A 54586-nucleotide genomic window follows, 5' to 3' on the forward strand; every position below is an offset into this window, starting at 1 on the left:
ACTACCTAGAGATGTCCACAGGGGGGCAGTAACGTCTAGGTGAACAAAGGTCTCATTTTGTGCGCGTGACATTCAAACAGGTATGGGCACAGATTATCCATTATATTGACCAGATACTCAAGTGGCCACTCTAACAATGAAAATAAATGTAATCAAAACTGGAAAGCAGTCGGGAGGAGATCAGGTGGGACCATTCTAGCTAATGAGAGGGCAGATACTCGTAAAAAACAGGCACAACGTTGCCGGGATGTCACGTGTCCGTTTTATATCAGTACACTCGTAACAAACTAAGGATTACGAAATGTATATTTGATCAAATAATCCTCACGTAGCAAATCAGCCATTACATATTTTTTTGACCAAATTCGACACTGATGACATCCATACCAAAACTCTTCACTTGGTGAGCGGGCTTTTTATTTTATTTTAAACGTGTTGGAGAAGACACCTGCTGGAGAAGACAGATTTTGGGTCCTGTTTCCCTTTCCCTTCGCCTCTTCCTCTCTTGTATGAGTAACCAAATATGTTCTATTATATTGACAAGATAGTCAAATGACCACTCTAAAAATGTAAATACGTCCTCAAAGATGGAAGGCATTGCTTGAACTGAGCGAATGGAATGGCTTCTATTCCATTCTATTATACCATTCCATTTATTCCGCTCCAGCCATTACCCGGAGCCCGTTCTCCCCGATTTAAGTGCCACCAACCTCCTGTGGTGGGACCATACTAGCCAATGAGAGGGCAGGTATGCGTGTGAACAACCAAATATGACACACAAAATTCTTCAATTATTTTTGTGAACAGATTTTGAGCGGAGTAACACCTCTCCCTTCGCCTCTTCCTCTCTGGGTTAACTGCATAGGTGGAGTGTCTGAAAGTGGGCGTTGTAAAGTAACGGGTAGGATCAACACAAGTGCGTGTATAGAAACCAGTGGTGAAAAGTACTTAAGTAAAAATAATTTGAAGTACTACTTAGGTCGTTTTTGGTGGTATCTGTACTTTATTATTTATGTTTGAGAACTTTTACTTCACTACATTCCTAAGGAAAATATGTTCTTTATAATCGCATACACACCCTTTTACTTCACTACATTCCTAAGGAAAATATGTTCTTTATAATCGCATACACACCCTTTTACTTCACTACATTCCTAAGGAAAATATGTTCTTTATAATCGCATACACACCCTTTTACTTCACTACATTCCTAAGGAAAATATGTTCTTTATAATCGCATACACACCCTTTTACTTCACTACATTCCTAAGGAAAATATGTACTTTATAATCGCATACACACCCTTTTACTTCACTACATTCCTAAGGAAAATATGTTCTTTATAATCGCATACACACCCTTTTACTTCACTACATTCCTAAGGAAAATATGTTCTTTATAATCGCATACACACCCTTTTACTTCACTACATTCCTAAGGAAAATATGTTCTTTATAATCGCATACACACCCTTTTACTTCACTACATTCCTAAGGAAAATATGTTCTTTATAATCGCATACACACCCTTTTACTTCACTACATTCCTAAGGAAAATATGTTCTTTATAATCGCATACACACCCTTTTACTTCACTACATTCCTAAGGAAAATATGTTCTTTATAATCGCATACACACCCTTTTACTTCACTACATTCCTAAGGAAAATATGTACTTTATAATCGCATACACACCCTTTTACTTCACTACATTCCTAAGGAAAATATGTTCTTTATAATCGCATACACACCCTTTTACTTCACTACATTCCTAAGGAAAATATGTTCTTTATAATCGCATACACACCCTTTTACTTCACTACATTCCTAAGGAAAATATGTTCTTTATAATCGCATACACACCCTTTTACTTCACTACATTCCTAAGGAAAATATGTTCTTTATAATCGCATACACACCCTTTTACTTCACTACATTCCTAAGGAAAATATGTTCTTTATAATCGCATACACACCCTTTTACTTCACTACATTCCTAAGGAAAATATGTTCTTTATAATCGCATACACACCCTTTTACTTCACTACATTCCTAAGGAAAATATGTTCTTTATAATCGCATACACACCCTTTTACTTCACTACATTCCTAAGGAAAATATGTTCTTTATAATCGCATACACACCCTTTTACTTCACTACATTCCTAAGGAAAATATGTTCTTTATAATCGCATACACACCCTTTTACTTCACTACATTCCTAAGGAAAATATGTACTTTATAATCGCATACACACCCTTTTACTTCACTACATTCCTAAGGAAAATATGTTCTTTATAATCGCATACACACCCTTTTACTTCACTACATTCCTAAGGAAAATATGTTCTTTATAATCGCATACACACCCTTTTACTTCACTACATTCCTAAGGAAAATATGTTCTTTATAATCGCATACACACCCTTTTACTTCACTACATTCCTAAGGAAAATATGTTCTTTATAATCGCATACACACCCTTTTACTTCACTACATTCCTAAGGAAAATATGTTCTTTATAATCGCATACACACCCTTTTACTTCACTACATTCCTAAGGAAAATATGTTCTTTATAATCGCATACACACCCTTTTACTTCACTACATTCCTAAGGAAAATATGTTCTTTATAATCGCATACACACCCTTTTACTTCACTACATTCCTAAGGAAAATATGTACTTTATAATCGCATACACACCCTTTTACTTCACTACATTCCTAAGGAAATATGTTCTTTATAATCGCATACACACCCTTTTACTTCACTACATTCCTAAGGAAAATATGTACTTTATAATCGCATACACACCCTTTTACTTCACTACATTCCTAAGGAAAATATGTTCTTTATAATCGCATACACACCCTTTTACTTCACTACATTCCTAAGGAAAATATGTTCTTTATAATCGCATACACACCCTTTTACTTCACTACATTCCTAAGGAAAATATGTTCTTTATAATCGCATACACACCCTTTTACTTCACTACATTCCTAAGGAAAATATGTTCTTTATAATCGCATACACACCCTTTTACTTCACTACATTCCTAAGGAAAATATGTACTTTATAATCGCATACACACCCTTTTACTTCACTACATTCCTAAGGAAAATATGTTCTTTATAATCGCATACACACCCTTTTACTTCACTACATTCCTAAGGAAAATATGTTCTTTATAATCGCATACACACCCTTTTACTTCACTACATTCCTAAGGAAAATATGTTCTTTATAATCGCATACACACCCTTTTACTTCACTACATTCCTAAGGAAAATATGTTCTTTATAATCGCATACACACCCTTTTACTTCACTACATTCCTAAGGAAAATATGTTCTTTATAATCGCATACACACCCTTTTACTTCACTACATTCCTAAGGAAAATATGTTCTTTATAATCGCATACACACCCTTTTACTTCACTACATTCCTAAGGAAAATATGTTCTTTATAATCGCATACACACCCTTTTACTTCACTACATTCCTAAGGAAAATATGTACTTTATAATCGCATACACACCCTTTTACTTCACTACATTCCTAAGGAAAATATGTACTTTATAATCGCATACACACCCTTTTACTTCACTACATTCCTAAGGAAAATATGTTCTTTATAATCGCATACACACCCTTTTACTTCACTACATTCCTAAGGAAAATATGTTCTTTATAATCGCATACACACCCTTTTACTTCACTACATTCCTAAGGAAAATATGTTCTTTATAATCGCATACACACCCTTTTACTTCACTACATTCCTAAGGAAAATATGTTCTTTATAATCGCATACACACCCTTTTACTTCACTACATTCCTAAGGAAAATATGTTCTTTATAATCGCATACACACCCTTTTACTTCACTACATTCCTAAGGAAAATATGTTCTTTATAATCGCATACACACCCTTTTACTTCACTACATTCCTAAGGAAAATATGTTCTTTATAATCGCATACACACCCTTTTACTTCACTACATTCCTAAGGAAAATATGTTCTTTATAATCGCATACACACCCTTTTACTTCACTACATTCCTAAGGAAAATATGTACTTTATAATCGCATACACACCCTTTTACTTCACTACATTCCTAAGGAAAATATGTACTTTATAATCGCATACACACCCTTTTACTTCACTACATTCCTAAGGAAAATATGTTCTTTATAATCGCATACACACCCTTTTACTTCACTACATTCCTAAGGAAAATATGTACTTTATAATCGCATACACACCCTTTTACTTCACTACATTCCTAAGGAAAATATGTACTTTATAATCGCATACACACCCTTTTACTTCACTACATTCCTAAGGAAAATATGTACTTTATAATCGCATACACACCCTTTTACTTCACTACATTCCTAAGGAAAATATGTTCTTTATAATCGCATACACACCCTTTTACTTCACTACATTCCTAAGGAAAATATGTACTTTATAATCGCATACACACCCTTTTACTTCACTACATTCCTAAGGAAAATATGTTCTTTATAATCGCATACACACCCTTTTACTTCACTACATTCCTAAGGAAAATATGTTCTTTATAATCGCATACACACCCTTTTACTTCACTACATTCCTAAGGAAAATATGTACTTTATAATCGCATACACACCCTTTTACTTCACTACATTCCTAAGGAAAATATGTTCTTTATAATCGCATACACACCCTTTTACTTCACTACATTCCTAAGGAAAATATGTTCTTTATAATCGCATACACACCCTTTTACTTCACTACATTCCTAAGGAAAATATGTTCTTTATAATCGCATACACACCCTTTTACTTCACTACATTCCTAAGGAAAATATGTACTTTATAATCGCATACACACCCTTTTACTTCACTACATTCCTAAGGAAAATATGTACTTTATAATCGCATACACACCCTTTTACTTCACTACATTCCTAAGGAAAATATGTTCTTTATAATCGCATACACACCCTTTTACTTCACTACATTCCTAAGGAAAATATGTTCTTTATAATCGCATACACACCCTTTTACTTCACTACATTCCTAAGGAAAATATGTTCTTTATAATCGCATACACACCCTTTTACTTCACTACATTCCTAAGGAAAATATGTTCTTTATAATCGCATACACACCCTTTTACTTCACTACATTCCTAAGGAAAATATGTTCTTTATAATCGCATACACACCCTTTTACTTCACTACATTCCTAAGGAAAATATGTTCTTTATAATCGCATACACACCCTTTTACTTCACTACATTCCTAAGGAAAATATGTTCTTTATAATCGCATACACACCCTTTTACTTCACTACATTCCTAAGGAAAATATGTTCTTTATAATCGCATACACACCCTTTTACTTCACTACATTCCTAAGGAAAATATGTTCTTTATAATCGCATACACACCCTAAAAGTACTCGTTACATTTGGAATACTCAGGAAGGACAGCAATATTGGCCAATTCACACCCATATCAATATAACACATTGTCATCCCTACTGCCTCCGATCTGGCGGACTCACTAAACACAAATACCATGTTTGAAAATTATGTCTTGAGTTTTGGAGTGATCCTTTTTCTGTCGGTAAATTTAAAAGCAAGAACATTTTGCCATCTGGTTTGCTTAATATAAGGAATTTGATGTTTAGCATTTATTTTTACTGAAGTATGACAATTGAGTACTTTTTTTCACCACTGTACTTAAGTACATTTAAAACCAGATACTTGTATACTCTTACTCAAGTAATGTTTCACTGGCTGACTTTTATTTGAGTTATTTTGTATTAAGGTAGGTATATTTACTTTTACTCAAGTATGACAATTGTGTACTTTTTCCACCACTGATGGAACAGCTAATTGGGCAGATTGGTTGCCACTCAAGACTGTTTTGCGTGGCTGCTTCCTTGAAGCATTTTAGCTAAGCAGGTTAGAAAGGTTATGATAATTAACATGGGAGGTTAGGATAATTAATGAGGCAGGTTAGGAGAATTAACGAGGCAGGTTAGGATAACATTTTTTTTTTTTTACCCCTTTCCCCAATTGGTAGCAGTTACAGTCTGTCTCATCGCTGCAACTCTCGTACGGACTCGGGAGAAGTGAAGGTCGAGAGTCATGCGTCCTCCGAAACACAACCCAACCTAGCTGCACTGCTGCTTGACACAACGCACATCCAACTCGGAAGCCAGCCGCACCAATGTGTCGGAGGTAACACTGTACACCTGGCGACCTGGTCAGTGTGCGCTGCACCCGGCCCGACACAGGAGTTGCTAGTGCGCGATGAGACAAGGATAACCCTCCCTAACCCGAACGATGCTGGGCCAATTGTGCGTCGCCCCACGGACCTCCCGGTCGCGGCCGGCTGCGACAGAACCTGGGCTCGAACCCAGAATCTCTGGTGGCACAGCTAGCACTGTGATGCAGTGCCTTAGACCACTGCGAGGTTAGGATAATTAACTTGGCAGGTTAGGATAATTAACTTGGCAGGTTAGGATAATTAACTTGGCAGGTTAGGATCATTAACGTGGCAAGTTAGGATCATTAATCTTAGGGATCCGATCCCGTTAGCGGGATCAAAAATCGACAACATCCGGTGAAGTTGGAGACGCCAAATTCAAATGACAAAATAGTAATAAGAAACATTCATGAACATACAAGTGTCCTACATCATTTAAAAGCTTAACTTCTTGTTAATCCAACCGCGTTGTCAGATTTCAAAAGTCCTTTACGACGAAAGCATACCATGCGATTAAAACTTTCTAAAACTCCCACTTTCCGACCTGAAGACCACTGACGTCATAATTTGACCTCTTATTTGTTCGCGTTCCCAGTTGTCTTAAAAGCACAATTTCCCTGACTGAAAAGACTGAGCCGAGAATTTGAGGACCAATGAAATCATATTCCCCCCTCTTGCAAAGATTGCGTCATCACCCTTTTCATTTGAAGGTGACTGATTAAATATGGTATTAATCAAATGTTTGTTTTTGTATTTAAAAAAGTGTAGGATTAATGTTAATTACACATTTAGTAATGAATTTCACACAATGTAACACTTTTGTAAGAGGCTCAGCATAATCGAATCCACCCATTATCAACGCCTAATCTGGAGCATTCGCGTTAAAGTGCCTTGCTCAAGGGCACATCAACCGCTTGATCACCTTGTCGGCTCGGGGATTCGAACTACCGACCTTTTCGTTCGTGGCCCAATCTAACCGATAGGCTAAATTTGGGGTCATTTCTAATGTAGCATAATAACTAAGCACAGCAGTTTGGCTTATAGTTCAAACGCAGTTTAATTTCATTCAATCACTTTACATATCGTAAAATTATTATGGAAACTCTTTAGGCTCCCTCTTCCAGCTAGAAATTCTTGAATACGCGCGATGCAAAGGTAAACAGATCATTGCGCGATCTCTTGACGCGCCCTTGATAGTAACGAATTGGCTTTATCAGTCATAGTTCTGTCGAAGCCACACCTTTGCTTGCTTAAAGAAATGAGACTGAGGGAGTTTGATTAAGTGTAGTAGGCTTTTCCCGTAACTTGAACAGGAAAAATCTGCGAGGGAGGAGCGCCCTCTCAAATCGAACAATAGCGTATGCTACAAGGCAGAAAGATGCATCGTTCAGAAATATACATATCTTTTCCAAAAATATAGGCCTATGTTTGCATTTTTAAACTCGTTTTAATTGGAAAGGCAGATCAAGCCATTTTATCTAAATAAAAAAACTTCCGCATGTGAAAACAGAATCCTACCAATGATTTGCAAAATGTTATACTGACGTTACTCATTACTCCACGTGCTTAACCTTAGCCATCACGCCCGGGAGGAAGCACTGTTCCAAAACGAATGGAATCAACGCTAACCCGGTTCACCCGGGGCATTAATCAAATCCCCTCACTGGCATATGAACTCACATTGAGGGTGTGTCTCCCTTACTCTCTCAATGCGAAATAATAGACTGCAGCCTTGTGCTCAACTCAACTCTGCTCTTTCCCGCTCGTACTCCAATCTCACTAATCACGTTATGTTGGCGGTTTAGCTAAGGGTGCGAAAGGAGGCACCAGAGTTCAAAGTTGTTACTGTGTTAATTTGTTTCTGTGTTGGTAGATTTGGTAGATTTGTGTGTCCCATTTGCATTTGAAAAGAACGGGGGAGTTGTCATTGGATTAAGTTGTATTTGTCGCTATGGGAGACGTGATTTCGAGCCACCTGGATGAGGGCAAACGGGAGATCATTACAGGTGAGTGGGTGGGTTGGGATTACACACCCTGATGCGTTACTGTGGTAAAAGCGAAGTTGCATTTTGTCGCTGTGGGAGACGTGATTTCGAGCCACCTGTTTGAGGGCAAACAGGAGATCCTTACAGGTGAGTGGGCGGGTTGGGATTTTGTCAATGTTTGCCTTTACAACAGTAACGCATCTCTCGTGCGTGCGTGCGTGTGTGTGTGTGTAGGCGACGGATCATAAATGGGTGAATAAGAACTGTGAAACTGATCAGTAGCCTTCAACGTCAATGTTGCTAACAATTTAATGTAGCACTGAAGGGAAACACTGTAGTTCCCTGGGGTGCCCGCATGAAGAGCCAGAGGTAGCCTACACCACGTTCGTTTCTGTCATCTAGGAAGTAAATCCATCCATTCAATTTCCAGTCCAGTTCCCACAATGTAGTATTACCACATATAGCCTATTCCTAGTCCTGAACAGAGCATGATTGGGGTAAAACACAGAGGCGTGGCTTAGGAGGGGGAAAGTTGTTACTTTTTTCCCAAAAATGTTTTGTTGTATTTGTCACATGTTTTGTAAACAACAGGTGTGGACTAACAGTTATAGTATTAGGTGCCCTTCCCAACAATGCAGAGAGAGAAGAAATAGAGAAATAATAGAAAAGTAAAATGTGTAACAATAACTTGGCTATATACAAAGGGTACCAGTACTGAGTGGATGTGCAGGGGTATGAGGTAATAACTTGGCTATATACAAAGGGTACCAGTACTGAGTGGATGTGCAGGGGTATGAGGTAATAACATGGCTATATACAAAGGGTACCAGTACTGAGTGGATGTGCAGGGGTATGAGGTAATAACATGGCTATATACAAAGGGTACCAGTACTGAGTGGATGTGCAGGGGTATGAGGTAATAACATGGCTATATACAAGGGCTACCAGTACTGAGCTGATGTGCAGGGGTATGGGGTAATTGAGGTAGATATGTACATATAACTAGGGATAAAGTGACAATGATAAACCGTAGCAGCAGTGTATTTGATGAGTCAAAAAAGTTAGTTCAATAGTTAACCAATAGCTAACTATTTAGCAGTCTTATGGTTTAAGGGTAGAAGCTGTTCAGTGTCCTGTTGGTTTGAGACTTGGTGCATCGGTACTGTATGCCATTCAGTAGCAGAGATAACGGCTGGAATCTTTGACTATTTTTAGGGCCTTCCTATGACACTGCCTGGTATAGAGGTCCTGGATGGCAGGGAGCTCTGGCCCAGTGATGTACTGGGCCGTACGCACTACCCCCTGTAACGCCTTGTGGTCGGATGCCAAGCAGTTGCCGTACCAAGTGGTGATGCAGCCAGTCAAGATGCTCTCAATGGTGCAGCTGTAGAACTTTTTCATGACAAATCTTTTCATGCTCCTGAGGGGGAAGAGATGTTATGACTGTGTTTGTAACGGCGTTCTTCGTTTGTTGAAAGAAAGTCGGACCGAAATGCAGCGTGGTGGTTACTCATGTCTTTAATGAAGAAAAGTGACGATACATGAAATAACTATAATAAATACAAAACAACAAACGGAACGTGAAACCTAATTACAGCCTATCTGGTGAAACTACACAGAGACAGGAACAATCACCCACGAAAGACAAAGCGAAACTCAGGCTACCTAAATACGGTTCCCAATCAGAGGCAACGAGAATCACCTGACTGCTGATTGAGAACCGCCTCAGGCAGCCAAGCCTATACAACACCCCTAATCAGCTGCGATCCCAAATACTACAAACCCCAATACGAAATACAATAACCTAAACCCCTGTCATACCCTGGCCTGACCAAATATATAATGAAAACACAAAATACAATGACCAAGGCGTGACAGAACCCCCCCCCCCCCAAGGTGCGGACTCCCGGACGCACCTCAAAACCATAGGGAGGGTCCGGGTGGGCGTCTGTCCATGGTGGCGGCTCCGGCTCGGGACGTGGACCCCACTCCATAAATGTCATAGTTCTTCCCCTTCACGTCCTGGGATAATCCACTCTCGCCGCCGACCATGGCCTAATAGTCCTCACCCAGAACCCCACAGAACTGAGGGGCAGCTCGTGGCTGAGGGGCAGCTCGTGGCTGAGGGGCAGCTCGTGGCTGAGGGGCAGCTCGTGGCTGAGGGGCAGCTCGTGGCTGAGGGGCAGCTCGTGGCTGAGGGGCAGCTCGTGGCTGAGGGGCAGCTCGTGGCTGAGGGGCAGCTCGGGACTGAGGGGCAGCTCGGGACTGAGGGGCAGCTCGGGACTGAGGGGCAGCTCGGGACTGAGGGGCAGCTCGGGACTGAGGGGAAACCCAGTACTGAGAGGAAGCCCAGTACTGAGAGGAAGCCCAGGTAGGTAGTAGGCTCCAGTAGATCCTGGCTGGCTGGCGGATCTGGAAGATTCTGGTTGACTAGCAGATCTGGAAGATTCTGGTTGACTGGCAGATCTGGAAGATTCTGGTTGACTGGCAGATCTGGAAGATTCTGGTTGACTGGCAGATCTGGAAGAGTCTGGTTGACTGGCAGATCTGGAAGAGTCTGGTTGACTGGCAGATCTGGAAGAGTCTGGTTGACTGGCAGATCTGGAAGAGTCTGGTTGACTGGCAGATCTGGAAGAGTCTGGTTGACTGGCAGATCTGGAAGAGTCTGGTTGACTGGCAGATCTGGAAGAGTCTGGTTGACTGGCAGATCTGGAAGAGTCTGGTTGACTGGCAGATCTGGAAGAGTCTGGTTGACTGGCAGATCTGGAAGAGTCTGGTTGACTGGCAGATCTGGAAGAGTCTGGTTGACTGGCAGATCTGGAAGAGTCTGGTTGGCTGGCAGATCTGGAAGAGTCTGGCTGACTGGCAGATCTGGAAGAGTCTGGCTGACTGGCAGATCTGGCGGCGCTGGGCAGACTGGCGGCGCTGGGCAGACTGGCGGCGCTGGGCAGACTGACAGCTCCGTGCAGACTGACAGCTCTGGCTGCTCCATGCAGACTGACAGCTCTGGCTGCTCCATGTAGACTGGCTGCTTCATGCAGACTGGCAGCTCGGGCTGCTTCATGTAGACTGACAGCTCTGGCTGCTCCATGTAGACTGACAGCTCTGGCTGCTCCATGCAGACTGACAGCTCTGGCTGTTCCCTGCAGGCTGGCAGCTCTGTCTGCGCTAAACAGGCGGGAGACTCCGGCAGCGCTGTAGAGGAGAAAGGCTCTGGCTGCGCTAAACAGGCGGGAGACTCCAGCAGCGCAGGAGAGGAGAAAAGCGCTGGCTGCGCTAAACAGGCGGGAGACTCCGGCAGCGCAGGAGAGGCGAGGCGCACTGTAGGCCTGATGCGTGGTGCTGGGACTGGTGGGACTGGATCGAGGACACGCACAGGAAGCCTGGTGCGGGGAGCTGCTACCGGAGGACTGGAGTGTGGAGGTGGCACAGGATGGGCTAGACCGTGAAGGCGTACTGGAGATCTTGAGAGCAGTGTTGGCACAGGACGTGCAAGGCTAGGGATATGCACAGGAGGCCTGGTGCGTGAGGCTGGCACCAACTTCACCAGCCGACTAACACGCACCTCAGGACGACTATGGAGCGCTAACCCAGGTGCCATCAAATCCCCAACACGTTCTGTCGGGCGAATTCCATGCAAAAAGCACCAACACAGCAACTCTCTCATTTCTCTCTCCTCCAATTTCCCCATTAACTCCTTCACAGTCTCTGTTTCGCTCACCTCCAACACCGGCTCTGGTTCTGGTCTCCTCCTTGGCTCCTCACGATAAACAAGGAGAGTTGGCTCAGGTCCATCTCCTGACTCAGCCACTCTCCCTCTGAGCCCCCCCCCCCAATACATTTTTTGGGGTGACTCTCGGGTTTTGCTCTGCGCCGCCGTGTCTGTTTCTCCAACTCCATTCGCCTATAGCCTTCTTCGCACTGCTCTAGCGAATCCCATGCGGGCTCCTGCACTCTCTCTGGGTCGGCCGCCCACCTGTCGATTTCTTCCCACGTCGTATACTCCATGCCATTGCTGTCCATAACGTCCTCCTTTCGCTTTTCCTGCCTGTTACCACGCCGCTCGGTCCGTATGTGGTGGGTGATTCTGTAACGGCGTTCTTCGTTTGTTGAAAGAAAGTCGGACCGAAATGCAGCGTGGTGGTTACTCATGTCTTTAATGAAGAAAAGTGACGATACATGAAATAACTATAATAAATACAAAACAACAAACGGAACGTGAAACCTAATTACAGCCTATCTGGTGAAACTACACAGAGACAGGAACAATCACCCACGAAAGACAAAGCGAAACTCAGGCTACCTAAATACGGTTCCCAATCAGAGGCAACGAGAATCACCTGACTGCTGATTGAGAACCGCCTCAGGCAGCCAAGCCTATACAACACCCCTAATCAGCTGCGATCCCAAATACTACAAAACCCAATACGAAATACAATAACATAAACCCCTGTCACACCCTGGCCTGACCAAATATATAATGAAAACACAAAATACAATGACCAAGGCGTGACAGTGTTGATGTGTCTGTGGACCATGATGGATCCTTAGTGAGGTGGACACTGAGGAACTTGAAGATCTCTACCTGCTCTACTTTTATTTTTTTATTTTTTTTATGAGACTGTAAATGAGTTGTTCTTTAGCTGTGTGAAAACCATAGGCCAGGATGAGCATACGAACTGAGTTTTATCTGACTGTCTGATTAGGCTCTTGTGCAGCAGCCTGTATGACAGTTTCATGGATGTGCCTGTAGAAACGTGTCCAGTCTGGCAGCTGAGAGGATGGGCCTTGATCATAGTGGAATAAGACGTAGGGATTTAGGAGGGTGTGGTGGGCTATATGAGTGAATGTATGCTCCCAACATTGACGTTCAGTATCAATGATTAGCTTAACACATCAATGCTTATGTTTTTCATTGAGTATTTAAAGCATCTTCACCCGAAGATGAACCTCACTGGTTTCAGGCACAGAGCATTTTACTGTCCGGTATCAAAATCGGTTCCAGCATTCCCGTTCTATGGACATTTTCATAAGAAAAGCTGCAGACAATATAAATCAATATGAAGAAATACCAGTGAAAATCTGAAGGATGGGGAAACCTTTGACTGAAGATGAGTCTTCCCCTATACCTTGATCAGGGAAGCATCTGAGGGAGTGGTCCTTGCAGATAAGAGGGAAACCAGGCAGCAATGTTGTAGGATTTGAAGTGATACTTTTAATGTCTTGGCCAGCCAATCCAGAGACTTGTGTATCATAAGTGGAATTGCAGGAATGCATGCCTGTCCCTGTGACTGGGGAAACTCTGACCTTGGGCTGCATGTAGTCTCCTAGGCTCTAGGGTACTGGGTGTCAAAGGCCTGAAGACGCCAAGGTATTCTTTCAAGCCCTGAAGTGTTCATTATGTGCTGTGTGTGTGTGTCTCCTGCCCTCTCCTCTCTCCATGGCCTTGTTCAAGACTGAATGTCATGACTATTGTTGTCTTCAGTAATCTCTCGAAAGAGGTCACCACTAACCATTCCTTTCCTGTTTTAGATTGTGTTCACTTTGTTTAGTTGGTGGCCTGTTCAGGAGTATGTCCTTGTAAGTAACTTGTGAATCACTGTGGTCAGTGGGTGTGGGCTGGAATACCAGAAATGCTAATGTGCAATGTTTCCTTGTGGCAGAAAGAGGCAGGGTTGTTGTCGGGTTTCACTGTGGGGAGTGGTGGGCTGCTAAAAGGGAGGTTTTGCGTGGCCTGGCGGGGCACTTCTCACTTCTCACTCATTCACTCACCAACCCACACCCTTTTGAGGACAGAGGTCTGTTTGAAAGAACAGGTAGCAGAAACACCCACGGGTTAGCTATTATCTCACTGGCAACATGGTCCAACACATCTAGGCTAATCCCGTCAGGGCCCATTTACCCTGTTTATGCCATTACACACATTAAATCAAACATTAAAACACACTCTCCCTCTGCTTTTGTTGGCAGTAGGGTGTAAGTGTGTGAGTCAGTCTATGGGACTATCCCATTGAAATATTTTTCTAAAGCTCTGTGGTGCCCTGAGAAATATGTGATTATATTTGTCTGTGGAAGACAAAGAGTTAAACATTTTTTTTACTTGAATTCAATATTTCCCCACAGTTCGCAACATTACCGGTCAAAAGTTTTGGAACACCTACTCATTAAAGGGTTTTTCTTTATTTTAAAAATTTTTTTCTATGTTGTAGAGTGATAGTGAAGACATAATGTTATTCATAGTTTTTATAACTTTTCTAATACATCAATAAAAATCCATTTAGCTTCAAATGAATAATGTAAAAACAAAGTGTTGGAGAAGAAAGTAAAAGTGCAATATGTGCCATGTAAGAAAGCTAACGTTTTAAGTTCCTTGCTCAGAACATGAGAACATATGGTGGTTCCTTTTAACATGAGTCTTCAATATTCCCAGGTAAGACGTTGTAGTTTATTATAGGAATTAAAATGTCATACAAAGAACAGCATACAAACAAATGGATAGCATACGATCATAGATTAATTTGACTATACAAGTTTACACACAATTACAATGGCAGTCACAATAATCACAAGAATGGCTTCAGATCAAAGTCTACGTTGAGACCGAAGGGCGCAAGGGCCTCCCTAGGAGAGGGGGTGACCTTGATAATCTATTGTTAAAACGAGAGGCTGCCTGGATCTTTAGTTTAAAGACCCTTGCGCCCTTCGGTCTCAACGTAGACTTTGATCTGAAGCCATTCTTGTGATTATTGTGACTTTGCCATTGTAATTGTGTGTAAACTTGTATAGTCAAATTAATCTATGATCGTATGCTATCCATTTGTTTGTATGCTGTTCTTTGTATGACATTTTAATATTTGATTATTAACCAATGATATTAGGCCACTCCTGGCCATGATTACAGACACCTGTGTCTTTGATACGATATAAACGAGTCATCCCGCAGTGTTTGTGATTATACCCTGATGAAGACAGCTTGGCTGTCAAAACGTTGGTATTACATTTTTGCATCTGAGCTCCAAGAGTGTGCGGCTTTCTTTTATTTTCTAATATTGCCTGCTAACCTTTCTTTTAGCTAAATATGCAGGTTTAAAAATATATACTTCTGTGTATTATTTTAAGAAAGGCATTGATGTTTACGGTTAGGTACACGTTGGAGCAACGACAGTCCTTTTTCACGAATGTGCACTGCATAGATTATATGCAAAGCAGGACAAGCTAGATAAACTAGTAATATCATCAAACTAGTAATATCATCAACCATGTGTAGTTATAACTAGTGATTATGATTGTTTTTTATAAGTTTAATGTTAGCTAGCAACTTACCTTGGCTTCTTACTGCATTCACGTAACAGGCAGGCTCCTCGTGAGGCAGGTGGTTAGAGAGTTGGACTAGTTAACCGTAAGGTTGCAAGATTGAATCCCTGAGCTGACAAGGTAAAAATCTGTTCTGCCCCTGAACAAGGCAGTTAACCCACAGTTCCTAGGCCGTCATTGAAAATAAGAATGTGTTCTTAACTGACTTGCCTCGTTAAATAAAGTTGTAAAAAAAATGAATCAGGCCTTCATGGTCGAATTGCTGTAAAGAAACCACTACTAAAGGACACCAATAATAAGAAGAGACATGCTTGGACCAAGAAACACGAGCAATGGACATTAGACTGGAAATTTGTCCATTAGTCTGGAGTCCAAATTTGAGATTTTTGTTTCCAACCGCCGTGTCTCTTTGTGAGATGCGGTGTGGGTGAATAGATGATCTCTGCATTTGTATTTCCCACCGGAAAGCATGGAGGAGGAGGTGTTATGGTGTGGTGGTGCTTTGCTGGTGACACTGTCTGTAATTTATTTATAATTCAAGGCACACTTAACCAGCATGGCTACCACAGCATTCTGCAGCGATACGTCATTCCATCTGGTTTGGGCTTAGCGGGACTATCGTTTGTTTTTCAACAGCACAATGACCCAACACACCGCCAGGCTGTGTACGGGCTGTTTGACCAAGGAGAGTGGAGTGCTGCATCAGATGACCTGACCTCCACCAAATTGAGATGGTTTGAGATGAGTTGGATCACAGTGTGAAGGAAAAGCAGCCAACAAGTGCTCAGCATATGTGGTAACTCCTTCAAGACTGTTGGGAAAGCATTCCAGGTGAAGTTGGTTGAGAGAGTGCCACGAGTGTGCAAAGCTGTCATCAAGGCAAAGGGTGGCTATTTGAAGAATTTCAAATATAACACATTTTGATATGTTTAACTTTTTTGCTTACTATATGATTCCATATGTTATTTCATAGTTTTGATATCTATACTATCATTCTAAAATGTAGAAAATGCAAAAAAATAAATAAGAAACCCTTAAATGAATAGGTGTTCTAAAACCTTTGACAGGTAGTGTGTAGAATGTTTCAACATGCACTTTACATAAAATCCACCAACTTATTTAGTTAAGCTGTGGTTGCTAAAGAATTGTTCTGGTCTAAAGCAGTGTGGTGTGTTTTGTGTGTGTATATAGGGAATAGAGTGCCTTTTGAGAACAGCCTTCTCCAGTGAGGCATTGGAACAGGACAGGATGGTATGCAGAAACCCTTCTGTTACCCAGACTCAGCACTGTTGAGGCCCCCAAGACAATTATCCTAGGCTGGGACATGACAACACTCCAAATGAATGAACACCACAACACAGCGTCAGCTAGACTCACAGTAACGCAGCTTTAGCTCTATTTGGACAGGATACGTTTTACTGGGGGATACTCTGATGATACTTAACCTGTGTGAATAGTCATCCCTGTTTTTTGAGGGATATTACAGTTGAACAGGTGCTGCACTCAGTTTGGGTAAGAACAAATTGACGCTTAAAACAAAGTGCTATGCACATAGCCTATAGATGAACGATCTGTTCTGTAATATATCAACCTTCCTAGTGCCATTCTTCTCTTTTAAAAGATGAGGTGGACGATATCGTGTCAATGAATTGATACATTGACAAATGTCAGTTAATTAAATATCTGCGTAGGTTACAGTTTACGGTTCTTATTGATATGCATTATTATTTGGACTTTCTCTGAACTGAAGGCCATTAGGCCAATATTAGGATGTCCCTAGACATATTAAATATCTTCACACCTAGAAGAGCCTCCAGGCTTCTGTCATAATGGTCAATTGTGAAAGTCATGGTCAAATAATGACTGTCAGTTCGGTGAAACGAATCCCGTAGGAATCGCCTACTGGAAAAACAGACATGCTGGGGTAATAATTACATAACCGAGGTTCTATAGCAATACTAGTGTCCTGTGCAGATGGGACTTCAGATACTCACCTGTCTCTTCAGCTCTTCTATCAGCTCTTCTCCATCAAAGTGGATGTAAGGGAACATAAAGGAGGCTAATAGGGCGCTGACCTATTGACCCCGGTGTTACTGCTTGACAGCGGTGTAGAGATCAACCTTGTAGTATACTATACACACAACATTGACCTGGACTTCCTACCTAAAACAGGAAATAATGTATCCCCATCAGTTCCCTGTAGTAGCCAGGCTGTACACTTGCACAGAAGGATGGATGCTCTTCAGTCTGTGCACTAAAGCATGTTGTATCTGACTGAATTATGTGTGATTTGAATTGGGGCCCTCTTGATCCACTTTAATTGGTATTTTGTGCCTCCTAATTTGGTTAGTCGCCAGTCCTGTATAATGCCGCTACAGAACCATATACTGGCCCTCTTTATATCAAAAGCATTATAGCAATGTATGCTGACACGTGTATGTCACTGTTTTAACCCATTTACTCAGTGTATATACAATAGAAGTAGAAGACCGTACATTTAGAAGTAATCCTTTTTCTATCGCTCTACCATCTACATCAGTGAGTAATGATGACAGTGAGTACACCCATGGATGTCCTGCACTGCTTCTGGTAGACACGGGATGATCTGGGTCTGATGACTCATCTCCTGTCAAACGGCTTGCATCTCCAATATAGAGTTACTTTTGACCAGAGCCCATGGGAGGGGGGGAGAAAGTATATAAGATTGTGGTATTATTTTTGAAACGATGTTATAGCAATTATTTGTTGTTGATAAGCAGCGTTATCTAGTGCTAGTCGACTGTACCTGCACCAAAACTCTGGTATTTTTCACCCTATAACTTGTTCTACATCTTTTCTTTAAAATTTACAGCAAAACATGTTTTCAGTACTTTTTTGATTTCCCTGACCGAAACTCATTTTTTCATGCTCTCTCTCTGCAGCAGACATAGAGTGAGCAATACGTTTGGGACATCAAATTGCAATAAATATAGAATCAAGAGAATTGCAATAAATATTGTATTGGCATCTAATTATCGTGTGGTCCCTGGCAATTCCCCTCCCTACTATATAGTGCATTATAAAGGCGATAGGGTGTCATTTTAGGACACGGGCCTGGATCTAGTGTTTTTGTGCGTGCTCTTTCAGCTAATTTTGTTGTTCCATGTCTTCCCTCTGTTCTTGAGAGCTGTTGCTGTCTTCCCCCACATGGCCCCTCATGCCCAGTCAGCACCTCCTTCCCTGCCTTCCCACTCTGACAGAGAGACACCATCGGCCCACAGTCCTAACTACATGAAGAGAGAACCCTCACCCATCTGATCCCCCAACCCATCTGAACATCATGTTTCCCCCCACTCAATCTCCAGACCTCTAGGACACAGTGGAGTTGGGGATTATGAAACCAGTCTTGTCAACTTTGAGGCCCATGTTACTGTATGCCAGTTGACACACTATGAGGCTGGAAAGTTTATTTTCCATTTTTGATTCTGCTGAAGTTCTGGAACAGCGTCAACAGAGACAAGGTCGGAGAGTTGGCTGCTTCGTCAGAGAAGTTCTCAGTTGAACCAGACGTTCCTTCACAGAACATTTTTATTTTATTTTACCTTTATTTAACCAGGCAAGTCAGTTAAGAACAAATTCTTATTTTCAATGACGGCCTAGGAACAGTGGGTTAACTGCCTGTTCAGGGGCAGAATGACAGATTTGTACCTTGTCAGCTCGGGGGTTTGAACTTGCAACCTTCCGGTTACTAGTCCAACGCTCTAACCACTAGGCTACGGGAAGTTTATTCAAGTGTAGCCTGAAAGGCAGTTGAGGCCAGTTGAACAGGGACTGTGTTATCTGCCAGTTCAGCTCCTTCATGCTGTCTACTAAGCATAATGGACTGAGATGAATACATGTTTTTCTTTGCTCAAGAGGTCCATTGGTTCCTGTCACCATGTGATCATGCCTCCCTTCAAAACAACAGAGTAACTCAAAGGACAGTGTTGGGAGTATGTCAGCTGTGTCATGCCGCCAAACCAACCACTCACACCTCACTGTGAATCTCTGTAGTGTTTATCAAGTCTGCCAAAGTCACACAGAGCACCTCTTTGTGTTACCTTGTTACAATCATAGTAGTCGGGATAAACACTGCCTGTCTGTTCGTCTGATTTCATCAGGATATCTATTATTGTGCCACTCATCTCAAACATGACACGTCTGTGACTCAATCAAGTGACGTACAAACACATATCTTGTGGTTTGTACTCCTCAGGCCTGTCACAAGCTCTCAAAAGTGACTATTTTCCACACTCCCAACATACAACGAATTTGATTGTCACACTGTCAGTGAGTGAAGAGTTTGCTCGGCCAACATTGAGACCCAGGCCCCCTCTCTCTCTCCTAGCTCCCTGGTTAAGCTTTTCGTCAGGAACAGTTCAAACCTCGCTAACCCTTTTAATGGGACCATAACCATTGAACTCATTTCCAGGTTTTGTTCCGTTAGTGGCACTGTGATGAAGACACTGGACTTACTCTTTCCTCCCTGACTGAGCTTTCATATTAAGGTTACATTCCACAGACACTTCCTTCCAAGTCGGCCAGCTGTCCCACCACTGCCAAGACATTCCTCAGTATTTCATCTTATTTCTGTCCAATATTACCACCTCTGGCTATTCAACCCTCACAGATCACTCAATGCTTAATTGAACAACATTTAGTAACTTGTCTGTTTCATTCTTAGACTTAATTTTACTGCAGGAAAGTTGGTGCATTAGACTCGCTACATAAAGGAGGTGAACTACGTGAGACTGAATAGCTGTCACAAACACAGATGCTGCAGAATCTGTGGGATAGTTGAGTTCAGGGAAATTCAATAGTAACGGAAATACGCAGAGACTCATTAATTTTTTTTCTCACATAAAATGTATGGCAATCAAAGACCATTGATTTTCAAAGTTAAACTAACAATACAACTCTATGCACAAGGACTACCTTTAACAATTTACACAGCATTTGACAAAAACACACTTATTAGAAGAACACCCTAGATGCAAAGAACCCCCCCCCCCCCCAGAAATCAAAGCCTTTGCTTATTCCACATTTTTAGTATAGAAAATGGTTGAAAAATGTAAATATGCCTTAAGTCATTTTTTAAAATGTTTATTTTCATTTGACATGCTAGGATTGAACTTTGCTTGTTGGTGCTCATGGGTCCTTTCAGATGGAAATGACCTTGAGATACCATATGTCTGGTGACTGGATGGATTTGGGCTACCTGGGAGTGGTGCAGTTTTGTACTCTGTTGTCAGTCAGGATGTTTGTTCAGGATGGTTTGTGAGTCACTAACAGTGATGCAGCTATGAATGGCTGCCTTAAACGTGTCTGCTAGATCCACTCTTGAGGCAGTGGGAGCACAAAGGATGGACTGAAAGTGGAATGTAAGAGTTGTAGATGTTATGGAAGGTCTATGTTTCAAGGCCATGGGGAGTGGCTCATGGTGGACTGTACTGTTCTCCTGCCGCCTGTTATCCCTCCCCACGACTTAGTTCCTTAGCATAATTCTTTAGTCCAGTTTATAGAAATGAAATCAGCCATTAGATCCATTGAGTGATTGTTTCTTTGGTCCTATCACTCAAGTCCCCCCAGACTCTTTGACTGACTGACTGCCTTATGGATTTACCAGAGGCTTCAAATACAGTCTTTAGAAAGCTAATCTGATCTGAGGCTATCTCTCATAATTTTTTCCCCCAACCACCTCTACTCTCTTCCAGTAAAATAAACATTTCATAACTGCAATGCAGAACAGATGGGATCAGAGGAAGATGATCTCTGCTCCAGTTATAATTACAATTGTCGAACATTAGAATATTTCCTGTAGAAGTGCTGTATGAAAAATACATATTTTGAAATGATAGTTTGACGTATGTACTGTAGATCACTGACCTATTCACCCTTGTTTGTAAGCACTCTGGTATACTGAATAATTGAATAATTGTATCTCCACAGAGTGTAGATAAGGATGGTTTGCAGCAGTGTCCTGAAGGGTTGTGGGTTGGTTTATGTGGTATTAGAATATGATTGGTCCACAGAGCAGTAGATGGGAGGACCCAAGCCGTGGTTTGCGTCCCAAATGGCACCCTGTTCCCTATATACTGCACTATGTTGACCAGAGTAAAAGTAGTGCGCTATTAAGGGAATAGTGCCATCTGGAACACAGGGGCTGTTCTGTCCCCTACGCCTGGCCTGGTTCCAGCTATCCCTCCTGACTCTCTCTCTCTCTGGAAGAGGGTGAACCCCTGAGCCTGAGTCTCCCTCTACCCTGCCAGCAGGCCATTCCTCCCTACGCTACGTTTACAGTCTCCCTCTACGCTGCCAGCAGACCATTCCTCCCTACGCTACGTTTACAGTCTCCCTCTACGCTGCCAGCAGACCATTCCTCCCTACGCTACGTTTACAGTCTCCCTCTACGCTGCCAGCAGACCATTCCTCCCTACGCTACGTTTACAGTCTCCCTCTACGCTGCCAGCAGACCATTCCTCCCTACGCTACGTTTACAGTCTCCCTCTACCCTGCCAGCAGACCATTCCTCCCTACGCTACGTTTACAGTCTCCCTCTACGCTGCCAGCAGACCATTCCTCCCTACGCTACGTTTACAGTCTCCCTCTACGCTGCCAGCAGACCATTCCTCCCTACGCTACGTTTACAGTCTCCCTCTACGCTGCCAGCAGACCATTCCTCCCTACGCTACGTTTACAGTCTCCCTCTACGCTGCCAGCAGACCATTCCTCCCTACGCTACGTTTACAGTCTCCCTCTACGCTGCCAGCAGACCATTCCTCCCTACGCTACGTTTACAGTCTCCCTCTACGCTGCCAGCAGACCATTCCTCCCTACGCTACGTTCACAGTCTCCCTCTACCCTGCCAGCAGGCCATTCCTCCCTACGCTACGTTTACAGTCTCCCTCTACGCTGCCAGCAGACCATTCCTCCCTACGCTACGTTTACAGTCTCCCTCTACGCTGCCAGCAGACCATTCCTCCCTACGCTACGTTTACAGTCTCCCTCTACCCTGCCAGCAGACCATTCCTCCCTATGCTACGTTTACAGTCTCCCTCTACGCTGCCAGCAGACCATTCCTCCCTACGCTACGTTCACAGCACCACTCTCTCTAAATAAAGGGGATGGTAAAAACCAAACAGATGATTTTTATTCCGTTCTCTCTGAGGTAGACCGACATAAAGAGACCAAGTTAACACCAGAAACCTAAGTAAGCCTTGTCTAAACCAGAATGGCCCTGTAGTCACACTAACAGAGTGCTAAACTAGTTTGTTGAAGGTCCAGGGGTGTAACTCTGAAGTCGGGACTTTTCAGTTTCACAAACGGGTTGATAGTGTGCCAGGTTTGTTGCCATGCCAACGCCATTTGGTAAAATATTGAAATGCTGAACTGAAGGCTAACTCTAATGCAAACACTGCCGTGTGGACATTCTGATAAAGGACACAAAGGACCACGTGAAATGTGGTAATTATTTCTTTACACTGTGCTAAGCGTAGTAAATAGTGATCGAGGTAACCGGCAAAAGGCGACCCTTTGCGTTCAGACGGTTACTTAACACGTGAATGAAGAATACACTAACTAATACATCACTATTGACCGGGAATGTCGTCATACAACGTTTGATTTGCAACACCTCGGGTCTGTTCGGGGATGTAGCATTACAGAACATTTCGATAGAAGTGTAGAAATGTTATGGATAGAGCTGACATGACTCCATATCTTCCAACACTGAGTGTTTCATGTCCCCTAATATAGCCTTGTCCTTCCTTCCTCCCGCAGCCAGGACAGGCGAGGTGATTGGAGAGTTTAGCCGTCTGTATGAGCAACAGTATGCAGTGGCCCTTTTCAACAAGGTCCGCTTTGACATCGAGGGAGGAGGTGGGCCCCAGCCACAGCTACTGCACCGCAAGGTAATTAGCTTTCTCCTCCACTCCTCTTGTCCTCTACTCTGTTTCTGCCCTGATAAGATGACAGAATAACACCTGAAGTTCTGACATTTGGAACACTTTGCCCACATTATGTTGAAACTCGCCTCGCTATATCATTATCAGTTTGTTCTGAAGATTGAAGTGTGTTCAGATATAATAGTAGCTACAGCATGAGAAGTCCTTGCCACTCCCACTTAAGCCAGAGGAGTAAACAGTAGTTTAGAGTTCTGTGCTACGCTACAGAAAGAATCATTCAAGGAGCATTGAGATATTTCCATCTCTGTGTAACAGATGTGAAGTACAAGTTACCATGGTGTGATGCCACTGTCCCTGAGGTATCAAGTCAACCGTGCTACGAATGGAGGGAGCAACAATCTAGCTTGTGACTTCTTGAGCCACTGCCACATTTGACTTCAGGGCGAGTGACGTCACTGCAGAGGACCCTAGGGCTCGATTTAAATCCGTATCGCTGAAGATCTGCTTTGTAGCGCGATGGACATTTTAAAGGCAATGTTCCCGCCTTAGCAGAGACTGCATTTACAGTAAACGTTGTCATGTCGGCTCAATTAGACATGACCTTTACATTTCAACCGCTCTATAAAGGCGATTTGCACATGGGCCACTAAACGGCAATTGAACCGCAATAATATTTGCCTACCGTGTGTCGTGACCAGCGGTCCCGGGTTGTCAGCTCGAATGTTGTCGTAAAAGAGTTGGTCAACCATGCGTAGGGAATGTTCAAGACTTTTCCAGCTGCCGCCCTTCTCCCAGAACCTTTGATGCTTTCCGCAGCCAGTCTGTAAGCGCATTAATGCTGAACATAAGCGCTATGGTTTGAATCGAGCCCCTAGTATAACTATTTTATTAGGCTTCTCCTGAGGGTCCAGGGTTAAGCCTGTTGCCCTGTTTTTAAAGGCCCGTAACACTCTCGTAAAGAGAAACAGTTAGCTACATTCTGTCTGGCGTTACAGCTGCACTGACAATGCTAACTACATGAGGCTGTGTAAGAGATTGCAGTTTTATTGTCAGTGAGGTTTTTGAGGAATGTCGGCTGTTTTCCTGAGAACAACAATACTGTCTTGATGGGCAAATGATTGGATAAATTACTCAACACTACTGTGTCTAGACTACATTTGAGACATCACAGACAGTAGTACCACATGGCAATGTAGTAAGTATACCTGATGTTTCAAGAGGAACTCCAAGGCTTTAAATAGTAGGCCAGTCCTTGGTCCATGAAGATGGACCAGTCCACCAAAGAGGTGATGTCCCTAGATGCCAGTCATCAGAAGGTTTTTACAGACTCCCCTGTCCGGCCCATTCAGGTTCCTCTGGAGAATAGATCCATCTTCTCTGGAGCTCTGTTCCAGTTTCTGGAGGAGAACAATAAATGGAGAAACCACTTCATCTTCGTTCCTGACTCCTACACTATCAACTACTATGACAACAAAGCGGTAAGGGAAGACTTCATTCAAATGCCCCCCCCCCCCCATTATGATGGTGCATTTGTCAGTATTAGTGAATTGGCTAATAAAATGTGTCAATCCCTGTAATATACATGGAGTTCTAGATGTGTATTATATCTGCAAGGCTCATTCTCATAAATGTCATATTGTCAACAAGTTTAGTATTTGGGGATAAAGATGCAATAGAGCATTACATCTGCCTTGTCCTTGTGTTCCCCGTCAGTCTCACGAGAGAGGTCTTCACCCCAAGGGAAACATCAACTGTGCTGGGTACAAAGTGCTGACTTCAATGGATCAGTACCTGGAGCTGCTCAACAACAGCCTGCCTGGTGAGCACATGTTGGGACTGAGAACCAGGGAAGGGGGCGAGGCACATGTTGGGACTGAGAACCAGGGAAGGGGGCGAGGCACATGTTGGGACTGAGAACCAGGGAAGGGGGCGAGGCACATGTTGGGACTGAGAACCAGGGAAGGGGGCGAGGCACATGTTGGGACTGAGAACCAGGGAAGGGGGCGAGGCACATGTTGGGACTGAGAACCAGGGAAGGGGGCGAGGCACATGTTGGGACTGAGAACCAGGGAAGGGGGCGAGGCACATGTTGGGACTGAGAACCAGGGAAGGGGGCGAGGCACATGTTGGGACTGAGAACCAGGGAAGGGGGCGAGGCACATGTTATGCAGGTTAACTTTTACTGTCATGAATCTTGCCCTGGCACCAAAACTGAGCGATTTCTGCAGGATGGGCCAGCTGATAAGTCAAAATTGTCTGTCATGAAAACAAACATTAGCTTTTTGGTCTTAATTTAGGATTAGGCATTAGGGTTAGCAGTGTGGTTAGGGTTGACATCAGAGTTCGTGGCTGTGCCAGCTAGTGAACACTGCAGAGCTGCCTCCAGGGCAAGATTCAGGACCATAAATTCCAACCTACATATGTTAAGACTCCTCCCATAAATGCCATATGTCATCATTTTAAAGAGGAACGGAGACCTCGTATTGCACTTATGAACGGCTCGCTGTTATTTGATGTAATGTGGGCATGTTCCTGTTTCCGAAGGGCTGTTTTTGTGCTACTGGATGGTTCACGACGTGTGCAGAAAGGATCACTTCCTGGCTGGTGCAGGACTGTTTGATGCAGTGTTGTATAGACTGTAAATTATTGTCTGAATATTTGGTGTATTGTGAAGGATTGTCAACACAATTTCACCATATCAAAATTCCGGTTACATGTAAATGTACTTGTTGCATAAAGGTTATTGTGATGGTGTGTTTCAGGTGTAAAGGCTAAAGTGGGTAACGCTCCCTTCCTGAAGTGTGCCACCCAGTTCCCCCTGATCCTGTGGCACCCGTACGCCCGCCACTACTACTTCTGTGTGGTGACGGAGAAAGAACAGAAGAAGTGGCATGCAGTCTTTCAGGACTGTGTAAGACATGCCAATGATGGTGCGTATCCCTGTCAAACCAACACAAACATTCAATCCCAGACTCACTGTATTACCCGTCGAGATCATCCTGTCATTCATTCTGTGGTCTATTTCACTCTGTGGTTGTGCGCATGTTGAAACACAAGTGTCCATTTTTATGGTTCTGCGGCATGCTTGAAGGTTCTGCGGCATGCTTGAAGGTTCTGCGGAATGCTTGAAGGTTCTGCGGCATGCTTGAAGGAACTTAATTGCAGTGTTCAAACACAGTGAGTGACCGAAGTGTCTAGATGAATTGGTTCCCAGCCTTGGTCCCAAGGTGTTATGGTGAGGCAGTTATTGAGTAATACATGAAGGCGAGAGCACACATGTCTAGAATCAATGACTTCAAGAGTTTTGATATGTATAGCAAAGTTGTTGATTTAGAGCCCCATTTAACAGTAGTGCATTGCTACTAGCGGTAGCATAATGACATGTTAGCTGTTCCCATAGACTTCCAGTCATTGAGCCAACGACTAATCATTTAAGTGCGCCTTGACAGAAACGTATTAAAATATTGTATTTATTTATTGCAGTGGTGGGCCACCACTGCTTAATGAATATAGGTGAAACACTGGCTCAAGTATTTGAAAGATTTCAAATAGCATTTGAACCCAGGTCTGCCCACTAATATCAGACTAGATATAACTCAAACAGGAAGAGAGATTTGAGCAGGGGAGTGGTGTAGCAGTGAAGTATACACTGAACTGACTGCTGATGAATTGATTGTCTGAACCCAGGAATTATGGCTTCCAGCTGACCACCACCTAGCCAAACCCAGACTGTGTTGTCCTCCCACCATCCTCACTGTCTCTTGATGTGTCCCATCATGTTTCTCATGCAACAGCCTCTCTGCAGAAATTTAGATTGATCAACAGTGATAGAAGTGTCACCTGGCTCCATACATGTCTGTGTCAATATAAAAGCCTAGTAGGTTTACAATCCAGTACATTATGATCAAATGGGGACTGTTAACAATCCTCCTAGGGACTTACTGATAGTGTTTTGAATTAGGCCACCCATGTTGGCTCTGTAGAGCTGCACAGCAACTATGCTGGCAGAGACTGACGTATAGCTACATAGTTTATACATAGTTCTATGGTTTTGGCTTCATTTCCTCTACAGCATGTGTCAAACTCATTCCATTGCGTGTCTGTGTGTTTACGCTCCTCCCTTGTACTTCATTGTTGAGTTAAGGTCACTGGTTAGTAAGGAACTCCCCTCACCTGGTTGTCTGGGTCTTAATTGAAAGGAAAAAACAAAAACCAGCTGACACTAGGCCCTCCATGGAATGAGTTTGACACCCCTGATCTACAGTATAATAAGCAGCCACAGCACTTGAGCATTGACATCTGTACTAACATCCAGTTAGTTATAATGTCCAAGCAGACACAAACTCGGGTGAATGTTGCATTGGAATAGCCTGTGTCCCATTCTGTTTGTGCTGTCATACCAACTCCCTGTCATGGTTTGGTTTGACAATGACCACACCAACAGATCTGGGACCAGGCTAGTAATTGGACAGATTTGGATTCTGGGATAGACTATGTCCCCATAGCGACAGGGAAGACAGTCTCTGAGAGGGAGTAGCTACCTGCCACGCTGTTTACTTTCCTCCGTATTTGCGAGCTTACGTAAACCGTATGCCATACACATGATTCAATATGTTTTAGAACTGGCGTCATGTAAACTTGGTTCCAACAGTTTCATCATTGACAGGAAGGAAATGAAGTCTGCTGTATCTGTCTGCACAGGGCCTGTGTTTGGTTATTGTGTGCAGACTAATGTTTTACTTTAATTGCAGTGTGTCATGTTTTTATATACATGTATTATGAGTAGACCAGGAATACTTGGAGGTTTATTTATTTTTAGCAGGGTGAATGTGAGGACAGTGTTTTGGGACGAGATCTATGCTCCCTGAACTAAGAAAAAAGAGCTGTACTGTACTCACTCCATTCTCTTTAGCCTCTACGTGGCCACCAGAGTTATCTTTCATTGAGGAATAAATCGGATTAGAAAAGAAACAGTCATGTCTGTAGAGAATCCCAAGAATGACAGCTGCCTCTTGCCTGCTCAAAGATTCCTTTACCAGATTTTCTCTATTAAGTTAGAGTTTGTTCCATTTGTCTAAACAACGGGTCTACGGTAAGCCCCGGGGGTCTTCCTTCATGCCCTCTCCCTCTCAACATAAAACATGTGGCCAGCTCATGCTAAATTCCCTACAGACACTTTCTTGTTATGTCAGAAAACAAACTGTCCTCTAACTCCCAGATACTGTCAGCAGTACTTAGCATGTCTACTATACAACAGTGGATGACTCAATTAAGTCACAAAATGACTCTAATTAAACCATCAGATTGTGGACCAGGAGTGCTTAGTCAGGCAATCCATCCCTGTGCTCGTTTTGTGTCATTGTTATTTAACCTTTTTAATTAACCAGGCAAGTCGGTTAAGCACAAGTTCTACCCCAGCCAAACCTGGACAACGCTGGGCCAATTGTACGCCCCCTATGGGACTTCCAATCCCGGACGGCTGTGATACAGACTGGATTCGTACCAGGGACTGTAGATGCACTGAGATGCAGTGCCTTAGACCTCTGAACCACTCGGGAGCCCTGTTACTACACAGCTGATTCAAATGATCAAAGCTTGATGGTTAGGTGTTTTTATTATTTTGAGTAAGCTGTGTAGTGCTATAGCAAAAACCCATATAGTGTACCCCTTGGGGTCCTGAGGACCAAGTTTGGGGAAACACTGGTTTAGGGTTTAACTATCCATTTATGTTTCAGTCGTTTTAAGGATTAGCACTTCAAGTACTGTGATCTCTTTATTAGGGTTGCAAAAGGAGGGTATATTACTATACATTTTAGAAGTTTACCTGAGAACTACCAGAGTTTTGGTATCTTTCAAGGATTTTGTGTAATCCATCACTAAACATCTAGTGGCCCTTTTGGGTACTTCAGATTCTAACAGGTGTCTGTAATGATCCTGGCCCTCTGGTAAAATAGATTTTAGAATTAAACATGTAACGACTGTAAAACATGATCCTAAATATAAACCCACTTAGTGCATACAATTTGGTGTTTTAATATGAGGCTTTCAGCATGAAATATCCTTACATTTTTTTAAACACTTACACAAAGTATTTTTGGTGTCAAACTGGTAGCAGTTTTGGAAAAAAGTAAATGGTTGGCAGAGTTGCAGAGGAAATTAGAAATTATGCTTTTTGTTATGCTATTTCTGGAACTATATGGTCTTTGTACTAAACTCCTGGACATATGGACACAGATGTATATAATTTTGAAGTTATTCAAGTATAAATGACCAAAGTTATGATACATTTTCCAAAATTACTGAAGATTCTGGGAACTTTGGTAAATTACCGGTAGTTTTTCACCTCTACTCCTTATAACGGTAGGTAACCTAGTGGTTAGAGCATTGGGCCAGTAACTGAAAAGTTGCTGGATCGAATCATCCTTGAGCTGACAAGGTATAAATCTGTCGTTCTGCCCCTGAACAAGGCAGTTAACCCACTGTTCCTAGGCCGTCATTGTAAATAAGAATTAGTTCTGTACTGACTTGCCTAGTTAAATAAAGGTTAAACTATTTTATTTTGAATTGCCTTATGACCCAATGCACAGACCAGCCTATACACAGCATATCACTAAATGTATACAATTTGTAGAAGCTCCAGTCTGATCCACCATCATAAAGAGGTGACCACAATGTTATGGAACCAGTCTGTAGCATGCACATGCACATCCCATAATGTCAGGGGTTCTCAAACCTCTCGTCGGGAACCCCATGCCGTTCCATGCATTTGAACTATTCCAGAGCTAGCACACCTGATTTCAACTTATCGTCAAGTCCTTGACGAGGGGAATCATATTAGATACAACAAACATGTGAAACGCCTGGGGGTCCCCGATGAGAGGTTTCGGGACCATTGCCAAATGGCACCCTATTCCCTATATAGTACCAAAGTAGTCCCTGGTCAAAAGTAGGTCACTACATAGTGAATAGGCTTCCATTTGGGATGCACACCAAGTGTTCATGGAGCCAGGCCCTGAGTGGACAGACAATGTGTCGTACTGCTGGCAGCATAGCTTCGTGTTTAGATTGCAGGCTCAGTAAACTCTGGTATGTGGTGGCAATTCATTTCCTTGGCTGGGCCGCCCCTCCTCTCTGGCTCTTCAATGGTATTATAATTGTTTACTGTTATCACTTCGCTTTAACAGCAGTGGATTTGTCATTCATGCTAATAAAGCTTATTTGAATCCGAAAGACCCGTACGTACACGTGTCTGCTCTGAAGCTGGTCCCTCTGACAATGCAGACTATTTAAAAATCAGTCTAAAAAGAAATAGCCTGACCAGCTCCTGATAAGGACATAGCTAACATGCCCCAGCTGTGACCCAGGCTTGGGTAGTGTGTGTAGCAGTGTTAATTTTGGCACTTTTTATTATTTTGTCTACTCTGTCATTTTGTCTAAAATATTAAGTCATAGTCACGTTGTAATTTGAATAATGACTTGATCTAGTTACAAAGTGAGCCATTTTAGTCAACCAAATACCCTTTAATTAGAGTCACATCACATTTGTATTGCCTCAGTAACCTATAGTAAACAAATCACTTACTTCCATGTGCACTAACATATATATATATATATATATATATATAGCCTTGTCCTACCAAAATGTTTTTCCTATTCTCTTCATAATAGCAGAAATATGACATGTATAAAAGTATGTGTTGCAGCGACGTCATTGTTATCAGACACTGCAGCCACAACGGTGTCCAAAGTAGAACTGGACTTTCGCCCAGTGATGTAGTCAAGTCACTAAACCTAGAGCCCCAAGTCCCCTGTGCTCGAGTCGCAAGACGCTGTGGCTAAAGTCTGAGTCCCAGTGCTCCAGTCCTGATCCAGGAGCTCACGTCTGAGTCACTGGGTCCACATGAACTCAAAGCCACCGGTCAGCTGTATTGGTACTTCCCAGTAGGACCAGTCCTCCATTGGAATGAATGACATTCTACAGTATTTCAAGTCCATGTTTAAAGGACAAAATTACATGTATTTTTGTTTGTTATAATGGAGACTAACATTAGCAGCAAAACAATTACTTTAAGAAATATTTATTTTTGAGGTTCAGTTCACAAAATATAATTTTAAAGTATGTCTGTCATAGAATAAATGTGTCAAAGAATGTAGACATTAATAAATAAGTTTCTATAGATTCCAAATCTTACAATGGAGGAGTGCCAAGATGGCTGTGCGGGGGTTTCAATACAATGTAAACCATCAGTCATCATGGTTTACAGTGCCTTCGGAAAGTATTCAGACCCCTTGACTTTTTCCACATTTTGTTACGTTACAGCCTTATTCAAAAATGATATAAAATAGTTTTTTCTCCTCATCAATCTACACACAATACCCCATAATAATAAAGCAAAAATAGTTTTGTGGAAATATTTGTACTTTTATGACAAATTTAAAAAACTGATCATGTTTACATAACTATTCAGACCCTTTACTCAGTACTGTGTTGAAGCACCTTCTGGCAGCGATGACAGCATCTATTCTTCTTGGGTATGATGCTACAAGCTTGGCACACCTGTATTTGGGGAGTTCTTTCCCGTTCTTCTCTGCAGAGCCTCAAGCTCTGTCACGTTGGATGGGGAGCGTCTCTGCACAGCTATTTTCAGGTCTCTCCAGAGATGTTCGATCGGGCTCTGACTGGGCCACTCAAGGACGTTCAGAGACTTGTCCCAAAGCCACTCTACTTAGTCATCTTTTTGCTGTTTTGGGGGCCCTTGAAATCCCTCCATTTTCTCCTGAGGCAGTGCCAAAATAAATGGCCTGGCCCCACCCTTAATCTCACTCACTCACAGAGAGAGGGAAGGGGGGGTCTGGGCCTGTGCACTTCCTGCCTGTAGCCATGTGCTCTGGTAGATTTCCCAGGCCTCTCACACAGCCCTACCCTGCCCTGCACACATTCACTTCCTGCCTTTGTCATAGCTGGAGTCCACACACACAGCAATTACACAATCGCATTGAGTTAATTTCTAAATTCTCCCGTTTTTATCACAACACAGGGTAGCTCTCTAGGGGCCTCCTGTTGAGTTGTTTGGATGGAGAGCCTGTGCATGCAATTCTAAATCTGGATTCCAAACACAGCTGGATGCGTTCATTATTACTTCATTTTGACGCTTTCAGCAGCGGTGGAGATAATCTAAGCAGGGGGAGCAGGTGGTGTGATTGAACTCTATCCATTAGGGGGAGCAGGTGGTGTGATTGAACTCTATCCATTAGGGGGAGTAGGTGGTGTGATTGAACTCTATCCATTAGGGGGAGCAGGTGGTGTGATTGAACTCTATCCATTAGGGGGAGCAGGTGGTGTGATTGAACTCTATCCATTAGGGGGAGCAGGTGGTGTGATTGAACTCTATCCATTAGGGGGAGCAGGTGGTGTGATTGAACTCTATCCATTAGGGGGAGTAGGTGGTGTGATTGAACTCTATCCATTAGGGGGAGCAGGTGGTGTGATTGAACTCTATCCATTAGGGGGAGCAGGTGGTGTGATTGAACTCTATCCATTAGGGGGAGCAGGTGGTGTGATTGAACTCTATCCATTAGGGGGAGCAGGTGGTGTGATTGAACTCTATCCATTAGGGGGAGCAGGTGGTGTGATTTTAAAAGTAAACATATCACATTTACATAAGTATTCAGACCTTTACTCAGTACTTTGTTGAAGCACCTTTTTGGCAGCGATTACAGCCTCGAGTCTTCTTGGATATGATGCTACAAGCTTGGCACACCTGTATTTGGGGAGTTTCTCCCATTTCTTCTCTGCAGATGCTCTCAAGCTCTGTCAGGTCGATGCACAGCTATTTTCAGGTCTCTCCAGAGATGTTTGATTGGGTTGAAGTCCGGGCTCTGTCCTTGAGTGGCCCAGCCATTCAGAGACTTGTCCCAAAGCCACTCCTGTATTGTCTTGGCTGTATGCTTAGGGTTGTTGTCCTGTTGGAAGGTGAACCTGTAGCAAAGGTTCTGAATACTTATGTAAATAAGGTATTTATTTTTAGCAAAAAAATCAATACCAGTTTTTGATTTGTCATAGGGTGGTGTGTGTAGATTTGATGGGAGGGGGGGGGGGGGGGTCAATACATTTTAGAATAAGGCTATAACATTACAAAATGTGGATAAATCAAGACGTTTTGAATATGTTCCAAATGTGCAGTATATACACAGTGAGTTAACTGTATATAAACAGAATGAGGTGACCAGCCTTCAGACTACATACGGTACATGGGGAATTAGTTTCAAGGTGCAGTGTACCGGGCAAGTAGCCGGCTAGTCATGGCTCTTCAACAGTCTGATGGCCTGGTGACAGAAGCTGTTTCACAATCATTAAGCCATTATGGGGTGTAGCTACTTCAGTATTCGGAAATGATTGGGCGATTTTTAGGGAAGACAAAAGTTCTTACTTCCTTTAAAATGGTTACTGTGGATTCTCCCTGGGTTGCCATGGCAATGCTATGATAACTAAAAGCAAGGCTACTCTCTGCTGCCACTAGAGGGTGACCTGTTCTTTGTGTGTGTGGTCACTCTGCAATCTCACTGTATTAGACTGTTTCCTTTTAAGGAATAGCCTCCTACTCCACTGTCCAGATTAAGACTGTGACCCTTGGTCTACATACACGTCTCTTTCTGGGCAAAGTGCAACAAACTAGGAATGGAGCTCCTTTTTAAGCATGTTTTAGCCACAAAAATATTTTAGAAAGCATTTTGTATGTATGTACTTTGTAGAAAGTGTAACCAATATTTTCTGAGATTGTTGTGATTAAACTTGGACAATGTGAATTTAGAAAGTATTAAAATCAACCCTTACTATGTTTCTCGTCCACTAACAACACTGCTCCTCTGTGGTTATCCCATAGGTTTATCAGAGGAGAGCCAGGTGCAGACTCCGGCCTTCACAGATGCAGTGAGGCTCTACCGCCAAGCCCACGGGCAGTATGGCACCTGGGAGATGATGTGTGGGATCCCCTCACAGGTCAGCATGCCACAACGAATGACAGTCTGTGTCACATGTGCTGGTCTGATCTTTGTGTCTCATTGGTGGTGTTATAGGGCGCTATGAATGAAATCCACTGTTTGGTTATTGTGCGAACACACACACACACACACACAGTGACACCACTCTCTGCCCTGTCTGCCTCCCATTCTGCTGTCCAACAGAGGGTCAGGGCCCAGTGTGTTCATGCCTACAGGATTGTGTCACCAGGGCAGGGGCCATAGTGACATCAACTCGCAGCTGGACTGTGCATCTCTAATGATATGCTATTCCCTATGTAGTGCGCTATGGGCCTTGGTCAAAAGTGGTGCACTGTATAGGATACCATTTGTGATTCATCCCTGTATGCTTCCTGTTGCTGTTCACTCTGGGGTTGCTGAGTCACACTGATGGTTATTTTGCTGACCAGGCCAGGGCTCTGACTGTAGGTCATACAAATTGTGGAGCGTGCAGAGCACCCAGATTCTGGTGAATAAGACTATGGATTTCGTATCACTATGGAAAAATGGCTGTTGGGTCTCATACAAATACTTTTGGACAGCTGAAGCAAGCTTCAAGGAAATGTTCCTTCCTAATTGTCATCTGTAACACATGAATCCACCTCTGTATGTGTTGTGTATCCCTCCTGTAGATTCTGGCCAACCTGGTGATGGAGACTCTTCTCCCTGAGCTCAGGGATCTGATCTCCCCTCGACTCAAAGGCAAAATGCACGACAGGCAGAGGAACTGGATGCTAGTAAGTCCCATCTCTCACCCAACAGTCCAAGTACACCTTTCTATATTATACCAAGCAAGCGGGGAACTATCTTACCCCTTAGCTTCTGTGGTTCCTGTTTTGACATGAGTCCCTGTGTTCCCCTGCTCTGTACCTGATGGCTTTACGCCAACATCTTCAACCTGTTTGTGTATCTTTTCAAAAGGCCTGGGATCAAGGCAGAAGATTAATTCCTTTTGACTGCAAGAAAAATGGTTCAATAAAGTATTCTTCTGTCCCCATGAAGGTGTGTGACGCGGTGTATGGTCTGGTGGTGAGGCAGGCCCAGGCCCAGTATGAGGCTGTGGTGCAGAGCTGTGAGGCCCGACGCCCTCCTCTAGAGGCCTCCATACGCACAGACATGGACCAGATCATCACCTCCAAGGAGCACGTCGCCAACAAAATCAAAGGTGAGCCCTCGGTGACCTCTGCTGTTCTGTGGACGACTCTTCGTCCCCTTTTGGACGACTCTTTGTCCCCTTTTCATTGTCCTATCTCTATCAAAATAAAGAAATATCACACAAATATATTTAAGAGGATGAGCCCTCCACAGAAGAATGAAGTTGACCCTAGTCCTACAAACTGACCCATGGTCAGTTTTTCCAACCACCTCGTGTGACGTTTTTACAATTATTCCTGCACAATAACACAATATGGTTACCAGTAATTTATAATACAGGAATTTTCTTTTCATGCTACCCACAACCCCACCCAACTTCTCATCTACCTTCTCAGCCACAACCCTACCCACCCCCCCCCCCACCCAACTTCTCATCTACCTTCTCAGCCACAACCCTACCCACCCCCCCACACCCAGACATCTCTTCCCTATGGCTGGGAGAAGAGCAGACATTTATAAACAAATAATAACACAGACATACAGTAAAATTACAATACAATTATATGCATACGAAAAAACAGTTAAGTCATGAGTGAACTCATCTGACGTCTCTGCCCAATAAGGGCAACTTGGAACAGTAACTGGTCAATCCCAGTAGCTTCAGTGCACAGTGGATCATAGTCCTCCATGTCTGGTCTGCATGTTTACCTGTGAGTCCACAGGGATTTACCAACAGATTGACAGGTGATTTTCACAGCCACATATGGCTCGATTCAATCCGTAACGCGGAAAAGTTCAGTGTGATTTGAAAAGGAAAGGCATAATGTTTTCGCATTAGCGGAGACTGCATTCCCTTTAAGCGCTGCATATGTCATCTCAATCAGAAAATACCTTTACATTTCAAGCGTGCAATCTGTATAGCAGCGACGCAGATTCAGTAGAGCCCTCCTTTGACAGGTTAATGTTGTGTGACAGCATGTGTCCATCGAGTGGAACGCAGGAAGACCAGCAGCATTCCACAGTTATGAGGGTGACTAAGCCTTATCATTACAGTCTGACAAACCTGCTGTCAGAGCGATGGCTCATGGACAGGAGCTGAATTCCTTCTGCTGACTCGTATCTTAAGAAAAGCACGTGTGTCACAGTAGAACTTCTGCCAGTTTCTAAAGTTATCTAGCCTTTCCCACTCTTTGTTGACATTCTCTCTCTACTCTGTCACCCCATCACAGCGGTGGTGCTGCCTAAGGCAGAGAAGCTGCTGACGGTTAGCATCCAGCCCTACATCAGCTCTATCCTGGAGGCCCTGATGGAGCCCACCAGCCGAGGCTTCTCTCAGGTCAGAGACGTCTTCTTCAGAGAGCTGGTGGACTTGAGCAAGAACACACTGAATGACGCTACCAAGGAGAAAGTGGGAGAGGTGAGAGGGCTCCGCTTCTGATTATAAGCCTAGTGAAACTGCATCTCAGGTTCGCGGCTTACACTATAGGTTTCCATAGAACAATGTAGTGATTTTACATTTGTAATTGTATTTGCGATAGACTTGTGTAAAATGAATGACTAGGTTGTATCGTTCTACCCTTTTGGCATATTGTGTGTGTTCTGTGGGCACTATAGTAAGTATACTAGGTCAATGCCCAGTCTCTCTGTCTTTTTATTCCCCCCATCCTCAGCACATGGACAAGATCTCTATGCTGGCGTTCCACCCGGTGAAGATGCAGAGCTGCTATGAGAAAGTAGAGGACCTGAGTCTGGATGGCCTGCAGCAGAGGTTCGATGTCTCCAGCCCCTCTGTGTTTGTCCAGAGAGCACAGATTCTCATGAGAGAGGTAAAACTACTCCTACACATTATGGGGCCTTGTCCTGGCCAGAATGGCCCATAGGGTAGTAGGTGATCTCATGTTTTTGTAATGTGGGGCAGCTCCATGTACAAGTACACCACCTGGACAGGATACTCGTCTCTCTTCCTACACATTATTACATGCTGCAAAACGTGACACGGCGTCTTACTGCTGATAGCTCTATTAACTATCAGCTCATTGAAAAACTATCACACACACACACAGTATTTTACAACTAGTCCTCAGAATATGGTACTGATTCAATAAGTGCTCATATGTCTCCTTTTGAGTTCCTGCTGGTGACTGCTGAAAGGATGCGGTCTGCAGGTCTCTGTGGTGGGGGTGGTTGTGCTGTTTTGTCTGAGGTCCTCAGATCTACAGGGCGTTTATTGTTGTGGTTGGAGAACAAGCACATTCTGGTCAGCGAGTGGTGGGGCTTTGGTTGGCTGGCTGGTCTCTATTGACAGGCTGTAAGTTTAGGGAAAGCGCTTCTGGAGCCATGTATTCACCTCCCAGCGTGTCCCCCATTGTGAAACACGTAGTCTGCCCTCTTTCTAGTGGCCATAAGCTGCTGGGAGTCAGACTTCTCAAGTAAAACAATGGAGCGTTTAACTTTGCTTTGCATTCAAGATTCTGTATATAATTCAGATGTACAGTAGTTCAAATCTTCTGTTAGTGTTCGGAGCATGCTTTGTGTAGAATGAAAGGAGGGGTTGTATTGGACAGTATTCCACTAGTATACAGAATCTAAAATCTTTCTACTGTAGCTCTACACGAAGGAATTGTTGGGAAGATAGTGCCCCCTTGTGGTGAATATATGAAAATGTATGGGCATTTTCTCAGCTAGATTTTTGGAAATTCTGCAAGTATCTTGTGTGAATGTTGCTGTTATGTTTACTATATATCTTTTGAATATCTTATCCAACTTGCCACAAAGCGATTCCCTATTCTATTCTAAACAAATGTTTGTGTGTGCAGCAAATGGACGATGCGGTATACACGTTTGAGCAGATCCTCCACCAAAGTCTGGAGGACCAGGGGCCAGAGGGGCTCTGTAAGAACATCCAACGCTGCCAGGACAGGGTCATCAAGGTAAGACAGGAAAGGGTTGGCCCTGCTGCCTGCCATGGCACAGTGATGGGCAGAGGAAGGGTGGGGAAATAGGATTGATACTACACACATTTTCTCATTTTCCTGTTGTATGGAAAATCCTACTATAGGAAACCAAGAGGGGATTTAGTTGATTTGTTTGTTTGACGTTTTAGCTCTGAGGTCTTTCTCACTGATGCACTATATACTCTTGTGGTGATTCCTCTTCTGACTTTCGTTTCCCTCATTTCTGTCCCCCTCTCCTCAGAAATTTGACTATGACAGCAGCACAGTCCGGAAGAGGTTCTTCAGAGAGGCTCTTCTTCAGATCTTCATCCCTTACATGCTGAAGCAGCTCACTCCCTCTTTATCCCCTGTAAGTCTATCAGCTATATACCGGCTGTTGGAACACTGTTCACCTTCTAGTTTGACAGTGTGACTAGACAGACACTGTTGGGTGAAATTCATACATTATGAGTGTGTTTGTAAATTCACTCTGGAGTGCTAGAGTGCACTCTGGGTGTTCGTAAATTCACTCTGGAGTGCTAGAGTGCACTCTGGGTGTTCGTAAATTCACTCTGGAGTGCTAGAGTGCACTCTGGGCGTTCGTAAATTCAGAGTGTTGTCAGATTGTCCATTAGTAGATTCATAGCGTTTTGCTCTCGGAGTGCACACTGGACGCTCTGGCCGAGGAGTAGGGTGGAGCCGAGCGTTCTGACCTCACAACAGCAGTCAATCACCCAAGCTAACTGGCTAAAGTTGGCTAGCTACTTCCAAACACAAATGTGAGAACACCTCACTCTGACCATTTGACTTGCCCTAGCAGAGCTGGTTAGGCTGTTTTCATGTTATCTAGCATGTTGGTAACTGTGCTGCTGGCAACAATTAAACATATATATTTTTTTACTGACACTGGTCATATTCAATGGGTGCTGCGCATTCGTAAAATCATCAGTTATTCTGCGCTCTGGCACACAGGAGAGAGGGCTCTGAAATCATCAGTTATTCTGCGCTCTGGCACACAGGAGAGAGGGCTCTGAAATCATCAGTTATTCTGCGCTCTGGCACACAGGAGAGAGGGCTCTGAAATCCGAGTGAATTTATGACCGCACCCAATGTACTGTGTGAAACTGACACTTCCATGCAATGGCATTCTCTTTGTCATTCATTGTGATAAGTTATTCTCTCTTTGCATGTCTCTCCTTCCTGAGTGATTCCTTTGGGTTCTAATACTTTTTCCTCTGGTGGCCAGGAGCTGCCTCGTTTCCAGGAGCTGATCTTTGAGGACTTTTCTCGTTTCATCCTGGTGGAGAACATCTTTGAGGAGGTGGTGTTGCACTCTGTCATGAAGGACATCATGATGGGTGAGTCTCGCAGCTTAAACAGTGGCTGTGTGGCACGTTATTCCCTTTGTAGTGCATCACTATGGGCCCTGGTCAAAGGTAGGAAAAGGCTATTTGGGACTCAGACGTATCCTTCTCTTATTAAACACGAAAACAAGGTTTTAATTGAGAAGCAGGCATTGGTCTGAATTCACATGAGCACCACACTGCCTACTTGACCTATGCTCTACCAAGGTTTTCCACCACACTGCCTACTTGACCTATGCTCTACCAAGGTTTTCCACCACACTGCCTACTTGACCTATGCTCTACCACGGTTTTCCACCACACTGCCTACTTGACCTATGCTCTACCACGGTTTTCCACCACACTGCCTACTTGACCTATGCTCTACCACGGGTTTCCACCACACTGCCTACTTGACCTATGCTCTACCAAGGTTTTCCACCACACTGCCTACTTGACCTATGCTCTACCAAGGTTTTCCACCACACTGCCTACTTGACCTATGCTCTACCAAGGTTTTCCACCACACTGCCTACTTGACCTATGCTCTACCAAGGTTTTCCACCACACTGCCTACTTGACCTATGCTCTACCAAGGTTTTCCACCACACTGCCTACTTGACCTATGCTCTACCAAGGTTTTCCACCACACTGCCTACTTGACCTATGCTCTACCAAGGTTTTCCACCACACTGCCTACTTGACCTATGCTCTACCAAGGTTTTCCACCACACTGCCTACTTGACCTATGCTCTACCAAGGTTTTCCACCACACTGCCTACTTGACCTATGCTCTACCAAGGTTTTCCACCACACTGCCTACTTGACCTATGCTCTACCAAGGTTTTCCACCACACTGCCTACTTGACATATGCTCTACCAAGGTTTTCCACCACACTGCCTACTTGACCTATGCTCTACCAAGGTTTTCCACCACACTGCCTACTTGACCTATGCTCTACCAAGGTTTTCCAGCGCACTGCCTACTTGACTTTTTTACCTATCAAAATCCCTTATGCAACACCAATACGAATAACTGAGAGCAAAGACAAAAAAGCAACCAACATATGTAAACATTGTAACATTTGAATGTGTACTTTAGTGGAATATTCATTGTGACATTGTCATTGTGACATTTTAGTGCAACAGTGAATCAATTTACCTTTTTTCCAAAAACATTTCAGTCATTTTGATTAGTCTTTTTTGTCAACTTTTCTTTTCTTCCTAGAGTCTGTACTGCTTCTCCTCACCCCTTAGTGACTTGTCTTTTCTTCCTAGAGTCTGTACTGCTTCTCCTCACCCCTTAGTGACTTGTCTTTTCTTCCTAGAGTCTGTTGTACTGCTTCTCCTCACCCCTTAGTGACTTGTCTTTTCTTCCTAGAGTCTGTTGTACTGCTTCTCCTCACCCCTTAGTGACTTGTCTTTTCTTCCTAGAGTCTGTTGTACTGCTTCTCCTCACCCTTTGACTTTTCTATTTTTCTTTTATTGGCTTTTCCAATCCTTATACTATGGACAGTAGAAAAGGAGATATCGTGAAGCACTCAATTTTAATTTTTTAATTTCACCTTTATCTGCGACCTGGCCAAGATAAAGCATAGCAGTGTGAACAGACAACACAGAGTTACACATGGAGTAAACAATTAACAAGTCAATAACACAGTAGAAAAAAAAGGGGAGTATACATTGTGTGCAAAAGGCATGAGGAGGTAGGCGAATAATTACAATTTTGCAGATTAACACTGGCGTGATAAATGATCAGATGGACATGTACAGGTAGAGAGATTGGTGGGCAAAAGAGCAGAAAAGTAAATAAATAAAAACAGTATGGGGATGAGGTAGGTGAAAATGGGTGGGCTATTTACCAATAGACTATGTACAGCTGCAGCGATCGGTTAGCTGCTCAGATAGCAGATGTTTGAAGTTGGTGAGGGAGATAAAAGTCTCCAACTTCAGCAATTTTTGCAATTCGTTCCAGTCACAGGCAGCAGTGGTACTTTGCATTTCTCACATGCATAGGTAATGCGTTTGTCCCAATGACGACATCTGTGGAACCGGTGCATCGTGTTGATTGGCCTGTGAGAAGCTTTGTCATATCTTGCCTGATCTTCAACAGTAGCAGCTAGTAGAGATCTCGTTTTGTGGCTCAGCGGTTTCCTGCCAAACGTTTTCATAAGAGACTGTGCCACTATCCGTGAGAAGGTGAGCAGGTCGATGGTCCCTCCACGAGTGCACTGTTGAGAGACTGCAAAGGTGGGCCACCACCACTTCTTAGACCTGATCGAGATATGGCATCTTGGTATCTTGAAACCTGTAGGCTGTGAAGTCAACACTTCCCATGTGCTCATTATATCAGTTGATGCATTTTGGTTGTGGGACTTTGTCAAAGGCACGTCGCTCCTTGTTCCATCTCTTGACAGAGGTCTCATTGTATTTCTCCTCCATGTTTGTTGCCACTGTGACAATGCTATTGTCTTTTAAACGGACCAGCAACTTGCCTCCTTTGGGTCATAACCTCAGAGGCTCTCCGGGGTAACTTCATGATGTCCTTCTGTGGCTTGAATGGGACATCAGACGTTTTTGCCTCATCGTTCCAGAGCTCCCATATCCTATTTTTGTCATTTCATCGAGGAGTGCAAGCGAAGTGAAGATGTTGTCATGAAGGAACATGCAACCTTGAGGCACCTGAGATTGCTCTGCAAGACCGAGAACGACACTGGGTCCCTGACCCAACCCAGTCTCAGGGAGAAGAGTATGGGATCCACCGTATGGCTCCATGTGATACATGTAACCACTGGATGAGGCAAGGCTCCATAGCTTGCAACCAAAACAGATTGGTTTACCTCTTATTAATTGCTTGCATCCATGTCGGCCATAGTATCGGATCATGCTCTCATCAACTGACAGCCATTGTATGACTGACTGAGCTCGGAGAAGATGGACCTAACCTTAAAAAAATGGGTCATCAGTGATCTTTGTGTTGTCAACCACATGAACGGAGGCCATTATTTAATCAAAGCAATTTCTCCACATTGCATCTGAAATGCTTTAATTGTGTACATCACTGTCAAGTGACCATTACATGTGACTTCTTGGAACAGAGCTGTACACAGATGTGATAAGGATCCCATAGCTTTGTCCCTGCTTTGTCCCTGATTTGAGTCAGCATGTTTCATGCAGACCACCATAGTCCCTGTGCCCAAGAACACTAAGGCAACCTGCCTAAATTACTACAGACCCGTTGCACTCACTTCCGTAGTCATGAAGTGCTTTAAAAGGTTGATAATGGCTCACATCAGCACTATTATCCCAGAAACACTAGACCCACTCCAATTTGCATACCACCCAAACAGATCCACAGATGATGCCATCTCCATCGCACTCCACACTGCCCTTTCCCACTGCCCTTTCCCACCTGGACAAAAGAAACACTTATGTGAGAATGCTATTCATTGACGATAGCTCAGCGTTCAACACCATAGTACCCTCAAAGCTCATCACTAAGCTAAGGCTCATAGGACTTAACACCTCCCTCTGCAACTGAATCCTGGACTTCCTGACGGGCCGCCCCTAGGTGGTGAGGGTAGGTAGCAACACATCTGCCACGCTGATCCTCAACACTGGAGCTCCCCAGGGGTGCGTGCTCAGTCCCCTCCTGTACTCCCTGTTCACCCATGACTGCATGGCCAGGAACAACTCCAACACCATCAAGTTTGCAGATGACACAACAGTGGTAGGCCTGATCACAAACAATGACGAGACAGCCTATAGGGAGGAGGTCAGAGACCTGGCCGGGTGGTGCCAGAATTACAACCTATCCCTCAACGTAACCAAGACTAAGGAGAGGATTGTAGACTACAGGAAAAGGAGGACCAAGCACGCCCCCATTCTCATCGACGGGGCTGTAGTGGAGCAGGTTGAGAGCTTCAAGTTCCTTGGTGTCCACATCACCAACAAACTACAATGGTTCAAACACACCAAGACAGTTGTGAAGAGGGGCACGACAAAGCCTATTTCCCCCTCAGGAATCTAAAAAGATTTGGCATGGGTTCTGAGATCCTCAAAAGGTTCGACAGCTGCAACATCGAGAGCATCACTGCCTGGTACGGCAATTGCTCGGCCTCTGACCACAAGGCACTACAGAGGGTAGTGCGTACGGCCCAGTACATCACTGGGGTTAAGCTGCCTGCCATCCAGGACCTCTACACCAGGCGGTGTCAGATGAAGGCACTAAAAATTGTCAGACCCCAGCCACCCCAGTCATAGATTGTTCTCTCTACTACCGCATGGTAAGCGGTACCGGAGTGCAAAGTCTAGGACAAAAAGGCTTCTCAACAGTTTTATCCCCAAGCCATAAGACTCCTGAACAGGTAATTAAATGGCTACCTGGACTATTTGCATTGTGTGCCACCCCAATCCCTCTTTTTACGCTGCTGCTACTCTCTGTTTATCATATATGCATAGTCACTTTATACATTCATGTACATACTACCTCAATTAGCCCGACCAACCAGCTAACTGGGCTATCTGCATTGTGTCCCACCAACCCCTTTTTTACACTACTGCTACTCTCTGTTCATCATATATGCATAGTCACATATCTACATGTACATACTACCTCAATCAGCCTGACGAACCAGTGTCTGTATGTAGCCTCGCTACTGTATGGTTTTATTTCTTTACTTATTGTCCACCTAATACCTTTTTTTGCACTATTGGTTAGAGCCTGTAAGTAAGCATTTCACTGTAAGGTCTACACCTGTTGTAATTCGGTGCAAATGACAAATAAACTTTGATTTGAGCACATCCATACAGTTGCTTGTCCTTGTCTGGGTGGAGTAGAGGTTGGACATGTCAATGGTGATCTCTCTTAGGGTGGGTGGATACATTAGTAGGAAAACATCCATTGGGTTGAGGGCAGCTTTGTTTGACACATTCTGCAGCATTGGGGCTGTATACTATGTGTTCTGGAATCACGGCATTGGGGCTGTATACTATGTGTTCTGGAATCACGGCATTGATGTTGTATACTATGTGTTCTGGAATCACAGCATTGGGGCTGTATACTATGTGTTCTGGAATCACAGCATTGGGGCTGTATACTATGTGTTCTGGAATCACAGCATTGGGGCTGTTTACTATGTGTTCTGGAATCACAGCATTGGGGCTGTTTACTATGTGTTCTGGAATCACAGCATTGGGGCTGTATACTATGTGTTCTGGAATCACAGCATTGGGGCTGTTTACTATGTGTTCTGGAATCACAGCATTGGGGCTGTTTACTATGTGTTCTGGAATCACAGCATTGGGGATGTATACTCTGTGTTCTGGAATCACAGTGGTGGCAGGCCTCTTAGATCGTTTGAACACCATCTTTAGTTTTGACCACCTGCAGCTTTGCCCTTGGCTCTTCTGACTGGACCCTCTGGTGGGTAGAGGCCATTGGCTCTTCATTATCAACGGTGGTGGAAGGAAGGGGGGTGCTGAGGGGTATTTCATCATCACTGATAACGTTGTTCCTGTCATGATCTGTTTGTGATAGGTTCAGCATATACATTCAACAGCCTGGCTGGCAAATGGCCTGTCTCCCCCTCAGAGTCCATATCTGACCCATTACTATCACAATCGGTAAAGACTGCATCTTTCTCATTTTGAGGGATAACTGCAATGTTGCACACCTTATCTGGGCGGTCACCTAGATCCAACATATCCAGAACTTGACTCAAAGTGAAACTAAAAGAAAAAACAGAGTAGAAAGTTAGTTAGAACAAGAACTATGTATGTGCATACCTAGATGCACGGTGTTATCCCGCCGGTCACTATTGTTGCCATCAACATGTTTACTCATTCTATGACCACACTGAACAAAGTTGAGTAATTGCAAATGCATATATCAATACTAGACCCCTTAAAGATGATGTGTACCAAATATCTTTGTCCTAACTATGTTAACATACTTTACTAACCTTTTGTTTGGGATCTTTGACGCAGCCATCCTCTTCTCATGGTGTAACCAGGAAGTAAACAGCTCTGGTCATGTGACAATTTGAAATAGGTTAAGATATGAAGGTCAGTCAATCCAGAGAATTTTTAGAACTTTGAAAGTTTCTTCAAGTGCAGTTGCAAAAACCATCAGGCGCTATGATAACTGGCTCTCATGAGGACCGCCACAGGAAAGGAAGACCCAGAGGTACTTCTGCAGCAGAGGATAAGTTCATGAAAGATACCAACCTCAGAACATTTCAGTCCAAATAAATGTTTCACACTCCAAAAAGTCTTATTGTAAATGTCTATCTATAAACAGTGTAATAATATAATACATACATTTAAAAGCAGGACACTGTGACGTTCATTATCCCTCTGAAGAGTATATATTAGGCTGTTTGAATCCTAAGCAACCTGCCCATGTGGTGAGGATACGCAACAACACAGGGAGCCACTCCAATAAGCTTTCCTCAGCTGGACTCCATTCCTGTTTTTCTACTGCACTGTTCTCATGAGATGCGTGAGGTTAAAGTTGCAGAATGTGGGACTTCAGTTCCTGTCGAGTGGAGTACTGACCGATTTTAGGTTTTTGCTTGGAGTAGAATTCATTTTCTACTTCTCTCTCCGTCCACGATAATCAAGAATTTCAATAAGCATTTCTCTACGGCTGGCCATGCTTTCCTCCTGGCTACCCCGGCCAACAGCTCAGCACCCCCCGCAGCTACTTGCCCAAGCCTCCCCAGCTTCTCCTTCACCCAAATCCAGATAGCAGATGTTCTGAAAGAGCTGCAAAACCTGGACCCGTACAAATCAGCTGGGCTAGACAATCTGGACCCTCTCTTTCTAAAATTATCCGCCGCCATTGTTGCAACCCCTATTACTAGCCTGTTCAACGTCTTTCGTATCGTCCGAGATTCCTAAAGATTGGAAAGCTGCCACGGCCATCCCCCTCTTCAAAGGGGGTGACACTCTAGACCCAAACTGTTACAGAACTAAATCCATCCTGCCCTGCCTTTCTAAAGTCTTTGAAAGACAAGTTAACAAACAAATCACTGGCCATTTCGAATCCCACCGTACCTTCTCCGCTGTGCTCGGTTTCCGAGCTGGTCACGGGTGCACCTCAGCCACGCTCAAGGTACTAAACGATATCATAACCGCCATTGATAAAACACCACTGTGCAGCCGTCTTCATCGACCTTGCCAAGGCTTTTGACTCTGTCAATCACCGTATTCTTATTGGCAGACTCAACAGCCTTGGTTTCTCAAATGACTGCCTCGCCTGATCCACCAACTACTTCTCAGATTTCAGTGTGTCAAATCGGAGGGCCTGTTTTCCGGACCTCTGGCACTCTCTTTGGGGGTACCACAGGGTTCAATTCTCGGGCCAACTCCTTTCTCTGTGTATATATCAATGTCGCTTTTGATGCGGGTGATTCCTTGATCCACCTCTACACAGACGACACCATTCTATATACATCTGGCCCTTTTGGACACTTTTTTATTTTATTTTATTTCACCTTTATTTAACCAGGTAGGCTAGTTGAGAACAAGTTCTCATTTGCAACTGCGACCTGGCCAAGATAAAGCATAGCAGTGTGAGCATACAACAAAGAGTTACACATGGAGTAAACAATTAACAAGTCAATAACACAGTAGAAAACAAAGGGGGGGTCTATATACAATGTGTGCAAAAGGCATGAGGAGGTAGGCAAATAATTACAATTTTGCAGATTAACACTGGAGTGATAAAAGATCAGATGGTCATGTACAGGTAGAGATATTGGTGTGCAGAAGAGCAGAAAAGTAAATAAATAAAAACAGTATGGGGATGAGGTAGGTGAAAAGGGTGGGCTATTTACCAATAGACTATGTACAGCTGCAGCGATCGGTTAGCTGCTCAGATAGCTGATGTTTGAAGTTGGTGAGGGAGATAAAAGTCTCCAACTTCAGCGATTTTTGCAATTCGTTCCAGTCACAGGCAGCAGAGTACTGGAACGAAAGGCGGCCAAATGAGGTGTTGGCTTTAGGGATGATCAGTGAGATACACCTGCTGGAGCGCGTGCTACGGATGGGTGTTGCCATCGTGACCAGTGAGCTGAGATAAGGCGGAGCTTTATCACTTAACAAACCTCAATGAGCTTCAATGCCATACAACACTCGTTCTGGGGTCTCCAACTGCTCTTAAACTCTAGTAAAACTAAATGCATGCTCTTCAACCGATCGCTGCCCGACTGGCATCACTACTCTGGACAGTTTTGACTTAGAATATGTGAACAACTACATACCTAGGTGTCTGGCTAGACTGTAAACTCTCCTGCCAGACTCAGTAAGCATCTCCAATCCAAAATTAAATCTAGAATCAGCTACCTATTTCGCAAAAGCCTCCTTCACTTACGCCGCCAAACAACCTCATAAAACTGACTATCCTGCTGATCCTCGACTTTGGCGACGTCATCTACAAAATAGCCTCCAAAACTCAGACTGCATCCAATTTGCTATCACAGTGCCATCTGTTTTGTCACCAAAGCCCCATATACTACCCACCACTGCGACCTCTATGCTCTTGTCTGGGCGCCCTCGCTACATATGTCACCAGACCCACTGGCTCCAAGTCATCTATAAGTCTTTTCTAGGTAAAGCCCCACCTTATCTCAGCTCACTGGTCACCATAACACCCACCTGTAGCACGAGCTCCAGCAGGTATATCTCACTGGTCATCCCCAAAGCCAACACTTTCTTTGGCCGCCTTTCCTACCAGTTCTCTGCTGCCAATGAATTGAACGAATTGCAAAAATCGCTCTAGTTGAGACTTATCTCCCTCACTAACTTTAAGCATCAGCTATCTGAGCAGCTTACCGATCGCTACAGCTGTACACAGACCATCTGTAAATAGCCCATCCAACCTCCTACCTCATCCCATATTGTTTTTATTTATTTTGTTCTTTTGCACACCAGTATTTCTACTTGCACATCTATCACTCCAGTGTTAATTTGCTAAATTGTAATTACTTCGCTACTATGGCCTATTTGTCTTACCTCTTTACTCTATTTGCACACATTGGATATAGATTTGTCTAATGTGTTATTGACTGTACTTTATTCTGTGTAACTGTTTGTCGCACTACTTTGCTTTATCTTGGCCACCTGGTTAAATAAAGGTGAAATAATAATAATAATAATAATAATAATAATAAGAATAAAACGTCTTGGCTCACTCTATTCATAAAGGCAACTGGTTCACTTCCTTGTAACGAGTTAGGGTTCAACATAAACCCGAAAAAGAGCACAGAGAATATAATACGTAGGCATCGAGCGAAATTCTCTTATCGTGCTACCAAATAACCGTCATGTTCATAACCAGTGGCTATGGATGAAATGTATAAAAGTATTTGTACAAAACATACAAAAATGTATATTTTGAAACACAAAATTTGACTAAATGTGTGAACATTTAAAAATGTATGCTTATTTGGGGGAATTTAAACGGTTTACTTGTATTGCAAAAGGTCAATAAAATAAAAACGGTATAGGGTTCTTGGTAACGGATCCTGACGAGAGGGGGACAGTTGTGTACCTCCAAGTTGATTTGCAAAGTTTTCATTGATTATTGGTGTTCTATTGGCATAGTGATGGGAAGATTTGAATTGAACATCCCGTAGTCTATACTATTTGAATGCGTTATGTATTCGGTGCATGGAAGAGTACTCATGTGCTGTAGCTATGGCCCAGAGTTCTTCCTTACCAAGTGACCTCAGTAGGGAAAACTCCAGGCCGTGTTAAGAGCTACTTCTCCTGTGGTCTGTGTACAATGTCTTAATGTCTCTCTCTTCTTCCATCTTACTGTAGCTGTCAAGGAGGCAGCAGTCCAGAGAAGACACAACCTTTACAGGGACAGCATAGTGCTGACTAGCAGTGATCCCAACCTCCACCTGCTGGGGGATAACCCTGCCATCGACTGGGCTGGGGAGTATGGGACAGGACAGGAAGAGGTGGAGACTGGGGACAGCGCAGGAGGGGCGGCCCAGAGGAGGCGCAGGATGAAGCAGGTAGTCTCTATGATACAGCTGGATGGCTCTCCCATCCTGGAGTCCCATCTGGACATCCCCATGGTGGACAGCATTCCTGAGGAGGGAGTAGACCAGCCTGAGGAGGGAGTGGACCAGGACACCGATGCCCTCTCATCTCCAGAGAGTGTCCACCAGGAACCAGCCAAAGTTAATGGAACCAGTCTGAAAGGAAAGAGAAAGGCCCCTCCTCCTCCAGTCCAGCCAGAGAACATTCCTTCCCCTGCCCTAACCAATGGCTCTGTCCTAGGAGGTGAGCCGGCGACAATCTTGAGTGAGGCCCCAGAGATAGAGACCAAAATCTCAGAAGATTTACCCCAGGAAGCTGAGTGTGCGATGAAGTCCCCAGAGGCTAAGAGCTTTTTACACGACCCTGAGAGCACAGCGTCAGCCATCGAGAGTGCCATACGGGAGATTGACAATGCAGTGCAGGGAGAGGACAGCGAGCCAGCTGTGGAGATAACTGTACTGGAGGCAGTGGCAGAAGTTTCACCCTCAAGCCAGGATAGTGTACCCTTTACCAAAAAGGAGGAATCTTTAAAACCAATTCAGCAGGAGGCTCTGGCACCAACAGCTTTTAGCCAAGAGGAAAGCACTCCTTCCAGTTTAGAGGAGGTATCATCCTCACTCTCTACTCAGACTGGGGTAGCAGCAACACCCGTAGCAAAAGAGGAGATCCCCACACCAACAACCCTGGACAGCAAGCAAATCCCTGCAGCCATACCAACAGAAATGCCTAAAGCCATACCAACAGCCCTGGAGACGGAGCAAGTCCCTGTCCCAGGACCAATGCCAGGGGAGCTAGAGAGCACTTCAGTAGTCAGACCAGAGTTGGAACAGGCCACAGTGGATTTGGACTCCCTGTCCCCGCCACACAACAGTGGCTTCCAGTCTCTCACCAGTGAGGCAGTGAAGAAGGTGGAGGAGGATGCTGCCCCCAGTACAGAGGGGCCAGAGGCAGTAGAGGTGGTCCCTGAGGCAGGGGGTGATGGAGTGACTGTGGTCCAGTAGAGAACAGCAGAGCGAGTGACTGGCCCAGTAGGGAACGGCAGCACAGAACAATGACTCTGAGACCGGAAAGGAGGAGAAGGACTCTAGGAAGGCAGAGAGTCAGTGAGGAATTTGTCCTCGTTTAGGCTGTATGCTGGCATTGATTTAGATGTGGGGTTTTTTCTGAAGACAGGCATATTATACTATATTAACCTTATCTCACAAAAGCATAGACAATTTAATACATGGAAAATGGTTTGTATACAGTAGTTTTTCCATTAGATCAACTGATTTGGTTTACGCCTTCAAGATAATTCTAATAAATTCTAAACTTTTTTGTTGTTGTACTAATATTATCTACCAATACTAAATCAGTCTGTACCTTAGGTGGGGCTCAAGTACAACTTGAATGTCTCTTGTTTTTGTGTCATTTCTATATTTTGACAGACATTCCAACTGATAAATCATGTGCATTCCATTCAACCCACATTCCATTTGATAACATGTACATTGTAGTCCGAGTGCCAAATGTTTGTGCGCTCATGCCAACTCATTGTCACTCATTTCATGCCAAACATGGTTTGATAATGAATGGAATTGACAAGCGCACAAACAGATTTGGGACCAGGCTATGTGTGTATTGCATTGCATTACATCCACACAAGGGGAACTCATTCCATGATCCTTTTTTAGTATATATTCACTGTGTAGTGAATGATGAGGACGATTGAAGGACCCAGTTGTCCTCGTCATGGTGTTCTGTAAATATGAAATCGCACAATTCAGGTGCTGTTCTTGGTTGAGTATACAAAATCTTAGACACCTTCCTAATATTGAGTTGCACCCCCTTTCCCCTCAGATCCGCCTCAATTCGTTGGGTCATGGACTCTACATGGTGTCATGCGTTCCACAGGGATGCTGGCCCATGTTGGCTCCAGTGCTTCCCACAGTTGTCAAGTTGTTTTGGGTGGTGGACCATTCATGATACACACAGGAAACTGTTGAGCGTGGAAAAACCCAGCAGCGTTGCAGTTCTTGACACAAATCGGTGCGCCTGGCACCTACTACCACTTCCTGTTCCAAGATGCTTAAATCTGGTCTTGTTCATTCACCCTCTAAATGGCACACATTCACAATCCGTCTCAAGGCTTAAACATCCATCTTTAACCTGTCTCCTCCCCTTCAGCTATACCGATTTGAAGAGGATTTAACAAGTGACATCAATAATTGATCATAGCATTTACCTGGTCAGTTTGTCATGGACAGGACAGGAGTCCTTAATGTTTTATACACCGTGTATAATGTTCAGTGTCATCATTGATTTGTTTAAAGTTTGCTTAGTAAACCCTCTGATCTGCACTGCTGCTCCACCAGTTGGTTTAACCCTGAATCTACACGCTGTCAAGCGTGCTGCTTACCCACGGTGTTAAATTGTATTTCGATTGGACCACGGCAAGGTGTGCAAAGCTAGAGCTAGCCATAGCGAAATAAAAATCTTGAGTATTTATTCCATAGATTCAACGACCAATATGTCCTTGTTATCTTATTGGTGTTTGTATGTCCCACTACTTTCATACAGTTGCTCTGTGAAGGTTCCTGTCAGTTTAATATGTCTTATTATCAGAGGATTTCAAATACTTTTGTAATCGTGCATCAGTCTTCAATAATCTTCTGGGATATTTGATGGAAAGGTGCCTGGGAATCGAGCAATCCTGTCTCATGGAATACTGGAAAACATTGCATTTTCTATTTCAAATTGTCATTTCAATCTGTCAAACATAATGATAGGCACAACTGTTATATCATGGCATGGAAATCATAGCAAAATACAACATCAAATGAGTAATGCTATTTGCTATGTTGTCCTTAATATTTTACAATGTATTATTGATATGACTGGGAATACCTCAGTTCTGACATTGAATGGTTCCTAACAGAAAAGGCCTCTGTACATACAGTATTAAATACATTGTTGGCCCTTTTCACCACCATAGTCATTCATTTTGCAAAGACTATAGTACAAAATACATATCTTCAGTGCCTTCATTGATATACATGTTTTTTCCCCCCCAATTTTCCCCCTTCTATTTATTATGTATTGCACACTGCCTTATGTCCCCAACCCACACTGCCTTATGTCCCCAACCCACACTGCCTTATGTCCCCAACCCACACTGCCTTATGTCCCCAACCCACACTGCCTTATGTCCCCAACCCACACTGCCTTATGTCCCCAACCCACACTGCCTTATGTCCCCAACCCACACTGCCTTATGTCCCCAACCCACACTGCCTTATGTCCCCAACCCACACTGCCTTATGTCCCCAACCCACACTGCCTAACGTCCCCAACCCACACTGCCTTATGTCCCCAACCCACACTGCCTTATGTCCCCAACCCACACTGCCTTATGTCCCCAACCCACACTGCCTTATGTCCCCAACCCACACTGCCTTATGTCCCCAACCCACACTGCCTTATGTCCCCAACCCACACTGCCTTATGTCCCCAACCCACACTGCCTTATGTCCCCAACCCACACTGCCTTATGTCCCCAACCCACACTGCCTTATGTCCCCAACCCACACTGCCTTATGTCCCCAACCCACACTGCCTTATGTCCCCAACCCACACTGCCTTATGTCCCCAACCCACACTGCCTTATGTCCCCAACCCACACTGCCTTATGTCCCCAACCCGTTTGATGAGGGTACTTTTAGATTTGTTTTACTCAATGTTATACAGCAGACTTATTGATTTCATAAATAATTGATTAAATATGTTGGTCTGTTTATGGTTTTCCTTTGGAACACACAGGTTTGTCAAAGGGGGCAATCTGGGAATTGAAAAACAACCGTGGGCATCCTGACACTATTGTTGGCAAACAGGTGAGGGATGGGAATGGAGAAATGTTACCACTCAAATTCCAAAATGGATGTGCCAATCGCAGATTGCCCTCTTTTTGAAATTGTTGTTGGGTTCATGTGGAGCAGTATTTAAGCTTGCATTCACATTGACTGTCATAATTCCTCATGTATTTTTCGCCATTGTTTGTAAGCAACGTAATTGTAAACATGGTTAAAAGTTGAAATAAAGACAAATCAATATGGTTAAAATGTATCATTGATGATCATTCCTTGTGTCCATAGCCCTGTATATGAATGTGAGCTTGATCTCATTTCTCCAGCCCCATCCCTCTGCATTTGTTCTAAACAGTGGTGGGGTGCCTGCTTTGTTTCAACTGCAGATTCATAGTTCACCAGAGATGCATGAACAAATCTGTCTGAAGGGAGACGTAGTAGCCATAGTCTGTTTTAGGAAATGCCAAGTGTAGAGACTACAGGCCTACTACAAAGGTATATAATGTATAACCCACATTAAATAGTGATCTTCCACGAACCAAATGAAAGATCCCTCTTAAAAACGTTAGGTAATATTTCAAGAGACCTTTGTTCAATGTTTTGGATCTCCTATTTTAGCCTTTTATTAGGTAACCTTGGTGTCACGTCTTATGCACTTGATGTATGAATCATCAATGTGCACTAATGGAGATTATTTTCCTCCTTGGAAAAAATAGCAAAGTGTTATTTATGAACACAATTTCTTTCAGAACTGGGGGAAGGCACTAGAACTGGGTTCCCCAACTGGTGGGTTAAAAAAAACCATT

The 54586-nt window shown here is 43.6% G+C and overlaps 1 protein-coding gene across 1 annotated transcript; it reads left to right on the forward strand.

Moving 5' to 3' along the window:
* The first annotated feature begins 7964 nt into the window (after positions 1-7964).
* LOC109896169 (protein Niban 2) lies at positions 7965-54039 on the forward strand. Its single transcript, XM_031829707.1, has 14 exons — positions 7965-8277; positions 23368-23498; positions 24842-24970; positions 25206-25311; positions 26255-26422; positions 34376-34491; positions 35144-35248; positions 35514-35676; positions 36836-37023; positions 37277-37432; positions 38423-38536; positions 38802-38909; positions 39786-39897; positions 49711-54039. Exons 1-14 carry the CDS (start codon positions 8223-8225, stop codon positions 50937-50939), a joined length of 2880 nt encoding a protein of 959 aa, XP_031685567.1. The 5' UTR covers positions 7965-8222; the 3' UTR covers positions 50940-54039.
* Positions 54040-54586: the final 547 nt, after the last annotated feature.

This window comes from Oncorhynchus kisutch, linkage group LG8 (assembly GCF_002021735.2).
Source record: "Oncorhynchus kisutch isolate 150728-3 linkage group LG8, Okis_V2, whole genome shotgun sequence".
NCBI classification, from domain to species: domain Eukaryota; kingdom Metazoa; phylum Chordata; class Actinopteri; order Salmoniformes; family Salmonidae; genus Oncorhynchus; species Oncorhynchus kisutch.

Excerpts from the sequence above, each read along its gene's own strand:
- LOC109896169 (XM_031829707.1), top strand. The coding sequence starts at position 8,223 with ATGGGAGACGTGATTTCGAGCCACCTGGATGAGGGCAAACGGGAGATC. Across the intron at positions 34,492-35,143 it reads TGTGTGGGATCCCCTCACAG|ATTCTGGCCAACCTGGTGAT; the intron begins GTCAGCATGCCA and ends TCCCTCCTGTAG. Across the intron at positions 35,249-35,513 it reads GGCAGAGGAACTGGATGCTA|GTGTGTGACGCGGTGTATGG; the intron begins GTAAGTCCCATC and ends GTCCCCATGAAG.